The following is a 72,089-nucleotide window of genomic DNA, read 5'->3' on the forward strand; positions in this document are numbered from 1 at the left end:
ATGTCACCAATACATGTGACTCCATATGAATTGCAGAAGGAGTCATTAATGGGCATATTGTAGGTACTGCAAAGAGCACATCTGGCTAGCATCAAAGATTGAAACAATACCTGAACTTGATTCATACTTTAAATTAGGAACGGGGTCCGTTCCCATCATGGTATTAGAAACCCAAAAGACTTGGACAAATTAAAAAAGGATTTCCTGACTATGATAGATACATGATAACTGAATAGCAGATAATTATCTAAATAAATACCCAGGTCTGTAACAAGAATGTTTGTCTGAAGAGGAGTACTAGTTATAAAACATGTGGTGGGCGCATTTCTTTTTTCTTTTTTTCTTTCTTTCTTTCTTTTTTTTTTTTTGCAAAATTCTGCTATGCTGCACTTTTTTTACTTAACAGGAGACCATTTTCAGCATACCATGTATACACATATACCAGACATTACTGGAGCCATTTAGCATCACTGGATGAGAAGGAAACAGAGCCAACCTTGATGTCATAAGCAACCTTGATCAGCTGCACTTATGGGATACTGGATTGAATGTCTGCATAATTCACTTTATTCAAATAGCAGTAAAAAGTAGCAGAACTATAAGCACTTTCATTTCAAAAACATTTCTCTGGTACACTGCTCTTTTATTTTACATGCAAGTTAATAAATTGAATTTTTCTGATTCTAGCTTTTTTTCATTATTTTATATTTATTTATAGTTTAATGGTGTCTTTATATACATTGCTATGTAGTAACCATGCTTTGTTTTAGAGTGAATATTTATATTATTATTGCAAATATTGTAAATGACTGGCAGAGTAACTTGTTTTTTGCACTCTTTACCCCTGCTGTCTGCTGATCACCAGCCCCTTCAATGCCATTTAGCTAAATAATTCTCCACATCATACTGAGAGTCGACCAGGAGATGTAATCATTCAGATAGATGTGACAATATGAGGTATTCCCAACAGTGTCAGGGAGAATAGGGCAGTGCATAGTTAGCTGGAGTTTTCTAAATAATATTGTGTCATTTGACTATCACACCAACCTGTACAGATGCTTGTGTTAAAAATGTTTCAACAGTGTTATTCTAATTGATTAAATGTATATATATTTAAAAAAGTTCTGAAAGGGAAGAGTAGAAGTTTTTGAAATTGTTCTATAATTTTCAAATGCTGCAAAAGATCTTTGCAAAGCTCTGAATATGTATTGTACCAAAGTCAGATAATCAAATGTGATGTCATTCTGTAACCAGTGCTGAGAGGATGGAACTCTCAGAGCAGTTTGTTTTGTTTTCTTTGGAACCTGATATAAAGATCTATATCAGTTATCACAGTCAATTAGTTGAGCCATCAGTTCAGATTGAAACTCATCACACTGACTTGTGGAAGTATGCATCTCAGCATCTAATCTTGCCTAACTATATTAATTAAGTTAGCTAGGGAACATTTATTCTTTAGACAGTCCGCAAATACAGTGAGATTAGTTAAGTATTGTCTTTCTGCATCTGTCTGAATCTGTCCAACTGTGTTATTTTTATTTTTCCTGTGGTTGAAACTCTGATGTTTATTGTACTTAGATATTTAGTATTCTCATGTTTTCTATTTTATTATTTATCATTAAATATGTTCATACCTTTCATTGTGGTTGGTCTTTAAGAGAATACTTTTAACATCTTGAGAGTATTTGTGCATATGTTAGTGACACCATGGCCACTCCAAAAAGCCTTGCTGCTTTGGTTATACTCTACCATTTCTATTAATATTGAATCTACTCAGTATAATTGGATACCCAGTTGACTGGTGGCAGTGTGGTTACCTTATAGTCTGGGCAGAATGGGTACAGCTAGTAAATCTGTACCAGCCCTTCCCAGGAGAGAGAAAGAGTGTGTGTGTGTGTGTGTGTGTGTGTGTGTGTGTGTGTGTGTGTGTGTGTGTGTGTGTGTGTGTGTGTGTGTGTGTGTGTGTGTGTGTGTGTGTGTGTGTGTGTGTGTGTGTGTGTGTGTGTGTGTGTGTGTGTGTGTGTGTGTGTGTGTGTGCGTGCGTGTGCGTGTGTGTGTGTGTCTGTGTGAAAATCAGATACCCAGGTATGGTTGTGTCAGCTACTTGGAACTGGGACACAGTGCTCCAAAGTGAGAATTGTTTGGGATCTGGAGAGTCAGAAAGTCCCAGGTCTGGGGTATGTTCCCTGTGTAATCTTGTGGGAAACTGTGCTTGATGCAGAGAGCTGCTTCTGAAAATACTGTGTAAATCTGTTCCTCTTCTTAGTGACTTTCTCTCACTGGTGTCAGTGGTGAGGATCAAGATTCTTTGATTACTGGCCTGGGATAGAGGGACCATCACAACAGCCATTGAGGAGACTTGAGTTTTTCTCTTTCAGTTTCTTGGCTTTGCCATATGCATGCATGGAGATGGTTGTAGGAGGAGAGAGAGCAATGGGTTGATGGCAGAGGTCATCTCCTCACTTCCCAATTGGGGAGATCCCACCAATCAGCCCCAACTCTACCTGAGGCATTGGTGGTGTACCTCCTGGTTTCCACAAGAGAGTTAGCACTACACAGTGTGCCCTTGAATGTGCACAAGCTCCACCTACCCCTATAGGAAATGCAAACGGGCCACACACCTTCACTCCTCCTTCTTGCCAGACTCTTCCAATGCTGGAGCTGCTAAATGAACTCCAGATACCTAGTCACAGTTGAGAATCTGTCTCATCCACCATGGGACCGTGATCTTTTTTTTATAATTCAGGACACTCATCATTGCATGCAATTTTGAAATTCTTGATTTTTTTTGTTTGATTCTGATAGTCTCAGTCATAATTTACATGTTTTAAGTTAAGTCCTCTTGATTACTTACAAACTTTCCTTTTTATGATTCTTGTATCTCCCCTCCTTTTACTTCTTTATGTGGTACTCTGATAACAGTTCTTGCCATGTACTTGTTCCTATAGTACTCAAGCAGTTTATGACAATAGTGTATTTATTCTCTTGTAATCCTATAATTTATGACACATTTATAATTTCAACATTTCTTTAATGCTGCAGCTATCCTGGCTCTCCTAACAAATGCTTGATTATACTCAGTAAAACTGACTTTTAGCTGACAATGTGGGCAGCATTATTTCCTATATGGCTCACTGTCCAATTTCACAGATGTATCCACAGCTCTCTGTTGCAGTTTTAAGAAACAAGACACCCTCTTATAAACTGAGAAAAAATGGTTGGGATAACAGGTTTTGCATTACCATGCCTTTTTCTGAAGTATATGAAGTCTGCAATGCAAATGCCTGTCATCATTTAATGATGTCAGTCCTCAGTAATATGCCAGTACATGACAAATTTTATGAGGAAAAGGACAAAAATATGAGGCAAAAATCTGGACATTCTGCTAAAATCTGAGTTGACAGGGTTCTGAAGGAGAATATGATATCAAGCCAATGTATGCACACTATTTACAATAACATGAAGAAAATTATAATTTAAACATGAGACTGCATACAATGAAACTGAGAGACAATATACAGTAAAACCATACTTCTCAATATGGAACCATCAAAAATCTGGACAAAGGCCCATGAAAAGTAGGTACAACTGGCCAAAAATCTGTAAGCTGAATAACATAAAATTTGCATACATCCTTATGCAATCCCCACCCCCATCAATGGAATTATGGGATGTCCACAAACATTGAAACACAAATTGAAGAACAGACAAAATATTAAACACAAAATATAACAAGAAAAATAGTGTTTTATTTATATTAATATTTGAAACTGTATAAAACTTTGAACGTGTGTAAAAAACTAAAATACAGTTTTGTTTTATAAAAATAAATTAACTGCGACACACACTCATATATTAAATAACACAAAATATAACCAAAACAATACTGTTTGTAGTACTGGTATTTAGCAGAGATATAGATCTGAAATAATCTTGGCTCGGTATCTACTCTATGGATTTTGACAACAATATTGTTCTAATGTGTTGCAAGGATGATAACATTTCTTTGGTGAACAGCAATGAGTTGTATAATGTAGTCAAAGACAACGTCTTCCTTATTTCTGGCTCCGCAGTTATAAATCTAAGAGAGAAAACCATCTGGGCTTGAGGACCTCCCTGTTTCTCTTCTTAATTACTGCTCCTGTCACATCTTCCATGATTGGAGCTTGTAATCTCTCCCTGTCATCTTGCATTTAAAGGAACCACCTGTTCATTTCTACCTCTTCTTCCCCCAGTGTAAATTTTTATGTAATGATCCCTGAGTGTTCCTCTTAACAAGGAAGATCTTGGTAAAACTGGGCACTAGGCAGGCTAATGGACCCCCCCACCCCCCTCATAGTCATTCAAGTGTCCAATTATTTCTCCATCTCTTCTCAGTTGCCATAAAGACTGCTCAAAACTGTCAGTGGGCATACTAGTTGCTAATATTTTCTTGTGTACCTTTACAATGATACAGAGATGTGGAGCTAATTTAAAACTTTTTATTTCAAATTTTATAGCACACAGACTGCCATTAAACAATACAAAACAAATCAGCTGCACAATGAAAACAGGTTTAGCTTGAGCAACAGTAAACTTTTCTTGAAAACAGACTTAGCATGAACAACAATAAAATTCTCTTCCTTTGAAGCTGACATTCACTGGTAATACATCTGGATGGTGGCAGATTAAGTGTGCCTCAGTTCCTGGGCTGTTTAAACCATTCACCGCCTGCATACAGTTTTAGGGCCATGCATTAATGCATGTGTTCTTTGATTCATCTTAAAATTATATGTGAACAGTGAGCCCACACCAAATTAAGTAATGGAGAATGCCATTTATATATGTAAGCATAAGCGAAATGCAGGTCCATGCAAAGTAAATTTAAAAACACGATTATTGAGCATTAGTTAGGACCATTAGATCTTGACAACCTTGCACAACAAAAATCAGTGTACAAACATTAGACAGAGCTGGAGATTATGCACTGCACTGGTTATATAAGGAGGAGAGGGGGGATGCAAACAACCAGATTATCTAAAAACTGTTCATCTGAGTTGGGTGTGAATTACAGTAACACGACCCATTTACATTGCAGAGGAACAGTTTTTTTTTTCTGTTTATACGAAGCAGACACATCATTTGTTTTATTTATTTTTGTTTAATTGGGCAGAGTACTGATGATAATAAAACAACAGATGAGATATGCCACTACGAATATACATCCTTCTACACAAACGAGTATTAAATTGAACAAAATAACTCAATAGTGTAGGGAAGACACACAGAAACATGGCATAAAACCAAATACATAAACTTTAATAATGTCCAACCAAAATGAAATAACACAAGGAAAGAAAGACGAGATCTACACTATCCTTATATTAAGCGCTTTCATTTTTTAATAAAAACTTCTTCAGAATACACTTACACAGTAAATCAAACCCTTTTTATACATGCACACACCTTCTCAATTAATGACATCGCAATAAGCCACATCAATTAAATTAAATCAGCCCCATTCAACCACCTAACAAAATAATAAATAATAATAATAAATAAAAAAAAAAAATAATTGTGATATTGTTAATTTCATTTTGATAAATAAGAATCATTACTTAATACATTAAAAATATATATAAATGTCATTACAAGCCACATGTTAGTTCATAGCTTTATGTTGTTGTTGTTTAAAAATAACCCTCAGATGGTTTTGTAGAAATGAACATGGTGAACATGTCAAATGATATCTTAGAAGTCACACATTGTTTACGTAATATAAGGAATGTTAATGACACCTCCGTACAGATCATTTGTAATAGCAATGGTGATTTTAAAATATATAATTATAGTGATTGTGTTTTGGATAAAGGTACAGCAAATATCTTTGAAAGAGGACTTTCATTTGTCCCAAGTAAAAGAGGAGGTGTGGATGAGGCATTAATAGACTTAAAATTGTATACAAGAAAGTTGAATTTTCAATTTTGTTTTAAAGAAGGACCACATGATATTAACAGTGGTAACAATATATGTAAAAGATCTAGTGCATTTAATCCTCCATTGTGCCCTATTGTGCAGATGTTTGAAAAAATGTGCGAACATGATATTCGTATGTTGTTTAAAGATAGTGGCAAGACAATTCAAGGAGAGAATAATTTGAAAAAACAAGAAATGGAATTATTACAAAATTTCTGTAACAACAATAAGATCAGAATTATGAAACCGGACAAGGGGGTGGGTTAGTTATAATGGATAAAAATTCATACATCGATAAAATGTTTGGGACCCTTCACACAGATACATATTGTCAGGTGAGTGTGAATGAGAAAACATACTTTATAAGAAAGTGGATATAATGTTGGAAGAACTTCTTTTAAATAGAAAAATTACATTTGATGAATGGTCCTATATGGTAGTTAAACATCCAAAAATTCCCACTAGTTTTGGTATACCAAAAGTATATAAGGATCTCAACAACCCTCCCCTTAGACCCATTGTTGATGCAAAGGCTTCAAAAACATACTATATTGCTACTTTCATAGATGCACAACTAAAAAAACATTTTACAAGACTGTAATTGGATAGTGAAGGATTCGTGGGACTTGCTTAAGAAAATTAATAAAAATATGTATAACCATAATTTAATTTTTGTGACAATTGATGTCAGAGATTTATTCTCTGTCATCCCCATGACACTGGGACTGAATGGTTTTATTCATATTTATGTCAATATACAAAAATGGGGCACGATAGGATCCTCACATTAAGGACCCTCATGGAACTAATTTTGGACACCAATATCATTGTTTTTCAAGAACAATTGTTCAAACAATGTAAAGGTGTAGCCTTGGGGGCTACTTGTGCACCCATTTTTGTTAATTTAGTCTTAGCATTTTGGGAGAAGGAATATGTATTCACTAGTATTTATGCAAAATCATGGCAATATTACGGGCGTTATTTGGATGCCATTGTTATTTTATGGAATGGCAGTGAAGATATGTTAAACGAATTCCTTGGTTTCATTGGTGCAAGTACATAATTCTTGGAATTTTCTCATACCATTTCGCATGAAAAAATTGACTAGATATCACTATAAGTAAAAATAGAATGGAAAGTTGTTTTGAAACTACTATTTTTAAGAAACCTACCTATTCCAATACACTTTTACATTTTACTAGTTTTCACCCCATTCATCAGAAAAAGTCACTAATAAAAGGACAAGGGGTCAGACTAGCAAGAATGGTTTCAGACTTTATGAGTTTTTAGGTCAAATTCAAACTCTTAAAGGTATGTTGGTTAATAGTGGTTACCATAAAGATTTTGTAGAAAATATATTAAAGGAGGTGGTTACCAAAAGGGAACTAGGAATATTTTTTCCCTTATTAGGTAAGGGTCCAGATAGCCCGTCTGAAGGTATGCAAGGTTTACAAAGACAGGAAAATAAGGCGTTCCATAGAGCTGGTATTTTTAAATATAATTTGCAGTTCAAAAGTATTAGTAACATCATCCAACAGAATTGGAATTAATTTAACACCAATAAAGAATTTCTGGACATAGTGGGAACAGAACCCAATATTATATATAAAAAGGACACCACTATAAAAAACATGTTGGAAAGAGTACAAGAAACCCATCTTGGAGTTAAGGGGATGTTTAAATGTGGATTTTGTTTGCAATGCAAACATATTTTAGAAGGAACGGAGATTTACATCCCAAATTATGGGAAATATAAATACAAGAAGAAATTTACTTGCAGCAGTAAGGCTGTTGTATATATATATATATATATAGGGATGTGCACTCAGTGTCCTTGTTTTTATATCGGTAAAACTATTAATGCTCTTAGGAGCAGAATGTACCAACATTTTTATGATATCAAAAAACAGGACACAAAAAATGTTTTGGCGGTGCACATCATTAACAATGAAGGACATCATTTTAGATTTTCAGTTTTGGAACAAGTCACATTAGGAGATAGAGATGGTCCCCTGAATGATGTTTTTTTGGAAAACAGGGAACTTAGATGGCAGTTAAGAACTAATGCAACACTATTTCCAGGTTTGAACACTAATACATCTATTAGCTCTACCCTTAGATTAAAATCTGAGGATTATTTATAAACAACAACAACATAAAGCTATGAACTAACATGTGGCTTGTAATGACATTTATATATATTTTTAATGTATTAAGTAATGATTCTTATTTATTAAAATGAAATTAACAATATCATAACTATTATTTTTTAGGTGCTTGAATGGGGCTGATTTAATTTAATTGATGTGGCTTATTGTGATGTCATTAATTGAGAAGGTGTGTGCATATATAAAAAGGGTTTGATTTACTGTGTAAGTATATTCTGAAGAAGTTTTTATTAAAAAACGAAAGCGCTTAATATAAGGATAGTGTGGATCTCGTTTTTCTTTCCTTGTGTTATATCAAACTTTAATAATGTGGTAAGCACTTTTGCACCCAAAGATGGTGGTTCTTTAGACCATTAAGACAACAAATTGCAGCATTTAAATACAAAAACTAGTCATCGTCAATTAACTCATTAAGGCTCAACCTATCAAAATACACTTTATTCACAATATTATATTAAAGCACTATACTATAAACTATTCATCAAGGTCTAAACCACATAAATTTATTTAAAACAGGTATCTAACTTCATGTAAAATGTACCTAATTAATATAAAAACCATGATGCAAAAAAGGTGATTTTATTCATCTTAAAGTGCTCGCTCTTAAATGTGGTTTAAGAGGAACCTTGCAATTCATTCCTAGAAATTGATTTGCATTGCATCTCCAGTTCACCTCATGTCTCTCTGTTAAATTATTAAAATCACCTAAATGTGGACTCTCAAATAAACATTCAATAACCATAAAAGTAAAATAATGTCCTTCAGCAAATTCAATCCTATGCTTAGCTAGTGCACTTCTGTCAGCATCACGCTTATTTATAGCTACAATATGTTCTCTAATGCATTCTTGTATCAACAGATTCGTTTTCCCCAAGTAAACGGAACAGCATGCTGTACTGATGATGATGTGCAGACTGAGCCTGCAAATAAGGAAAGATTCATACACTGGGGTGCAATGCTCCAAAACCACTGGTATTCCGTACTACAAAACTGGTAAAGATCACTGCTAAACTACATTATTTTTCTTTTAGAAATAATCACGATCACAATTATGACCTGCAAGTAATAATTACAGCGACACTTACCTAGGAACAGCAATGCACTGAAAAACTCAATTTTTTACCTTCAATTCTTACTGATTGTTTTGTAGTGCTTCCCACACTATTATGGGCAGCCTGCTTCCTGAATCGCCTTAACTACTTTTCCGCACCAACCATAGCCTACAATGCCCATAATCCTATGCATTATTTAAAAACCTTTACACAAAATAATGCATTTTGTTTTCTAATTTGCCACTAGCAGTATAGTTTCTCCCTCTTGGGATCCCCCTCAAGCTCTTTGCTCACCCAGGTAATTACTGACATTTCTGATTGCCGTTAATAAAAATGTCCTTGTTTTTCCCTTGCTGTTAATTGTACAATCAGTGCTTTCTAAATGTAACTGTTGAGACTATATTTCTGAGACAGCATGTTATGTTTTATTATATTATGTCACCTGCATAACCCTATTTTATTGCACTATGTCTATGCCAGTTTCCATAAAGATTGCTCCTACAAATCATAATTACCACTAGACTAAGGCAATTCAATTGACTGGGCAGAAGTTAGATGTTAACTTGACTTCGTGCACAGCTCCATTCTGCTCATTGCTGCTGCATTGCATTTTCCAATTAACAGGTAGTCCCAGACCGAAAACCAATGCAGCAGTGGTGATGATGAACAAGCCGAGATGACTGCAAGCATTTATTCAAAAAGACTCAGTAAAATATACTAGCAAAAAGCCTGAGAAAACAATAAAATCACATTAAATAGCTCTCGCAGAGTTGACTGAGCTGATGTCATCATACTGGCAATGCATGGTGACATCAGCCATACATTTAAAGTGATATTATTATTATTATTATTATTATTATTATTATTATTATTACTATTATTATTACTACTATTATTATTACTATTATTATTATTATTATTATTATTATTATTATTATTATTAATAACAATAAATTATTTTGTCCTCAAAACCGGTAAATACCGAGGAATTTAGTATGGTTGGGAGGTATGATTAAAACATTTGTATTGACGTTATATAGAAGAACACAATGGAAAAGATACTAAAATATGAATGGTATGTGAAAATGCAAGATGAGTGGAAGTTAATGAGAACTGCAGAAAGGAAAAGTGGAATGTACAGTAAATGTAAAGCACACACTTATACGGTAAGTATTTGCATGTGAACATATGTAGCAAATACTGCAGATGAAAAATGCATAAAGAACAGTTGTGTAAGTTGAATTTACCATAACAGTGGTTGTTTGAATGCTCACTGCTGCAGTAGCCATAGCTATATGAATTCTCTCTGGGCAAGGATTTAACAGCCAGACAACTTCCAAAGCTTCAGGGCACCTTCCATGCACTCAAATTGCTAAGCAGCTTGAGATGAGTTGACAAAACAAAAGTTTGGGAGCAAAGCCCTTCAGAGCTTTCCTGCCATTAGAGAGAGGGAGGCTGATCCCTGAAAGGACAATACTAGGAAAAACAAAACAAAACAAAACAAAAATAATAAATAAATAAATAAATGTTCACATCCTAGCATAAAAAACACACCAAAAATAAGGGAGGTGGAAGGAGGGAGTGGCTACTGCAGCAGTAATCATTAAAACATCCACTTATAGTGTAATTTTAACTTGCACAACTATACCACATTCATCATATTGATCACCACTGCAGTAGCCTTAACTATATGGGTAGATTGCCATAGTTAACTATATTTGGGATGAGGAAGAAGAAAGATCCAGGAGCCCCTGCAGAATGCTCCTAGCAAAACTTGATCTAGATCTAGAGAAGGAATCAAGCTTATAGTGCTTTGTAAAGGTATGTACAGAGGACCAAGTAGCAGCTTCTAGAATATTTCCAGAATCCAACCCTTTCAAAAAGTTCTTAGATGATGCCAGTGCCCTGGTAGAGCGGGCCTTGACCTCACGTGGAATAGATTTGCCATGGTGAGTATTGTGACAAAAGGAGATACTGCCAACCCAGCAGGCTGGAATTTTGTAAATAATTATATATCATTTGGTGAATATCAAAATGATTTGTCTAAGATGCTTGTGTTACAAATGTATTAGAACTATATAGCATTTGTATATCAAACTGTTTGTATAGACGTGTGTTGAAAAGGGTATTTGCAAAATGCTTGTGTTTAAAATGGATCCACAGTATGCCCTACTGGAAAAGAACAGAAATGTACATGCACTAACTGTTTAAATGTATATATTTTAACAGTGGAAACTGGGATATAGGAGGTTAACCTCAGGCTAGCAAATTTTAGAAAAACAACTGAAATTAAATTACTTTATGGCTGGACCATAAAAGATGATATCTTTTAGTTTTCAATGCAGCAAGAGACACAAGTCTGTACTAGAAAACTTTCTCGAAAGCATGAAGGAATGTAATTTTTTTATGATTTCCAGCATCTGCAAGTAATCTGAGGAGAAGCACTTATCTGTATATTTTTACAGGTAGATGCTAAATACTGCCAGCTTCATTAATAGTTGTTTGGGCCTGGGAACTAAAAGTCAGATGATAAGAAATGATGTCATTCTGCAAGCTATCCCAGTAGTAATATTTTAGATATTAATTTGAGAAGTCTCTTAGTGAGAGACAGCATTCTGCATTCTGTCGTTGACCTGACAACAGCTAGAAGATCCATTAACCACAGCTACCTTGCTCTATTAGTAAGTTCTTAGGTTATAGGAATTCTGTTAGATACTGTCAGGAATATAGTAAAGCTTAGTTTAGATGTTTTTCTTTATTTATTTGAGAATGTCCTGCAATGTTGTTTTAAATATTTCTTGTGGTTTTGAACTCTGATGTAACTGTGAATATATATAGTATTCTCTTGTTCTTTTATTATTTATTATTAAATATATTTAAACCCTTCATTGTGGCTGATCTGTGTATAGCTATTTAAGTTTTGAGAGTACTTGCATATGTATTTGGTGACACTGTGTGTGCCACTCCTAATAGTCTTGATCTTGGTCAAAATGCCATTTGTGTTAATATTAATATTACACAGTAAGACTGGACACCCTGTGTTAAGGGCCTTAAAATAGCTGATAAGGAGTTGGCTGGTATATGTGGTAACTACCTTATTGTTTGGGAAGAAGGAGGCATAGCTAGTAAACCTATGTCATCCTCTTCCAGGGATGTGTGTGTGTGTGTGTGTGTGTGTGTGTGTGTGTGTGTGTGTGTGTGTGTGTGTGTGTGTGTGTGTGTGTGTGTGTGTGTGTAAATCAAACCTCAAAGTGTGTGTGTGTCAGGTACTTGGGCAGGGACATGAAGCACTGGTTGGACAGAGAGAGTGCTGGAGGTCTTGATTTGTTCACTCAGCTGAGATCTCAGTTCTATAGCTGGGCCACTGAGGAGTCTTACTGAGGACCTGGAGGAAGGGGGAGAAACCAGCCCCAGCCTGTCCATAGACTTTGTGTGCTCTTAAGGGGAAATTGCACTTGATATAGAGAGCTGCATCTGGAAATAATGTGTGTGTACCTGCTATCCTCCCAGTGTACATCCCACACTGCTGCCAGTGGTGATGATTGAGGCTTGTTGAATACTGGTCCAGTGGTGAGGCATCACAAGTATAATAAAAGCTAATAGCCTTAGACAGCCATTTGGAAAGTCTGTTTTGACCAGAGTCAGATAATGGTCAAATGGGGCCCTAGTCAATGTAATAGATTAAGGCCTGATCAGGGCCCCCTACCCACGTAGTAGCCCCCCTGGCAGCAGTCACTCCCTGTAGCCATTCCAATGTCCCTTTACTTGGCTATAGCACCCTAGTTACAATAACACTGTTCAAACCTGTCAGTGCACATACTAATTTTCATCTTTACTTGTACAATGATCACATACACTTGGATTTAATTTAAAACTTTTATTTCAAGTTTTATAAAATGAACACTGATAGACATTTGTTAAATAAAACAATACGGTCTCACAATGAAAACAGACTTAGCATTAATGGTAAACATCTCTGCTCTTGAAACTCACATTCATTGAAACAGCATTGAAACCCATATTCAAAGAAAATGTATCTGGCCAGTGGCAGATATGTTTTACATTTGGGCTATTTTCAAACCATAGGCCCCTTGCACACATTTTTAGGACCATGCAGCCATGCATGTGTTGTTTAATTTACCTTCCTGATTGTATTAAATTTTATTCCTTTCATAATGCAGCACCACTTGTTGAAGTGTGTTTTAAATTTGTAGTTTCTGATTTTTTGTTACCAAGAATTGCTTGTCTGTGAAGAATAAAGTTTTTTTGCCTTGGAACACTACAAGTGTTTCATGATTTTTGGAAGTTATTGTGACTGAGCTCATCAATGATGTTTTTAGACTACTAGTTTTTCTGCTTCTGTTGGAACTAGACAGATTCCTGTGCTTGTTCATTTTTTTTAATTTGTAGTTTTGAACATTTTTCTAACAAGCAATGAAACAAAATATATGAACCAATAATGACAAAACTGCCCATTTCAGAACATTTCAACCATGAAAGGCAACTCAATACCAGACAATATGCACAATCTCTACAGAAGTAAAAGTCATCTTAATAATTCCGCATTAAAGAGAAGTGTAACTAATGAAAAGGTTGCTGCTAGCAAACTTTATATTTCAGTGTTTTGTCTATAAATTCAGAGCCTGCTGCTCTTGAAGAATAATTTGCCTAGGTTACATTAAAAAAATGGCAAGATGGTAATATTGCACTAGGGAATGGATGGCAAACCAACAACAGGTTCATAGTTACTAGGCATCTCATCTAAAGGAGGACACACTCAGGACTGCAGCACCCCCCACAAAGTAAAACACTGTATCAGCAATCTCTCTCCATTGTATGTGAGTAAAACCCAAGGCCTTCTGCATCAAAAGTAAATATGCTACCTGTTGTGCTTCTAAGACTGCTTTCAAATTCTACATTACAGACACTGATGATTATTTGCTAAACAAAACAATTGTACATTGAAAACAAATGTAGCATGAGGAGCAGCAACATATTTCTTTTCCCTTGAAGCTCAGAATTCTTTGAAAATGCACTGAAACTTATTTTCTTGAAAATGTACTTTTCATAGTTTGGTAGTTGGTATAGAGAATTCAGGCTCTTGCCTCTTGTAACTAAGGTACAGAGTTTGATCATAAGTAACTACGGCATTTTGCACACACACTCACCATCCATTGTTCATCAGGCATACATGTCCAGATGCAGAAAAGAAGAAGCAACAGCAGATATGTGTGTTGAAATATGCAGGGACACACAGAGGGTATTCTTAAAGAAGAACAACCTCCCTTAAAGAAGAAATGTAATTTATGTTTTATTAAAAAATAAAAATTGCAGAAGCCCCCTGGTCAGCAGGCCCCCTCCCAGCCAGCAGGCCCTAGTTAACTGCCTTGCTTACCTGGTGCTGAATCCAGCTCTGATTTTGACACGGGTTGTCCCTTCTTACCTTCACAAGAAATGAACAATTGATCCAAAGATCTGAAAGATTTAGTCTCGTCAAGATAATACATGAGTTGTCTGTTGACATCTAAGGTATGCAGTATCCTTCTTCCAGATTTTTAGGTTCAGAAAAGAAAACAGGGAGATGGATAGTTTAGCTTAAAGTAAAAACAGATACCACTTTATGCATAAAAAAGGCTTAGTTCTCAAAGAAACCTTGTATCAATGGAAAATGAGGTAAGGTTGACTCACTATAAGAGCTTGCAACTCAGATAACTTTCTTGCACAGATCAGAGCAATTGATAAAACTGTTTTCTATGTTATGAACCTCAAGTCAACCAACACAAAATTAAGATCCCAAGGAAGAGCTGCCAGTTTACTTGGGGCATCTTAGGCAAACCCCTTTCAAGAACATTTTAACATGAGACTGCCTTAAAAGAGGAGGATCCATGGGCAGACATGTTGATATGGCCTATGAATGAACCTTGATAAAGGAATAAGAAAGGCCATAGGATAATAACTCACACAAATAATGTAAAACCCGAAAACAACTAGCCCTGAATGGTTGCTGGTTATATTGTTGGCATTAAGCTTTATCATTCCATTATTACTTGCTGCATGTCTGTAGAAAACGGATATATAAATGGAATTAAGACCCTATTGTCCAGGCAGCCAACTGAAGATAAATGATATTGGGGTGTATCAAACATCCCTGTTCTTGGGTATGTAGATCCATTCTGTGAGGAAGCTTGTGATAATTGTCCCTAGCCATTTCTAAAAGAAGGGAGAACCACAGTTGCCTGGGTCAGAAGAAAGTCACCACAATGATCTTGGGGCATTCCTTCTGAATCTTCAGAAGTAGCATAAATATTAATGTGAAGGGTAGAAAATCATGCAGGAACATTCCTGTCCAAAGAAAAGAAAAGGCATCAGTCTTCCAGGCCGTATTGAATGGAGTCCTGGAACAGCATTTTGCTAGTAGATTGTTCAAAGGGAAGGCAAAGAGGCTTACTTGAAGAACTTGAAAGTATTGGCATTGTCTAATGGGGTATTAAGATGATCAAGAATAGCTATGGACTTATGGATTTTATTGAATTTCTGTGTGGTTTCAAATAATACAGTTTGTTTTGTCAACATTATGCATTATGTGTTTATTGTTGTTCCACTGGATAAGGGAGTGTAAGTATTTATGTAGTTCATGTTGTAATAAAGGCATAGAAAGATTACAATGGTAGAAAATAGTGTTAACATATAGTAACCGTAGTAGATTAAGTATGCCAAGTGGGAGCTTATTAATGTGGAGAGAGCATAAGGGAGGAACGCAAATGCCAGAACAGAAACTTGTGGAAAACAAAGCAGTAATGATTAACAGCAAAAAAGTGTAATCGCAAACGTGTGATCACTCAAAAAAAGAGTACAAATCTCTCTCTAACGTTCATGAGCATTTTCACAGGAGATTTCAGCTTATATGCTCCTAACAGGGGAGGATATATGCCCACATGCTTGCTACTTATGTATGTTCATCAGAGTAACAAAATACCTTCAGGGTGCAACAATCTCAAACCTAAAATATTAATCCAATTGCACTTTTGCAATTGCATGTTAAAGTGTTAATCAGTAATGTAGCATGTAATTATTCAGTTGTTGCCTTGTGGTCTCCCCGTAGTGATCCATGGATGGTGTTTCTTTCCTTCCATCTATTTGTTGATCATATTTGTGTTTGCAGCTATGCACTTCATTTTCAGTTTTAATTCTTACATTTTCTACCACAAATCCTTCGCTGCAGTTTCATACAGCAATTCATATATATATATATATATATATATATATATATATATATATATATATATATAAATACTGCTGTCAAAAATGTTCAGGTAATACTATTTCTTCCTACTATAGACTGTCTAGTTTAAATCAAATGAATCTCTAAACTACTCTTTTTAATTCATGCATTAGTCACTTCATCTTTTATCTTTATTGTCATATAACTCTCTACTTCCTTTCTAAGATATTTTTAACCAATGTATTTCTAAATGAACTTCCTTAAACCATCTTTAATAAAACAATAACTTATTTCTTTTGGTCTGCATTTTCTCAATACCCCGTGTAAAATCTGAGGTACTACAATTCCAGATTTTTCTAATTCTGCTTCCATTATATGTGCACCCCCTTCTCAATGACATTCTTCTAGCCCTGGAAACAGCAATCAATTGTATGATTCTTTACACCTCATTTGCACTTCCTACTTCCTTTAATTTATTTATCTTTTTGTAATACTTTTACAACTGATTCAGCTCTTCTTATCCTTCATTTAAAAAATATTGTCTTCATGCCACTTTCTATCTTCCATTAAAAAACTGTTATTTAAATCTTCTTTCTTCCTTTCTACTGATTTAATCCTGACTCAGAATTCACTCTCCTCAAAAATCTTTCTACAGTGTTAACTTTTTTATTTCTTTCTCTCATATTCCTCATTCTCAATATGTAGAACAGTTCTCATCTGCAGCTTGCAGCTAACTATGTTTTCCTATCCCTTTATTGACAATATATTTAATGGGGTACACATACTTGTATACTGCTTTCCTTTTTCAGCTTTGCATTTGCTCTTGATTTCCTCCTGCTACCCATTCACCTGTGGCATCTTCTGCTGTGATCTGCAATCACCTCAGCATTGTGGTCTTCTTTCTCTTGCTCTCCTTTCATCCAGCACATTAGTTTTTATTATTATTATTGTTATTATTATTATTATTATTATTATTATTGTTATTATTCCATTTCTGATATGGCAAAGCCATATTTTATTATCATTATATGGACACATTTATTTAATCAATAACCACAGCCATTTAATTTTGTTTCTCATTCCTTTTGAGATCAATGCATTACTGCTGCCTAATTTACATAATTAATTCCATTGCCTCTCTGTTATATTTCATTAAACACTATATTAACAGGTTTATGTTTTTTTAACATGTATTCCATCTATTTTTTAACTGATTTTAAAAGAGGCCTTTTATTCTTTATGTATAATTTAAATACATATTTTAATTATGTTATTATTGAAATACATTTTTTTTATTTTTAGAATAACTTTTGTTATTTAGAATTTTATTATTAAAATACATTTTTTTTATTTTTAGGATTGCGCAGTGGTGCAGCGGTAGTGTTGTCACCTCACAGCAAGAGGTGCTCTGGTTCAAGTTTCAGCTGGGGTGCCTTCTGTGCGGAGTCTGCATGTCCTCCCTGCATTTGTGTGGGTTTCCTCCAGGTGCTCCGGTTTCCTCCCACATTACAAAGACATGCGTTTGGAGCATTTCTCCCTAGGCCTCCACTGAAAATTGGCTTTGTTCCAAGTCAGACTTTCCTAGTTAGCAAATGTTAAATAAAAAAAATAAATAAAATAAACATTTTTGCAGGAGTATATTTATTAAAACTATAATAATTAAATTTGATATTATGTTTTTAAGTATTGGTATTTTAGAATAACTTGTAAGGGTGTTGTGTAGAAATACATGATTTTTTTGAAAGTAAAAAGAAAGGGGAGGAATTATTATTTTAATGACATGCTAAATTGATTGTAATTGGATTGTGTGATTTGTCTTTTGCTATTTAAATGATGATGATTTGTAAAGGAGTTATTAGATGAAGTTTTGCAATTTGTAAAATGAAAACACTTAAGCTAAACACTTCTGTTTTTTAGTGGACAAGTCTCAAGGGCATTTGTTCTTCTACAAACTAGCTAGATATGCAATCTAAGAATTTCATATATCTATTGTTAAAGTGCTCTCATTCACACACATGGATATGATTTACCACTAATCACTTAAAGTAGCTCTGAAAAGACATTTGCACTTCAAAATGCTCTGAATATTTTTATTATTCTGTCCATAATAGTCTACCTATCATGAAGGGGGCATTTTTTTTAATTTTGAGAACTGTTTATAAATTACAGGATACTAGCTGTTACCTACCCTTTATTAATAAACCATTTAGATCTGTTCACTGCTAACTACTTCAGTCACCCACCCTTTAGTAATAAGCCATTTAGATCTCTTCACTACTAACTACTTCATTCACACAAAACAGGGGCTGTTATAATATGAAAACATGTTTTAGGGAATGCTGAAAAAGCTTTCTTTAAACTTACCCTACAGTCTAGGACTCCTTCTCTTCTCTCAATAAATATTTAATAATTCCCTCTTCAAGTCTTTTGCTAACCTATCTCAAAGCAGCATTTTCAGAGCCATTCATACACTACCTTTACTAATACAATAGGCCCCTACTGTTATTTCAAACACTTCCCTCCCCTTATATTTATCATCTGTCTGTTTCAAACATCACTTTAACTTCATTTTCTAATTATTTTCACTTACATTGTTTAGTTATTATTTAAGTTACTTTCCTTTATTTTAATTGTTCATAAAAATCTTAATTCTAAATATTCCAAAATTATGCTTATATATATGTATATATATATATATATATATATATATATATATATATATATATATTGAATCAAAATGTTAACTAAACACACCATCACTCAATAAATATCAGGACACTTTCTTTAGACTTTGATAGTTTATACCTTCCCTATGTGTTCTTAAAATCCAAAATTTCTATCACATTGGAGGATCAGTGTTGAATACACTTTGATTATGACTCAGTCTGTTCTGAAGTGCTGTCTGATAGTTCCATTCGAACTTATCATTGTCTGCCTCTGTGGTGCACAACTTTTCACGGTCATACTTCTTACTTCTTCCATCTCATCATCATAACTGAAGTGCTGTCTGATAGTTCCATTCGAACTTATCATTGTCTGCCTCTGTGGTGCACAACTTTTCACAGCACCTTCCCTTACTTTATCATCTCACACAACTATATCACTTTTTATTCCTTTTATTTACATTATTGTTTCTCTTGTCATTGCTAAAATAGCCAGGTTATATAGCTTGAATCTCTTTTCCTCTTTCTTCTCTATCACACCTAAATAGTTTAATTCAGCTTTTATTCTTCAGTTCTTATTTCTACTTTATCACTTTTCTTCTCATTATGGCCTTCCCGTTGTATTACTATATGACTTTTAACATTCAACTTCATAGCCTAGCTTTCCTAACCCACCCTGTTAAGTCTTCTTGGATTGACATTTTATATGCTTCTGAACAGCACACCCAAAGTTTCCTTCTGGCCTCTTCATTTGGATATATGACCGCATTTATTAACCTCCTTAATTCTGTTTTTTAATGTCAGTGAACTTTTTGTAAGGAATTCACCTCCATATTCTAACATTTATGTTCTGTAGGAGCTCTAAGTCACCTACCTTTAATACAAGATCTGAAGGATTTATCTCTTTTATCTTCGCCTTGCTTAATAACTCATCCACATTTTTGGGATTAGTGCAAGATGACTTTTATTGACTTGCTTCACTTTATTTTTTTCAGAAAATTACCCCTACTTCTTTCCCATACCTTACTGTCCGGTGGTCCATCCAGGTATTCTTTGTTAACCATTCCTTTGATAATGTGTCCTTTCTGATGTTACATCCTTTTGTTATATAATGTATCCAAACTTTCTTCCAGAACTAAACTAAAATCTCTTGAAAATGCCAAGAACAGCACCTGGCAATCCACTCTTCTTTGTTCCTTTGGCAAGCTGAAAAAGAACTCAGAGATAGATACATTAATAGTATAAGAGGAGGTTTACTATGAAATTGTGAATGGAGATGCTTCACAGATGGAACACTCAAAACATGGATCTTCGAATGTCTATCTTACTGAACATCTCCATATCAAAAGTTCATATCAGTGAGTGCGCTGTGTCAGAGATCACAGTACAGTGCAGTTTGGGAAATTCATCCTTTCCTCACTGTAGTGCAACCTCGGAACTGGAATATATAATTTGCAGGGGGTGTGTGGGGTGCCATGTTGTGCAGTGTGTTTGTACTGCTGACAACAAGAACTGTCATTCCTTTTCTGATAGGTGCAGGGGAAATGGTATGTTGAATTATGCTGAATCCATATTACCCAGTTATGTTTGACATTTACACCCTCATAAATGTCAAATTTCGGAAAAACAAATCCACATTTTACTTCAAAATAGAACTGATCGTCAGCATTATGATAATAAATCATAAGAGGATCCTATAGCTCATGATTTCTTATTCATCTTATCTTTCCATATTATCCATTGTCCTATCCCCTTGAAAATCCATTCTTGTGCAATTATTACACAATAACCCAAAATCGGGTGTGGGTCTGTCAGGATTTAACCATGGCTGGTATTGTTTGATCAGAAGGGCATAGCCCACGTGATTGAACAAAGCCAACCACAGGTAAATCCTGATATCCCTACACCCACAAGTGGGTTATTGCTGTTATACAATGACATTATTTAAAAAAGAAATTGCTTACGTCACTTAAATGAGGTATTTATATAATAGCACGGTAGTGTTCTTTAACATTTTTCCTCATACTTCCTCATTTTCTGATGTACTTCTCATATTGCTCATTTGCATGGCACTTACATTTCCACGCTTGCAGAGTACATCAGTATTGTTGAACACAAGCAATGGAGAAAATAGAATGCCTATTACTGTAATTTTTTTTTCTTTGGTTGAAGAATAGCAACGGACAAAAGAGTATCTCCATTGCTGTTTTTTGTGTAAGACAGTAAGACTATGAGGCAAACTCTGGATATTCTGCAAAGATTTGGACAGTTATGAGGTATGAGACTCTATCAAGTTTTATAGAGGGACAGTCCAAAAAAGAGAAGAAAAATCAGATATGTTTCTGTTTATTTATTTTTTTTAAAACATATCTGATTTTTCTTGTTTGCACTGTCACTCCATATTATATTACAATAGAGAAGTCTGGCCTCTGAATGGTACTTTAGCAACCAGACTTTCTTCTGTGGTATGTCCTCCATTTACAACAGTCACACTGGTTGGGCTGTCCAGTCAGCATGCTCAGTTTTGAATAACAATGACCCATCCTTGTATATTTCACCCTAGTGATCAAACCATAACAACCATGGTTAAATCCTGATATACTCACACCCACTTTTGGGTTATTGCTTAATTATACAATAATGAGTCATTGTTATTCAAAAATGAGCAAACTCATTGGACAGCCCCACCAGCATGCACACTGTGGTAACTGCTAGGCATTGTTTAATTCCAAAAGATCATGGGTTTCACTGGACAGCCCCACCAGCGTGCACACTGTGCTAACTGCTAGGCATTGTTTGATTCCAAAGGATCATAGGTTTGCACCAGTGTTGGAGTGATTCAAGCAGTGTCTTCTGTGGCTAAGCAATCCAATCCAGGAATGGCAGTCATTTTCACATTCTCAGCAGCAGCAGGCAGATGTCAGTTTGCCATCACTGACACAGATCTTTTGGAGGGCTCGATTATCCCCTGCTCTCCTTTGCCCTCATGATAAGACTATACCAAATGTGGGTAAATCCTGATATATTCACACCCAATTGTGTGTTATTGATTAAGTAAACAATCAACCATCAACAAACATCCTTTCCCTGTCCTAGGCTTGTGAGTGGTAAAAAGTCTTGTTAACATGAATTTTTCCGAATGTAACTGCTTCCTTTTTTTGAGTTTGTCCATCACCTGCAGACAGACAATATCTGTCTCTTCCCTTTGAATCTTTCACAGAATCATCCTCCTTGCTAAAAAGTGGGCATTGCCACCAACATTCCATGATATCTTTAGTCTTATCACATTCTTATATGTCTTTTTGTCTCCGCTTTCCTTACACTTTCTTGAAGAACCATCTCCCTACCCTATTCATTTCAGAGTCATCATGATGGCTGGATTCAGCCTTGAGTACTTTTCCAGCAACTGTGTCCAGAATAATAACTCTGGTGGCTTAAAGATTTGCAGAAATATGAATGCATTACAATGGTTAAAATGCATTGCCACCCCTACATGGCAGGTGACTTACCTTTTGTGAACCCTTGCAACCAGAACTTAAGAGAGGTGTTGATTAACTGACATATCTTACTGTAATTTACAGATCAAGTGGATCACCTTCCTAGTGTAAACCATTGCTCAGAGCCAAGGTTTTGACTATAGTGAGAATAAATCAATGTATTAATACAATGACATGTACTATGTATGCATCTTAGTTTCATGCATTTGTAGTCAAAGTAAGAAAATAAAAGAGAATATAGGGTACCAGCAAGGAAAGTGAGGAAAACAGCCATAAAAGCACTCTCACCTGTCTCATACAGAACATGCAAATAAGCACGCTCACTACATTTCTTATCAGAATAATCCTAGTAGTGACATCTGCATCAACAATGGGAAAAATATCAGGTTAACTAATTATACTCCAGTTATTTGTAATTCCTATGCCCCCTGTTCACAAAACAATTTATGCAATTAATATTAATGATATTTAAGTAGTGAAACTCTTTTCCATCCTCTACTAAAACAAAACAATTACATATTGCAACGAATCACAAGTTCTTTGGTTTATATTACTTTCCTTCCATGCAGCCATGAATAAAATAAAAGGCAATCAGTAATGAAACAATATCTGTTTAGTTTAGACTCCAAATTAAAAAGACTGATCCTTCACACAGTGTACAGTACTGCCTAAATGGATGGTGAAAACATTCATACTTTTATGATACTCTTATCCAGCTTCCACAGACTCATGATAGATTTGCACTGTTCAGTGATTGTGTCAGATGATGCTAAGAAAATGTCAGACCATTTTAATTCATTAATGCTGCTCATTTGTCAAGCAAAGTTCCAGAGTCGGTGTGAGAAAGACCTCTCCTATAGCCCTGTTTTGTCTATTCCTCATATCATCCAGTACTTGCTACTTCTTACAGTGGTTTCTGTCACCTGCCTTCCTATTTTGTTGAGATGTTTGGAATAATATGTTGTTCTTTCTTGCTCCCCATTTGCTGTTAAGTCCCCAGAAATGGACTCCTTCTCCCTTGTACTTAGATTTTTTTAATATTCCTATGCCAGTTTACATCTCTTTCCTCCTGCCAAGTAGATTTTACTGTTCTTACTAACAACCTTCTCGGTTTTGGTATTTGAGTTGTTGGCTACACCATTTACTTCTGGACATTTTATATGCCATTCCACACATTTTAAAGATAATTCACCTTTAAGTACCATGTACAACTGCTTCTTGGCTCAGTCAATAAAAGCAGTAGTCTATAATGCCTTATGCTGGAATAACTTTTCTCCATAGATTTTCACTTCCATCTTTTGGATATGAAGTCTTTCAAAATGGTTTTGAAGGATGGGAGGGAGGGTATTTACCTGACAGACAGAGAGAAGGATTTCTAGGCTTTAGCAATATGATACGAGTATAGACAATGCCCAGCAGATTTAATAGGAAGTACAATTGGATAATGCACTTCTTCTAACAGTTTTTGACATTTAAACATTTGCAGCCTCAGAGTGAAAACCTTGGGAATAATGCGCTGTGGAAATGAACATTTATCTTCTCAAGAGCACTCATTGATGCTTTTGGATATTGGCTATCATCCATTCTCTCATCTTGGCCTACTGCTTCACATGTAAAATGAATCTTGGTAAAGTGCTTGTAGCCTTTCTGAGGTTTCCTACCCGATTCTCTCTCTCTCTATCTAACTGGGTTCAAATATTATGGTAAATGCATAATATCAAGGACCAGAATCAGTGATCTGACATGGATAATAATCACAGATTTATCCACACAAGAGTGCTTTCCCATTAACAGCATGAGTAAAGCTGTGTGCTGTGAAGAGGAATGAAAGTGCTCAGCTGTGAAATGCATGACATCCTTAATAAGAAGCTCAAACATTGGACATAACTCTTTATAATTAACCAGCTCTGTCATCTCTTTACCTCACACATTAATACATCTGAATATATTTTTCACATATTTTATTTTATTTACATTTGTTTATTAGGGAAGTCTGACTGGGCTACTATGCCAGTTCACATTGTTGTACAATTAAAAAAATAAAATAAAAATAAAATATTTATGTAAGTAAAGATGTATGTTGCAGCTAATACTGTCATCTACAAACAGTGGAAAGTGATAGCTTTCAGTATGTAAATGGTACTCATTTTGATTTGGGCAAAAGAAATACAAAACATGTATGAAAAATCATAACCTTGTTTGCAAAATATTAAGGAAGAATGTTTAATCAGCTATAGTAAAAACACAAAGTAAGCATTTCAGAAATGCAGAAGGAGGAGACAGTGACACAGTTTAATTTCTCCAAGTCTTTTGGGTTTCTAATACCATGATGGGAATGAACCCTATTCCTAAGTCAAAGTATGACTAAAGTTCATGAAATTAATATTGAAACAATACTAACTCCAGGTACATTTAGTATTGTTTCAATATTTGTTGTTAGCCAAAAGTGGTCTTTGCAGCACCCGCAATGTACTCAGAATTTACTCCTGCAATTCATATGGAGTTACATGTATCAGTGGCATATCTAAATATGACTGTAAATTCTTTTTTTATGAGACCCATTGCTCTGACTGTTATTGGAACTGTCTGGGTATACTTGTTCCACATTGCCATAATTTCTGCCTTCAAATCCTGGTATTTTTGACTTTGTATCTCTCTGCATGTAAGACACCATAGTCACCTGGTGACTTCACAGTATCAGAACTCTCTTTCTTTCTTATGTCCATGTTTCTTCTTTATACCTTCCAAAAATCTCTAGATTTTGTTCTTTATATTTTTACACCTCCACAGTTGCTTCTCTTTCCAAACAGCCAATGTTTCTTGGTCTATATGATGGTTTCATTAATCTGTAATATTAATGAACGCAAATTTGCATTTAAAGCTTTGGACAGTTTTTTCTTTTGCAAGTATTTTTCTTTCCTATAATTTCTGCCCTAATCTTTTTGTATAAATTCAACCTGGAAATTCTGTTTTTTCTTTTTTGCCTAATAGTAACACTACATAATTTCTTTCTTATCCTCAGTATTCCACTCTATTAACTTTATGGCTCTATTTTAGCCTGACAGTTGTTGTGCATTTTGTGAACTGCTATTTTGCTGTTTCCTTCTACAATGGGAAGGGGGGTATCCTCCCGTCAGCCTGTCCTAACCCCATTGTAGGAATGAGGATTCTACACTGCCATTTTCCAGTCCTGGCACCAGTGTGCCCACCAGGATTGGGCACTTTTTTTGTCATGGGACTTGTGCACCCAGCTGTCTTTTTTTATTTTTAACCTACTTCTGTCCATGATATACACTATATAAAACACAGACTATATATCAAATGTCTTCTTGGTGAGGTTTTGTAAAAACAGGATCCACCATGTGAAGGTGCTTACCAAAACTTGAGGATGAATTCAGTTCCTGAATTTAGTTCCAACAATACTTACCCCCTTTGCTTGCTGATTTTATCATCTCTTCATCCAGCAAATAAATGTGTAAAACAGGGGAGACATACAGGAGCTGGAGTCTGTGAGAAAGGGCTTTGCACAATATAGCAGGTGAGATAGTATAACCTAAGAGGTATCTGCAATAAGAGGTAAAACGAGTGAAGGAGTGCATGGTATAAATAGAAAAGCTACAGTGTGCTGGAATGAAAAGGATTGGTGGGTTGCTACATAGAAAAATAAGAGTAATAAGGAAAGGTGGTAGAAGGTGCAGGTGACTATGGCTAGAGAACTTAAGTAGATGCAGAAAGCAGTAACTATCTGTGGTTAAAACAGGTGTAGGTAGTGAGGCTACAATGTCATAGGCAATAGTTGTATGATATTTGTAAGAAGAAAATATCACAAATATGGCATGAAAAGAAAAGCAATTTTATCCAGATGAGGAGGGGCACTAGCATTGCCACATGTTGTTTAGTTTTTGTTTATTTATTTTTTAAAGGGTCTTATATTTTCTACATGCTATATGGGTAGCTGTGTAGAGTTCCACAGCTAGGATACAGATGTTAGAATATAAGGCTTTCCCTGTTAGTTCACGCATTTTAGAGGTGGTGATATATTTGTTTTTTGAGTATGGCTTGTCTGTTGGGAAAGTATCACTGCAGATTATATTTTAGAGAAAGACATTTGACAGCTATAGCAGCTTCTGTTAGCTAACATGTTGTGGTACTTGTAATCAGTCATGTTGTTTAAGAGCTGTGCAGAAATGTGCTTTGTTTAATGGGTTGATATTAAATTTAATTATTATAATATTGTAATATGTATGATATATGGCAGCATGTAATTGTGTGAAAGCAGTGGCAACATAGAAGAGTTGGGATGTGTGAGAAGGTCTTTGCACAATACAGCATTTACAATACAGTATTTTTTAAAGGGTCTTATATTTTCTACATGCTATATGGGTAGCTGTGTAGATTTCCACAGCTAGGATACAGACGTTAGAATATAAGGCTTTCCCTGTTAGTTCATGCATTTTAGAGGTGGTGATATATTTGTTTTTTGAGTATGGCTTGTCTGTTGGGAAAGTATCACTGCAGATTATGTTTTAAAGAAAGACATTTGACAGCTATAGCAGCTTCTGTTAGCTAACATGTTGTGGTACTTGTAATCAGTCATGTTGTTTAAGAGCTGTGCAGAAATGTGCTTTGTTTAATGGGTTGATATTAAATTTAATTATTATAATATTGTAATATGTATGATATATGGCAGCATGTAATTGTGTGAAAGCAGTGGCAACATAGAAGAGTTGGGATGTGTGAGAAGGTCTTTGCACAATACAGCAGGTGAAGCTTCTTAGTGTTTTGGTGACTTGAAAGAAGAGTTCAAATTTTAGGTTTTGTCAATTATGACTTCTAGCAATTCTGCATGGCTGACTAGCTCAGTGCCAGCATTGTTGGCTGATGCAATGATGAATTATTCTTTGTTTTAAGAATGGTTCCTACAGCTGACTAGAATCAGTTTAGAGTTTTGGGGAAAATTCACTACTGGGACTTGAGAGTTCACTAGTCAGGATTCTATTGTAGAGAAAGAGTGCTGAGTTTTGAGTTATAATTCCTCTAGAATAAGGCCAAAGCAGTTAAAGGAGGCAGTAGTAGTGGTTGTAGAGGGAGGTTTGACAGTTTTGAGAGGTTTTGTAATAGGGGTTGATGGGGACTGTATTGAATGTATTGGGTAGATCTAGAGACTGTGTATTGATCAAATTATCGACATTTCTGTGTCAGTTAGCGATGTTAAGAACATTTATCAGGACAGTGACAGTACTCTGCTTAAGGCAGAATCCATGTTGTATTGGAGAGAACAAGTTGTCACAAAGAAATGAGTGTACACGTTTCAGGGATTTTGGAGAATGGCGGGAGAATTGTGATGGGTCTTTATTTAGTTAGCTCAGTTGAAAATGAATCCTTCTTTGTGTAAATGCAGAATATAAGATGCTTTCAGATCTGTCAGACATAAGTTTCTGTATGGATCTATTTACAAGTATGGACACAGAGTATGTTAGGGCACTAAACATGAGTTTTATATATTCACCTGGAATACTACTTACAGCTGTTATTGCTGTTGTCTTGATGCTCTGGAGGTATTTTTGATTGCTGAGGTAGAGATAGGTTCGAGTGACAAACATCTGGTGTGGTAGAGTTCTAAATAGGGATGCATTACTGTTTGAGAGGGTGGCCGATTGTTGATATTGCTCTTTCTATAAAGTGTGCATTGAACGTAAAGCTGTGATATTATTAGTGTGTGTTCTGGATGAGTTTGTTTAGGATACCTTCTCTGGCTTTAGAATTTAAGGCTGCCCAGAATTTGATTGGATGTTTCTGCTACAATGTCTGCCATTTGAGCTTATATTGGTTCTTATCACATCTGATGTGTAATTTTAGTTGATTTCTTAGCTGTTGACATTTTTGCTATTGTTACTTGCGTGTAGTAAAGTACTATCTTTTCCATGTTTGGTACTTTTCCATTAACGGGACAACAGCTTTTTTTGGCCTTGTTATAATGGTGTCTTTGTTGTCAGGTATAGGGACTAGCTGTTGCTATCTCTCATTAGTTGTTTGGTTTGCCTTGTAAATCAAGGGTCTGGATCAGCTTTTAAAAGACTTTTTTTCTGAGTCAGGCTTGTTCATTTAGTATGCCCTGGAAAGATGTATTAAATTACAGTAAGGCTGTGGTTAGAGCTTGGCAATGTACAATATTCCAGTTAATGTGCTTTAATGTGGAAATTAAAATATCCTTGTTGAATTTGGTCAGACTTCAAACCAGGTTAAAGTGTTGTATTAGTGGGGAGTATGTGTGTAGCCTGATGGCAAAGGTAGGATGGTGATCCCTGAGTCTGTCTCTTATGATGCTAGACTCTGTGGTGTTTTTAGGGTAGTATGTTGTGATCCATTGAATATTAGATGAGATATATGAAGATTTATTATATCTACTACATAGTGCAATAAGTTAAGTAAACTTAAAATAATGTACTAAAGGGCTTAAGCAGTCATTATTTGTGGAATGCCAATTAATGTTAAAACCCCCATAATGATAGTTTCATCAGATGATGCTATGAAACTGATTCAGTTTCACTTAACCATGCTACTACCCAGCTTATCCTCTATATTTTTCCAGATACAGGGCCACCTTTCATCCTACCATGACTCTATAATAGATCTCAACATCTCTCCAACTCTGTCCCACCACCATTCCTCTTCCCTATACTCTCCATACATGGAAGCAAACCTATTTAATGATGCCACTCACTGAATATAGACTGATTAATGCCATTTAAACTCAAACCTACAAAATGAAGTGGAAAAATACTCTACAAAAATATCAGTAATTCCCCAGTATATTAAACATCCATTTAGGAGGAGACATTCCCCCTAATCCTATCCCCACCTGTCACAGTGAGCATTGCTCTTCCACACACTACTCTAACCCTACAACGGTCAACCATCAATACCGATAATCTAACTTCTGCTGTGATAAATTTTAGAAGCATAAGAAATAAAATTGCTGAACTACATGCCTGGATTACCCAACATAAGTCTAATATTCTTGCTGCAATGGAAACTTGGCTTAAACCAAACATAAACAAGTCGAAAATTATACCTTCCAGCTATAATATCATCCATAATGACTGTATAAAGAGGAAAGGTGGTGGTATTGCTTTAATATTTCCCAACAACTACTATGTTTCCCCATACAACAAATTAGTACCAAAATTCAGTTCAGCAGAGCTTCTTATTGCTTTCCTGGAATTAAACAATTACAAACAAATATGTATTACTGTTCTTTACAGCCACCCTGGTGACAATACGGCTATAATGGAAGATATCCTGCTTTGGATATCCATAACAATTCCACAAGAAATTATCCTACTAGGCAATGTGAATGTCATTTGGTTGGACATAAATTCTAAAGCTCCTACATCCAGCATGAACATATTTGGTTTCACACAACTACAGTAATTAATAGTCCCACACATTATAGCAAGACATCAAGTTCCCTATTAGACAATCTTTGTATCAGATCCTAGTAAATACACAACCTCAGGTTCAATGTTAGACTCTCTCAGTGATCATCTCTGAATCTATACAACCAGACATCTCACACATCCACTTAAACAGCATGTTTATAAAACAATATACAAACTTTCCAAGTTTAACCCAGAAATGTTCATTACTAACCTATCATCTATTAACTGGAACTTCCTAAAAATACCCCCCTTATTTGATGCTGTAAATGAATTCAATGCAACTTTTCTGAATATCTTAAATAGCCTTGTACCTCCTCGTCAGATGAGACTAAAACAAATAATGCAATCTGGTCATCCAAAAAGAGTAGAATGCTATTACAGGACACAGAAAAAACATGGAAAGAATGGCAAAAATATAATTAATGCAATATCTTGAAAACTTCAGAATGCTTTGTGATTGTACTAAAAGTGAATTAATGAAGACAAAACTATACTATACTATAATAACTTTCAGAATAATAGTAAACACTATCCTAAACAATTCGGGACAGCCATTAAAGAAATTTTGCATCATGGCCTTAAAATCATCCCAAAGATTTCTCCAATAAATGATCACTCAAAACCACAATACAATTTAAATCTTATTTCTTAGATAGGATAGCATCTCTAACCAAGGATTCCTCAACATCTAATCCTACTTCTGTCCCACAGCCATGTATCACCACATCCCATTTCACCTCCAAATCTGTGCCCACATCCTATGTAAAACTACACTTAAAAAAATTGAAACCATGCTCTACTTCAGCTGATGCCCTTCCAAGTGAGTATCTTAAAATAGCAGCCAGTGGCATTGCCAGTCCTGTCTCAATCCTTATAAATAGGACAGTCCAGGAATCATACTTTCCCTTTCGCTGGAAAAAGTCATACATTATCCCTCTGCACAGAGGTGGAAATTCAACAAGCATTACTAAATTTAGTCCTATAGCAATCTTATTTCTCCCACTCCAAAATACTCGAAAAATGTATTCAAAAATAATTGCTAAACTATCTCCTGCAGAAAGAACTCCTATCCCACACACTGTATGACTTCTGTTCTTCCCATAGTACTAACACTGCACTTCTAACCTATATGGATACTGTCAATAAAGCTAGTGATAACTGAAAACTAGTCTAATTCTTATTTCTAAACTTGTCTAAAGCCTTCAACACAGTTTATCACAGCAAACGTCTACTTCAAATGTGTTCATTAGGTCTGTCTCAGCCCACTCTTTTAGGGTTCAAAAGCTACTTCTCCAATAGGCATCAGCCAGTAAAATGGCACTCCACACTTTCTCAATACCTCCTAGTCACCACCGGTGTACCACAAGACTATATCTTTGATCCCCTCCTGTTTTACATTCTCAGCAACACCCTCCACATATCCACACAATAGGCCTCCCTAATACTGTACGCAGATGACTCCACACCCGATTGCACATTTGACAACATGACACACCCCCAGAAATTACCCAAGAAGCCTTAACAGCAACTAAGACATAACTTTGTAACTCACAACTCATCTAAACCCTAAAAAAAAGAGAGATAGTTAGCTTAGTAGTAGTCCATGGGAATTTGGGCAGTGGGATTTAGAGCACTTGCCAACATAAGTGAGAGACAGCAGACAAGTGTGTCATGAGCTAATGTTATGGGAAAACTTGTACTAAACCTGACTTTACTTTGAGACTGGCATCTCTTTGTTTCAGTTTGGTTTCTTGTAATAATACTATTTCACTATCTTTGCATCACTCGTTTCCCTTTAATCTGATTAAAAAGACCTCTGATGTTCTTTGTGACTATCTGTAACCTCTCTTCTAAATTCAACTCTCTGGTTTGTGAATTACTTCACTTGTTTCATTTACTCACACACACACACACACACACACACACACACACACACACACACACACACACACACACACACACACACACACTTAAGGTCATTACAAGCCCTCCCATCTCTATTGTGGAATCCAGTCTCTCTCCTTAAAGCTGGGATCAGTAACACCATGGATATCTACCTACCTATAATTCAGATTTACTGATCCTGGTGGCTTATTTATGGCTGGTAGAACAGGGCATTACTGCATTTGTAAGCTTACAACTTCCCAGTCCCTTCCATTGATTGCTTTCTTGAAACTGAGTATGTCACCCGCCAAATAAAGCATTAAATTACTCCAGAGCCCAGCTGAGGCAGTATCTCATTCAACAATTGCCTAACAGTGTATTTGATGCCACTTTAATTGTTATAAATCAAGTAACTAGATGGCTATTTATATTGAAAAAAGTATAAGATCAGCCTAAACAGTTATTAAAATGTCTAAATAGCTAAAAAATGTTAGCTGATAAAACAAAAGATTCAGAATATAGGTTGGTATATAATATAGATTGGTGTGTGTGTGTGTGTGTGTGTGTGTGTGTGTGTGTGTGTGTGTGTGTGTGTGTGTGTGTGTGTGTGTGTGTTGTGAGTGTGTGTAGTCTTACTACTCACTCAGCTTAAGCTAATTTGTTTCCAAATTAATTTACCTCATTTTTGCTTCAGCCTAATTTAAGAACAAATATTAATGTGTACGATACAGGAATTATTTGGAATGTTATTGATGTCTGATTAGATTATATTTTCGCTTACACAGCTGAGCTGTATTTTTCAGCAATAAGTTAGTATTTAGTGTCGTTAGCTAGATACCATGTTATGCTATAGAGTTGTAAGTATGATTATATCGACTTTAAATACTATAATATGCTTTTATCTAGTTGTATTAGTTATCGAACAGAGTACTCCTTACTAATATCTCACAAAGCAGAAGTAAATGGAGGTTCCACTGTCATTGAATCTGTTGTTTCATTAGCAGCTATATAAGGATATAAAGTATATGAAATCATTGTTATAATTCCATAGTTATTCCATATTAATCTGATAGTAATGATTGAACTGTGATCTTACAAAACTCAATAAATAAATGTATACAACATTTGATAACTCTGTTAAATACCTGTATATACTGTAAAATGGTTGGTTTCACATTCTGCAGTATAATGCACTCTACCATATGTCTGTATGCCTTCTTGTTCATCTTGTTTCTTTATGTGTATGGTTTCAACACAGACCGTGAAGCAGGCATCCTCAGATTACCTGCATAATAGCATTACTGTTACATTGCAATTAACATTCCAATAAACATTTATACTCCTTGTCACGGTTTCCTCCCACATCCCTAAGACATGCAGTAGGTGGATTGGATACTCTAAATTGGACCTAGGTGCGAGTGTGTGCATATGTGTGCCTTCTGTGGAAGGTTGAGCGCCGGGCTGGCAACTCGACACTGTAAAATTCCACTGCCAATCATGAGTGGACAACTGATCCGCTGTGCCGACCCCTGACCGGGAAAAGCCAAAAGGAGAAGAAGAAGAAGACTCCTAGTCACATTAATACTGTTGATGACATGTGTCTACTACACTGATTAATTGTCTTAATACTCTGTATATAAAAAGTCAATAAAGTAAGGTCGCTTTTGATCATTAAGTGTACACAGAGCAGAAAAAAAAACTTTATACAAGCATAATTGCAGTTATATTTACTTAAGCAATAGACCAGTTAGTGCTATCAGCTTCTACTTTGTTCTATTTTATGTTCCTTCTGAGGAACCACAGTCTCAATCAGAAATGTGTTCATTTACATGTCTTCGACCAGCAATAGTCATTCTAAGATTCAGAATCTATCTCTCATTCAACCCTCCATCTGTCTTTAATTTTCTTTCAAATGTTCCTCTCCTTGGGTGCAGGTCTTTGGTTGATGGGTCTGTCCATTTCTCAGGTCAGAATTGCATGCCATTGAAAGTCCATACCACTTTGGAAAGGATCTAATATTATTACAGTTGCCTTTCCTTTCAACAATAGTATTTAACACCTTTTTCCCTATTTCTTGGCAGGACATAGCAGACTTCTAGGTTCCCATTTTCTTATATTCCTCTTACCTTTTCATGCCTCTAATACTTCTAAACAATCCAGATTTTTGCAGAATATCGAGATTTTTGTCTCATAATTTTGGCCTATTCCTCATAAAATTTGTAGCTTTCTGGCAAATCACTGAGGATTGAAATAACTAAATAATGTCATACATTTGAGTTTCAGACTTCATTTCTTTCAGAAAATGCATGCTAAGACAAATTCTCTTATTCTAGCAACTTTAAAAGTCTATAAGAGCAATATATATATAATCTGTCCCTATTCTGGGGCCTTTGTCCCCTATTATTTTAGGCTTTGTCCAGATTTCCTGTGCTAAGACATTGAGAGGTATGATGCCTCCCATTTCATTTCTTTGAGCAATATAATATTCTAAAGTTCCCCCCAAGCGCCACCTTCCTGTCATAGCCACTCCCTTCTTAAAAAATTCCAGGCCTCTATTTTTCAGTAAATTTCTACACTTTCCCCTCCAATAAGACTGACAATGTAGCTGGAAGCAGTATAACAGCTAAAGTAACATGTGACTGAAAAAGCCTTTTACTGACTCCCAGTCTTTCCATATTTTATACAGTGCATGTGAAAAGTCCTCCATAAATTTTATCTGGCTGTTGTGCCAGGATAGGCCCCCAGGTCTGCAGCTATAGTTTACCAGCCATTCCCTTGCAGTATATTACTCTAATGCCATTAACACTTGCTACAAGGAAGATGTATTGGCAGTACATCTGTCAACACAATGAATCCTAATGATTGCCAGTGATAGTTCAGCAGGAAAATTGTTTTTGGTTCTAATTAAATTGCTTACCCAGTCTGCTAACTCTTCTGCTGGGACCAATTCAGAGATTCCAAGAATTCTGACATTCTGTCTCTATAATTTGTTTTTTAGAGTGTTGGCTTTATCTTGAAGCTCTGCACGTTTCTGTTCAAAAACTTGGCCCTGTCTATTAGCACTCACATTTTGTCATGTTGCAGTACACTTTGTCTTGATGAAGGATTGCTTCTTGTAGAAGATGCCATTTGGTGGAAGGCTGCGGTGTCTGTAATCAGCATTGTTAAGTTTTCAAATAAGATGATGAGTTTTTCTTCCTGGTCTGAGAATGCAGCGGGGAATCCATCATTGTCTATTAAAACCACTCTCTCACTCATTGAAAATTAACAGGACCATAATAGTAAAAAATATGTGATTTAGCCAGCTTTCCTATGGAACCACAAAACTATGCATCCATCTTTAGCCTGAGTTAGCCACAAACCCCCAGGCCAACCCCACTCTTGCTGATATTGTATGTTGGTAGGTAGGGTGAAATATATTTGGATTGTGGACATGAAACCGTAGTCAATTATTGCTCCTAATTTGCAATCAGTCATTCCAACTCAGTCTACCCCATATGACTAACAATCTCTCCCTCCTCCCCACCACACACTGTCAAAGACTCAGCTGTTAATTAAATTCAGGTTACCTTGCTGATAGTCAGAAAGTTATCCCTCTATTCCACAAGCACCACCTATCTCTAGTATGACAATGTTATTGGCGTGAGTCATGGCTGAAAAGTGTTTTTAGTCAAACTAACACAATTTACAAAAACAACAAAGAAATAAAAGTCCTTGGGTAGCTCTGATAGTATCATATTGCCTACTAAAACTTCTTCCAGTATATAAACAAAGATTTCATAAAATGTTACTAGTTAAATAGACACACTATTCCTTTTATAAAGTCCTCTTGATGTAATAAATGTTATTGTAGAAAAGTTGTCAAAACTCTCTTAACACATTTTCCTCATGAAGGAATTCATAAAAAACAGAATCCTAATTCTCAGCTTTGGTACTGTCTCCTGTTTTCAACTTCAGTAGTACAATATCAGTTGTATATGTATTTGTCACAGAAATTAAATTCAATGATTTATGAAATAATAACACAAGAGCTGGAATAGTTGATTTACATATATTTCCTAAAAGCAGTCCATATCTATTGTTAGGTCCTCTGCAATATTTTTCTTATATGCTTTTATCTTTAGTAACTGGCAGTTGCATGGCATCACCATCATTCATAGGATTCATAGGATGATTCATAGGATGATACTAGGCTATTGGCCTGGAGGCCCTTATAAGCCTAGCCAAGAATTTCGTCCATGTTCCCTCAAAGTCAGCACCTATTTCCCCTGTCCAGCAGGGACACAGGTGGGATCCCAGGGGTATGTTTTCTGTTTCTCATCCAGTTGTCCGGGTTCCTCTTAAAGAGTGCTAGAGAGTACTCTGCTTGACATGGAGAGGGAGTCTATTCCACAGATGTGGGAATGTTTGGGACACAAATCTATCCTGCCAACAAGTTTTATTAACGTCACAGACCAAGTTAAGGCCTTGCGTGTAGGTTGTGTGAGTGGAGTTTGTCTTACGGATATGCGGCAACTCCATCAAGGCTGGATCTGAAATAGCCTTGTATGCCAGACACAGGTCAGGGATCATACAGTATCTCTAAGCAGGAAGTACATCTGCTTTATATAAATGTTCCACCAAATTATGCAAAACTGTACTTGCCACTTCCATTGGCTCCTTCAAAATTTTCCAGCATTGCTTAACTCTGTGCTTCACATGTAAGAATAAAAATGCTGGGATTGCTCTTACCATTTCCTCTTGCACAACATTCCTATAAGCTCATTTAATTTTAACTACTTTGTGAATGGTCTTTTCATCCTTTTGATATCACACAACATTAAGCTCTTTAGGATGCCATGTAAGGAACCTTTATCAGTGCTTTCTTAAAATGCAGTTTCAACATGGATTTATTCTGCAATACTTAATTTCTAGCCTTAAACACATTTATCAAATATTCACATTTTAAACAACGACATAGGTATATAGTAAGTTTTTACTATTTCCAGGCATTATACATGTCATTTTCTCCAACATTACATAAATTGCTCAGCTTATTTATTTAAACTTCACTTCTCTTCTTGAATATTATTCTACATGTACTGCTCTCGCAAATGTAATTTACATCTATATAATTTGTACATTCCCTTTTATAAAGCTCCTACTTCCAGTTCTTTTATCTCTTTTACAATATTCAGTACTTCAGTTTGATTTCTAGAGAACATAGTTGTCATTTAGCTTTTACATTGTGTTACAAATTATGTTCTGTCCTTCTTCAGTAATTGTATCTCCAAACTTTAAGGAGACCATTCAATGCAATCAATGAGTTAACTAATGTTGCTGTAATTAGGCTTGAATGGTTACAGTTTAAGATATATATTATATTTTTTAATTTGTTTTTATCAAGCAAAAATACATTCACATGCCATTATCATGCATGCTGCACCTTTCTTCCCACCAGCAGATAGCTGCATCCACTTTCTGTTTTCACCCAAGACTGCTCTGCAAGCCCATTTATACAGAGCTTTTCATGTTTATCCAATTCTCTGTTGCTAGAGTGAATACTCCCCCTTCCCTTCTTTCCTAATCTTGTCAAGATTGTTGCCATATTCTGCCTATATCTATGAATGTCTTGTAAGTCTTCTTCTGATACCCTTTGTCCCTTTTCCAGTTCTTTGTGATAATAATTTTGATCACAGTTTCATAGGTTCATATGTGTATACTAGGCTAACTTCCATTGGGACTATATAAGTCTAGCCAAGCATCACAGCACTGTGTCCCACAAGTTTATGTGCCTTACAGGTTATTTTAAGAAGTATATGGAAGCCAGGGCAAGATTAATAGGCTGTCTCTATCCATTAGAGATGCCATGTGTTAGCCCAGGGTTTATTTCTGATTTCCCATCCACTGGAGCAGGTTTTTCTTGAATAGGGTTAGGGAAGAGCTCTGCTTCACATGGATATAAAGCCAGTTCCATAGTGGGGGAGTTCTCCGAGACACATACCTGTCTCCAACATGTCCTATTTATGTCACAAGCAGTTTAAATTCCTAGAGTGTGTAATTATGAAGATAATCATTTTGCAGATATTAAAAAAAGGTCCATCAGAGTATGATCCAAGGATACTTTATATTCCAGGCATAGATCACCTGTCAACAGTCTGTAGGAAACAGACTATAAAGATATGGCTTTGAAATCATCTGCAAAGGACATGTTGTGTGCACCCTGTATTCATTTTGTGAGGGACCTCTGTGGATGTCCCACTTATTGCATGTGCCTGGTCAGGTGCATACCAACGGGGGAGTTGTACTCAATAATGGGCCTGATGAGATCCAAATACAGTGGAACGATGACATCTTTGTACCCAGATGCCATGCCCTTGCTTATAAGTTGAGCAACATAGAATGATTTCCTTTCTACCTGAGACACATTTGGGTTGCACATCAGTTTTCTATATACATACATATACACCCAGATCTCTGACTATTGGTTAAACTCTTGAGGGAATGTTATTGATGAGGTAATTTCCTAGGGTGACTGATTTCCAAATGGGTACTATTATACATTTCTCAGACTGAGTTTTATACCTTGGCTTTGGAACCAGTCATTAGTTTGCATTAGTCCTTCTTGTACGATGTTAATGTCTTGGGGGGGGGGGGGTGTTCTATGACAGCTACTAAGTTGCAGTCATCTACAGTCTTAGACAGCCAGAGGCCTTTGACATTAGTCTTGACTTCCAAGAAGTAGATGTTGAAAAGGAACAGACCCAGCACAGAGCCCTAAGGGTCTCCACTACTGACTGCCTCTTTGTGGATGTGGTCTCCTCTATCCTAACTTCCTGGGTCCTATTTAAGAGCCAGCTGGCTGTCCAGTGTGTAGCATAGGGGTTTATGCCTATATCCTTGAGTTTGTTTACAATGTTCAAGTGGGGTATTGTATCAAATGCCATACTCAAGTCAAGACAGACAGTATGCACTGTTTAGTCCTTAACCATCGCATTGGTGACTTTCTCAAAGAAGTCCACCAGCCTGAATAAGCATGAGTGCCCTTGACAAAACTAAACTGGGTGTTGGTGTAGCACGGTATTGTTATACTTTTTCTTTGCTGTTAAATGACCGTCTTCTTCCCTCCTGTTTTCTTATTAGATCTGTCTCTCCTTTTACATCACATCCTTTCCATTTCTCCTGTCGATTGCCTTCTAAGATTTTCCACTAAGTGTTTTACCATGATAACTTTTCAAGGCTTTGCATTTGTGATTTGTCAGACTTATGGGACTGCAGTTTCCAGGGTCCATTAATGACATGCCCTTGTTCATTGAGATGACTACTGCAGTTCTCTATTCATATGGCAAAAAGCCTGTCTGGAGGCTATGATTAAACAGTGACTTCGGTGGTCCAGATAGATCAAAATCATATTAGAAGCTCTTTTATTGCTCTCTCACATTTCTTCCTGACATTTTCCCAACAGTGTCTGTCTCACTGTCTTTTCTTATGTTCCCCTGTCTCTTTCAGTGCCTCTCTAACATGCATTATTTTGAAACTCAGGATATATGTGGAAGTCCCCATTCCTTTGTCTTTCTTGCCTGTCTTTATTTTTCCTCATCCTCCTCCCAATTTTCCTTTATATTGAGTACTCAAGCTCTTTCTGCAGGCTCTTCAGTTTTCTGCTTGTGAGTGTACTTGAATGTTGCTCAGCATATGAAATATTAATGTGAGTACTATCATTCTGACTACATTTACCCTCCCCATTACTTTGATGCTCACCTTCCCTCCTTTCTCTAGTGTAGTTTTCATTTTTCTTCTAATTCACTGCATTTTTTTCTCTATAGTCTCTTTTTAATGGACCCCACATACAGCTTGAAGTATCTGAGAAATTCTGTCTCTTTCATTTAATCCGCCTCTCCTTTCCCCTTCCTTTCCTTCTGCTACTCTAAATAACGATGTATTTTTCTTATTGCTGTCCAGGCCTGAAATTTTTGAAAGATCTTAAAACTGTAGTTATTGCTGCTAGACCTGCCTTCATATACTCATACAAAAATTAACAGTCATCTGCATATATCAGGAATTTGGGGTCTACCCCCAGCATTCTCTTCAGACCATCCAGTTTGCCTCCAATCCAAACTGCTAGTTCTATCATGAATGTCAATAGTCCAGGTGATAGTAAGCACCCCTGGTTCATTTCTCTGCTCAAACAGATACTCATCACCCATTATCTGTGATCTCCTGTACTAACCTATTGTTTACTGTCTGCACATTCCTGAAGAAGAGCTCTCCAAGGCCTCTCTCCTTCATCTTTTCCCATAAGAAGCTCCATCTCATCATGTCAAAGAATACCTCTACATCAAAAAGTATATATCACCCCTTTCATTGCTCCTCTCTATTTTTCCCTTTATATGAGCCCTTCTATTTTCACTAGTTCTGTTCCACCTTCCTGTTTTGTTCTGAATCCATTCTGGCCTTCTTGTATTATAAGTGGCAGGGCCTTGTCAAACCTTCATGCTAATACTTTGACCTGTATGTTTATATCTGATTTAATCAAGAAAGTTGACCAATAGTTTATTTCTTGCATCCAGTCACTGAAAAGTGTTGGTAGTAATGTTACCCTTTCCCATCTCATAAAATTGAGATTATTGCCACTATCCACACCTGCCACATTTGTCCCCCACTCCAGTCGCAGAACTCTAGTCGTAATCCATCTGGGCCTCCTGCTTTTCTTTCCTTCATTTTTGAATTACACATATAATATCCCCTTTAGTAATGCCTGCATTTCACATTTCTTTCTACATCTGTCCTGACTGTGTTCCCTTTCCCAAACTTCCCAGTTCTGTCTTTCTTCTGTTCCCCTTCTTGTTCTGTATAAAGGTTTCTATAATAATCCCAGAATCATTATCTGATTTCTTCATCATCTTCCCTGATTTTTTCTTCTCCTGTTTCACACTGTCTATTCCTCTGTTATTTTGTTTAGGTTTATATTACTTGATTTGGGTTAGGGAGGAACTGTGCTTGATATGAATGGGGAGCCTCTTCCAGAGAAAGGGTAGTTTCTGGGATACATACATGTCTCTCCAGCAGGTCCTATTTATATCACATGTAAGGTTTGTCTCACAAATGGTTAATCCTGGTGCTGTTTGTTTTGTGGATATGCAGGAGTTTCATCAGGGTGGAGTCTGACAATGCCTTGTACAACAAGCATAGATCTCCTGTCAACAGTCTGTAGGAGACAGAATATAGGTATATGGCTTTAAAGTGGTCTGCATAGGACATGCTACTTATGCCCTGTATCCTTTTAATTATGAAGCACTGTGGATGCTCCAGTTGCTGGATGTGCCTGGTTAGGTACATATCAAAGGGGGCATTGTACCCACTAACTCTAATGAATGCCGAATTCAGTGGAACAATGGCTTCCTTGAACCCCAATGCCATACCTTTGTTTATAAGTTCCACAACATCGAATGATTTCCTCACTACTGCAGATATGTGATGCTCAGAAGCTAGATTACTGTCCATGTGTGTCCTCAGGTCTCTGACTACTGGGTCGACTCTTAGGGATGTGCTGCATTATTTTAAAATCTGCACTTAAAGTTACATTTAGTCGAATTTGATCGAACGTTTGCTTGTTTGTTTCTTTAATTTAACTGTGGAGGCTGCCCACTAAAGTGTGCTAGCCCGTGTAACCAATTTATCACTGTTTCTGCATTTTCTGTGTGTTTCTACCAAAAAAAACAAAAAAAACAAAAAAAATAATCCTTGTTTTCCTGCCTTCCTCGACTAGTTTAGACCATTTTACAGGCATTGCTGTATTCTGGGCTGTGGTGTAGTTCCTGTGTTGTCCATTACCTTACTTGGATAGAAGGAAGTTTCTTTGCTCATCAGTGGGAGTGGGGAGCCTTGAGCAGCCTACCTGTCCTTGGAAGTGACCTCAGCACAAGAAGCTGTAGTAATTGGTTGTTTGGGACCATTTCTAGCTCTTTTGTAGTTCACTGTTTAAAATCCGCGTTTGCACAGCTTTATGCACCGGTTAAACTAGGTTAAACTTTTTCTGGCTCCGCCAAGTCTGCTCTTCAAATTTTCCCTTAAGGAAGCTCTACCCTTAGTATAACCTTATAAGCCTAGCACTTGTTCTCAATACTTCTCTACTAAGTAAGCACTCTCGTACTAAGTAAAGCACTACATCTACTTACCACCCCTGTGAATATCCACTTCCCTTAAAGGTATACCACTCCCTTATACTGTTCTAGCATGTCGCGTGGTAGATTACTGGCATCATCTCCAGTTCAGCTGGTCAGTCTGGGCATCTTGAGACAATGCTACAATTGTCTCATGTACACAGACAACCCTCTCCTCCTCCCAACAAACACAAATACATGTGAGAGATGCAACTATATAGCCAAACTGGAGGTTGAACTCTCTCAACTCAGGGCTGGCATGACCAGACAGGAGAAGATGGCAACCACACACACAACAATCCCAGTCCCACATAGACCTACCACAACTGCAAACCAAACACATAAAAACACAAAGACATACTCGGAGGCTCTAATAAAAAACTTACCAAAACAACAGAGGCTCCCAAAGCAGACATCCAAAAATCAACCACCTCAAAACAAAACACATGCAACACCTACTTCAATAAATCAGTGTGTCGACCTTAAGGCCAAACACCTTGCCTGATACACTAGTAATAGGTGACTCCATAGTCAGACACACTGATGTCCCACTGACCAGGCTGAACAAGGAGAAGGTGACTGTGAGCTGTCTATCGGGAGCTAGGATCCGCCACATAACACACGCACTCAGGTCACTCCAAAGCAAGTACAAATATGACTCCGTCATTGTCCATGCTGGTGTGAATGACCTGAGACGTATCTCCCTGGACTACATGAAAAGAGACATAGAGGAGCTCTCCGATTATGTAGCCCAGGCTGGTATGACCCTGACGCTGAGCAGCATCTTGCCCTCACCAAGAATGATACCACAATACAAAGACAAGATGATCAGCTTTAACAATTGGCTCAAGTACTGGTGTCATTCTAAGGGGATCCAATGTCTGTCTGTCTGGGATGATATGTTGGACAAGCCACGCTGCGGATGGCTTACACCTGTCACCACTGGGCTTCGGATATTGGCTAAGGCTCTTACCACCCCATAGTGCCTTTTTAGGCAAGGCTCAAAAGACAAACCCACCTCCTTAGAAAACAAAATGGAAAAAACTAAGGGTAATGCTGCTCAATGCCAGAAGTCTAAATCTCAAGATGCAAGCACTTGATGCACTCATCAGCATGGAGAACATCGGCGTCTGTGCAGTAACTGAAACCTGGTTCAAGGCTCCTGAGAGCACCCCAGCGCTACCAGGCTATACCTCAGACATGCTTTTAAGGAGGGAGTGTCCATATTCATAAAGGACACCCACACCTCCAGGTTAGTAGCAACACATGAAGCATCAGAGACCATACAGGTGCAACTAACCATAGGAAAAACAGCTATACAACTGGTGGCATGTTACAGACCACCCTCCCAATCTCAAGAACCCCACTCAGCCTTCCTGAAGACATTGGAGGATATGAATGTATCACAAAATACCATCATACTGGGAGACTTCAATTACCCAAACATAGATTGGGTACATTATTCTAGCCCTAATATCCTAGCCCAAAGGTTCCTGGAATTCAAATGCAATGGAACAACTAGTCACCTTTCCCACTAGGGGAGATAATATACTAGACCTGATCATCACAAACATGGGGACAAAATGCTCCACACTGGAAGTATACCCCTCACTAGTGAGATCTGACCACAAACTAATCACCCTGGATATACATATCCCACCTCCACCCCCAGCACAAAAGATGACAGTGAAAAACCTCTCAAAAGCAGACTTCACTCTTCTTAAGACTGAGATGGTATCCTTTAAGCCCATTGTGCCAGTGGCTACCACATCCCACAATGCCGAATCCTTCACAAATGCTTTCGATGGACATCTCCAAGAATGCATGGATCATGCAATCCCAAACAAATCCAAGTCCCTCTCCACCAAATGTAAGCATCCTGTCTAGTGGACCTCAACCATAAACAAATTGTATAACAAAAGAAGGAAGCTACTGCACGTCAGAGCGAAATCCCATGAAGGGAGGACATCTCTGATCAACATTAGCAGAAAACTACGTTCTCTCATAAAAACATCCAGGCAAACTTTGAGAGAAAAAATCTAAGGACACTAAAGATAACGACAAAGCCTTCTTCAGCTATGTTAGAAACCTGGGCAGAAACCCTCAGATATGCTCAGAGTTGGTTCACAACAACAAAAAATACACTGAACCCACAGATATTGTTAACATTCTGGCTGACAGGTTCAGTGCAAATTTCTCACCTCCTTCACCCCAAAGAAGAAATACTTATCCCAGCTGAATGTAATCTCCTGTCATCTCAGATGTCCAAGTGAGAACCGCCTAAACAAAACAAAAACACAGCATCAATGGGACCTGGCGGTATCCCGAACTCAAGAGGAGCTAAATCCACACATAAAATGCTACTTAACCTTAGCCTTACTTCGATATGTACCTGAACACTGGTGTACAGCAACAGTGGTCCCACTCCACAAGGGGTGCCTCTACAGACCCTGGAAACTACCGCCCCATAAGCTTAATTAGCCTGGTCTGCAAAGCTATGGAAAGAATCATTATGGAACTCATAAACAGAGACATAGGGGACCTACAGACACTTGACCCCACCCAGTTCGGCTTTGTAAAGGGCTGATCCTGCCTTTTAAACCTGGTTGACTTTTTCAAAACAGTCACTAGAGCCATTGATGAGGGCAAAGCAGTCCATACAGCATACCTGGACTTGGCTAAGGCCTTCAACACAATACCCCACTCAGGCATCATAGATACAGCATACCTGGACTTGGCTAAGGCCTTCAACACAATACCCCACTCAGGCATCATAGATAAGCTAAACAGCTTAAAAGTAAACCCTTATGTCACTAGATGGATTGCAAACTGGCTAAAGGACAGAACCCATAAAGTTAAAATCGCTGGAGCAATGTCAGACTCAAAGCCAGTCACAAGTGGTGTCCCACAGGGATCTGTCCTGGGACCCCTCTTGTTCGGCATTTATTTTTCAGATGTTAAAGCAAACATGGGAGGGCTGTAGCTGACAAAGTTCGCAGATGATTGCAAACTAGGCGCCATAGTCGATACACCAGCAGACACACATCCTACAAAAGGCCTCACTGAAACGGACAACTGGTGCTGCTGTACGCCTTAAACTAAATGCTAAAAAATGTATAGTCATCCCTTTTGGAAAACACAAAGTACCCACAAATTATCACATAGACAGCAACCCACTGAGTACGGAAAAAGTAATCAGAGACCTAGGGACCCAAGTAGACAGCGACCTCTCATTTGACACCCACATTGCCAAAGTGGTTAGAAAAACATTCTACCTTGCACACCTCATCATGAAGGATTCACATCCAGATCCAAGGATGTCATTGTAGCCCTATATTCCTCCCTCATCAGCCCCATGATTGAGTACAATGCCCCATTTGGTATGTACCTCACCCGCACTTGCAACAGCTGGAGAGACCACAAAAGTACCTCACAAAAGGAACAAGGTTCTCCAACATATGTCTTATTCTGCCAGACTAAAGAAACTTCAGCTTTATTCAGTAGCATACCACCTGCTCAGAGGTGATCTCTGCCTGACGTACAAGGCCATGTCCAATCAGGATCTGATGGACATGCTCCACCTCAAAAAATCCAAATCCATCAGGACCACGAGAGCTAAAGACTTAAACCTCGGCACAAGTATGATTAGGACATGCTGGAGGGATAGATTCATAACCCAGAGGCTTCCCATGGTTTGGAACAGGATCCCAGTTTGTATTAGGCAGAGCCCCTCACTGACTCTCTTCAAGAGGAATCTTGATGAGTGGATGGGAGATCGTAAGTTTACCCCAGGGGTCACATCTGTGTCACTGCTAGACTATACCTAACCTCTTGAGTTTCTCAACAATGCCCAAGTGGGGTATTATGTCAAATGTCTTGGACAGGCCAAGGTAGGCAGTGTGAACTGTTTTGCCCTCATCTATTTTTTTGGTGAACTTCTCATAATAGTCCACCAGGTTGATTAAGCATGATCTGCCCTTGACAAAAGCAAATTAGGTCAGTTCCAGCATCTGGAGGTTTCCTAGTTCATTATTTACCATGTTTGTGATATTTTTTCCATGGCTTTGCATATGACACTAGTGAGACTTATGAGTCTGTAGTTTACAAGGTCTGTAGATGATCCACCTTTGTGCAGAGGGATGAGTGCACAAAGGTTATTTGGAGGTTGCAGTTAAAAAGCCATAGTGTTATCCTGTATTTCTGTGTTCTGCACCCTTCCTTCAGCACGTTTTGTGCCCAGCATTATATCAAGTCTGCCTGTCTGTACCATAGTATTCTTTGAAAAGTGCACTCCCTGATGTGTTGGTACTTTTCTATCCACATGTTTACCTACCCACTTGCATTCATGCATTTTCCAAGTCCTACTTCATCTTTTTACTGTCTTCCTTTTTCTTAAACAGTCTGTTTTTATTATGACATTAAAATCTGCCCCTGTGGTTTCTCTGCCTTTCCTCCTCACTTGTGCACATTATTCAAAACAGTTCCTGGCACTTAATGCAGAAGTCCTTCATATCTTTTTCTGCATGTAAATGTTGCCAGTGGACCATATGATAACTTTGACTCTTCTCTGAAATATTACCCATCTTCCCTCTCCATCTTTCAGTACCATCTCTGTTATCACCTGCATTCCTTTTTTGTGTAGAACATCTATCCCCATTCCCACCAGTTTGTTGTAAAACTTACCTTTCTGGTATCCTTCCCTTAAACTCTACTCTCGGTCTCTGTCCTTAAGTTTTCTCTATTGAGATAATACCATATTCCTATTTAGCCTTCTGGGCCTGGAGTGTATCATTTTTCTTCTGACTGGGTTGAATGACACCCATGTCCCATGTAATCACAGCTGTCTTATCTTTTCACCTACCCCTTAGTTTCTACACCCACTTTCTGCATCTGTTGGGTGATCCCTCTCTCCTTGTCATCTATTATGAATTGAGCATGCTGTTCTTTGGCTGCCACCTATGCTCAGCTCAATCTCCAAAAGACCCAGAATCTATCAATCCCCAGCTTACAATGGTTACTCTGGACACAGGCCCCTCTTCCCTATATACTCTGGTTTCCTTTGACTGTTTCTATTTCTTTTACATGGCACACTATTCAGAGCTGGTGTTCACATGTTCAATTGTTTCTAATTATTTATAGTTGTCTCCTTACACTCTTGCCTCCCCAGCATACACTCTTCATTTGCATTCCATATAATTTTTATAGTCTTCTGTCAGTTGTGCAATACAGTCCAGTTCTTATTTATTTTGGTTTTGCCCTTGTCCATACTCTTTTATCTTCACATATGTGCAGGACTTTGGAGAGTATTTACAGTTAACTCTAACCAATTTCTTAATGTATTTGAAACAATAAAGAGAGATTACCTTCTCAGTGTATCGCCCTCTTGGTTTAGCCATGTCTCTTTGCCTCAGCCATATGTTCCATATAAGGGTAGGATCTGTCTTCCAGGTAGCTTAATATGTTCTTTTTCCAATTTGTCAGGTTGTTGACTTAAATATTTTTCTTGAATCTTTCACCATTCCTTGTATGTACATTTCTTTCATTTCCTGAAAGCACCTTGTATTTTTGCTTCATCACTATGTCTCTCTTTCTCCCTGATTTCCTGTTGTACTCATTAGTGTTGTCTGTGATGCTTGCATCTATTTCTTTAGCCCTTTCCTTGTCCAGCAGATAACTTCAGAGTCATCAGAGATGTCCAAGAGGCTGTCTTCCCACCTGTAAGCTGTACCAGCTTTCCCTCTTTTTTTAATTTATCCATATCTTTTGGGTTTCTAATACCATGACAGGAATGGACCCCCTTCCTAAGATAAAGTATGATTAAAGTTCATACAATTAGTATTGTGCCAATCTTTGATATCAGCGATAAGTGCTCTTTGCAGCACATGCAATGTGCCAGTAAAGACTCCTTCTTCCATTCATATGGAGTTACATTTATCAGTAACATATCTAAATACAATTGTAGATTCTTTTTATAAGATCCATTGCTCCTACTACTATTGGAACTGTCTGAGTATCTTTCTTCCACATCGCTATCATTTCTGCCTGCAAATCCTGATATTTTATGACTTTGCTTTCCTCTATATGCAAGACACTGTAGTCACTGGGTGTAGAGATTTCAATGATCAACGCTACCTTTGCCTTCTTTTCATGGACCACTATATCTGGTTTTCTCTCATTTATCTTTTGGATTGTTGGTAATGGGTGAACTCATGTGATGTAGACTTCATCATTTTCTATGATGCTTTGTAGCTCATATTTCCAGTGTTTTTGTGTTACTTCAGTATTATAATCTTTGCACAATCCCCGGTGTAACAGTCTTGCCACATTATTATGCCTATCAGTATGCAGTCCTTCTGCCATTAGTATGTCACAGCCAGCAACAAGGTGCGCAATTGTTTCCAATTCTGTTTTACAAAACCTAAATTTGTCTGTTTCTCCTACATGTTCAATGGACTTTGTAAACCAACATGTATGTACTCCATTATTTTGGACTGCCAGTATTAACCTTTCATCTTTTGGTTTGAATTTGCCTCTCCTTAACCATTCCTGCATTTAATCCTGATCAATATGATGTTCCTCCAGGAGCTTTCTATACTTGCAACTGTATTTAGGCATTTTCTACATTTCTTGCCTTCTCATCTGATCCTTTACCTTATATTCTGTATTTTGTTTTTGGCACATTCAGTTGCTGCCTGATTTTTATATACTTCTGGTTTTATTTCCATTCCCACTTGATGCCGATATACTTTTGCTATACTAAGAAGGGGAGTGATCTTAGATTTATTTTCCTTATGTTTAAAAAATTTCACAATGTTTGGATCTTGTGAGGTCAGCAAATATGTATCCAGTCCCACAATTGCAGATCTATACATGTAATAAATTTCAAGGAGGCCCATACGTCCTTCAGGACTGGGAATATATAATCCTGGGGGTCCCCTTCACATGGTCGACTCTTCAGAAAGTCAACTTTCATATGGTCAAGACCATATGATCGACTTTCGAAAAGCCGACCATGGGGGACTGCTATTTCTGTACAGTGCAGAATGGGAAAATTTCCTCTTCTGCACTGTAGTGCGATCTCGGAGTTGGTATATTTAAGTTACGGGGGCTGTGGGGGGCAGAGCTCCCCACAGGGGGGGCTTGCCCTCCTGCTAACAGTTGAAAGGTAAGTGTTTGGTATGTGTTATGTGTTTATTTTACATGGTCAGCTTTTTGCAAGTCGATCATATGGTCTAGGCCATATGAAAGTCGACTTTCTGAAGAGTCAGCCATGTAAAGTAGACCCAATCCTGGTATGCACTGATTTTTATAAATCATCTGATGAGCATGAAGCATCCTTCTTGTCTTTTTGTCTAATCTATCCAACACCTTTTGGGGCCAGTCAATCACTCAAAAACTGTAAGTTATGACAGGAAGCGAAACTTGGTTTATAGCTTGAATTGTGTTCCTGGATGTCAACACGGTTTTCAGGATTAATTTAAGTCTTCTAAAATATTCCTTACTAAGCTTTATTCACAACTGTTCATGTTTTACTGCTGATCCTTCATCAGTTCCCAAATATTTATACAGTCCCTCATGCTCAAGTTTCTTTTCTATCACATTCTTGTCCCAAACTGATGTTTTCTTGGTGCAGCAGTTTTTCCTGCTTTAAAGATTGCTTTTGCACATTTATCAAGACCAAATTACATTTTTGTATCATCTGAAAAAGCGTTGACTACTTGCAGTTGTGCTTTCAATACCTCATCTGATGAGCTATACAGTTTTAAATCATTGACAAAGATAATATGATAAGTCTTTATACTGTTTTCTTTTCTGGGAGCCAAATCATAGCCATGACCTAATCTGTTAAGCAGACAGCTTAATGGGTTATGGGCAAGGCAAAAGAGCAGTGGTGACAGAGAGTCACCCTGGAATATCCCCCTTTGGATTTTTATCCCTGAAATAATAAGTTTCCCTTTATCATGGCTTAACTGCAAAGTGGTTCGCCACTGCTTCATGGACGCTGTGATGTAATTTACCAGTGAAGGGTGTATCTTATACAATTTTAAGCACTCTTGTATCCATGCATGTGGGATACTGTCAAATGCTTTTTTGTAGTCTACTCATGCCATGCTTATATTCTTCCCCTTTTTACAGTTCTCTACTATGACTTTATTTAATAACAAATGATTCTTTGTTCAATATAACTTTCTTTTATTTCACTTTAGTTCTAGTGCCATAATTGAGTTTTCTTCTGAATGACTATAAACTCTGTCACTATCAATTCCAGTGTATAGTTTATACATCATTGGAAGGTAAATTATTGGTCTATAATTTTTAGGGTAGCTTGCAGGTTCACTCTTAAGTAGGAGCATTGTTTTTCCTGTTGTTAGCCAGGTCAGTGTCTCTTCAGGGTGTGCATATAAATAGTTCTTACCTATGGCTAAATCTTCATTCAGAGATGTTAATGCTTTTAGCCAGAAGTTAGGTATTGCATCTGGGCCTAGGATTTTCCAATTAAAGGCTTTTCTTAACCTTGTTTCAATCTCTCTGGCTGTTACTTCATCCCACTTCATATCCTGTACCTTTGAACTTCTTATTCTTTCTTTTACTTCTTCTATCCATTTAACATCTTTGTTATGTTCCACAGGATCTTCATAAATAAATCTCCAAAATGTATCAATTTCTTCTTCTCCTTTTTTTTTTTTGTAGTCTTTCAATTTCGTTTAGCTTGTTTGCCAATTCTCTATAAAACTTTTTTGGATCATCAGTAGATTCCTTATTTTGTACTATTCCTTTATATTTATATGTGTATCTTCTAAGTTTTTCTGTCTGTATGTGATATTTTAATTTATTATTTTCATTAGTGCATGATAAGTCATGATCCATTATGATACTGCCATTGCTTTTATCATGTCTATCTTTCTGAGTATTTTCATTGATCTGTTCCATCTTCTATACTTTTCTAACAGTGACACTTGTCTTAATTTCTCCCTGTCCTTTCCCTTACTACCCTGTGTTCCTGTGGTAAGACTGTATCTGTTATTAATTTGGTTACACAGAAATGTATCCTATTTATGTCTCTTATATTACATGAATCTCTATTTATAGTCCTAATTACTGTGTTCATTTGTTTTATCAAACTTGTAACTTTTGGGGTTTTATTGACCTTCTACAATCTATTTCTTTCATTAATCTTAATATGTCTATTCATCTCTATTAAATCAAGTAACTCTTCTGTTAGATCATTTTCTTCTAAACTGAGGGTACATTCTTTGTTTACCATTTCCTGCAATCATTCTATAAAAATCTCCAGAGCTTGTTCTTGTGCCATGTTCTCTTCACGTTCACCCTGTGTCACCTGTTGCTCTTTCATATGGGAACTCACTAGCCTATCTTTCCACAGCATTGACTGTGTCAGTGTTGCCACAGTTTTCTGTTCCTTCCTTTACTGTATAGCTCCGACTGATCCTCTGTACTGGATTCCTGTGGAAGGCTCCAAAGTATCTTCATATTTCAACTGATTAGATGCTTCCAGCTCCAACTGGTTTCTCCTTAATTTGGGGATCCATTGCATTATCCTGTTGTGATGCTATCAGAGTTAAATTGTCTACACTAAATCCTTCACTTTGCAGGTAATCCATAACCTGAGTTATTTCTTTAACTTCTCCATTACTAATCCTCTTTTCTACTGTTCTTCTTTGTTTTCTTATTTTTTTGTATTGTAAAATGTTCTATATCCAGATTTATTTGCCTATATTCTCTTCAAATATCTTTGCTGCTACTGTTTTTGCAATGGTTAGTTTTGCTTTCTCCTTTGCATAGATATTGCACCATATTAAAACTCTTTTTCTTTCCCATGTCTATATTTCTTCAGATGTCTCCTGCTCCTCTTGTTTCTCCTTACTTTGGGAACTAGTTGTTCCATCATGCTGTGGTATGACCTGTGGCAGACTTTCTACACTGAATCCTTCACTTCACAAATATTCCATAACTTCAGCTTCTGTTTTTTTTATCTTCTGCTTAACTAATCTGTTCTATATTCCTTCACTGTGATCTTATTTTTTTATTGTGAAATTTTCCATATCTGGATACCTTTGCCTATATTTCTTTCAAATATCTTTGGGGCTACCTTTTTTGTGTTGATTAATTTGGCTTTTTCCTTTGCTTAAATATTGCACCATATCAGAACTCTCTTTCTTTCCCATGTCCATGTTTCTTTTTTATAGCCTTCAAATATCTCTAAACCTTGTTCATTAATTTTTTGTAGTTCCTCACTTGCTTCTTTTTCAAAATGGCACAAGATTTCTTGGTCTATATAGTGTTTTTCATGGATTTATTGTATTAACGAATACAGTGTTTTTTACCTTTGTGATCCTACTCCTGTCCAGGCTGGTTCTACTCCGTGACCTTCTTTTATCCTTGGTTAAGCCCCAAATCTTTCTTTGTCTTTTCCAACTTGCTTTTTTGTCTTTGTTTTCATGCTTCACATCTTGCTGGCCATCTTTGTCACTTGCTCTGCTATTCTCAGCTCCATTAGTCACCCCCTGTGACTGCTCAGTACGTGGTATAGTCATGTCTTGTTTTGTTTTCTTCTAAACTTGACATGCCAACATCTCATGCTAGCCCTTTTAGTGCCTCTTCTCCTCTTTGTATGGGCTGCTAGGTTTCTTTCCTCTCTTTGACCCAGAATTTTTGCTGAGATTAGCCCTTGAAATTGAAGGTCTCTTATCATCTTTATATATTTTTTAGCTCTCTTGCTGTAGACATTGACATATTTTTTTCTGGAGGGCAGATCTGGGATACTTGTTTTTCTGGACAGAATGTTCACAAATTCAACAATTACTACAGAAAACACAACAGAAATGACACTGAATTTATTAGTGTGGGCAGAAATAAATTCTCTGAATGCCAGGATACATTCTTTACATGTTTTTTTTTTCTTAAATCTTAAAGGTGGAGGAAATATGTACAGTCCTTTAACTATACATGCTGGAGACAAAGTGATAGCCTTTTTGGTAATAACGTTTTTGGAGACATAATCGCACTGCAGACATAAAAGTGGTAAGCAAAAACTATTATATTATTATATCACCATCCTTCACTTCCCATTTCAATAACCCTTAATCATGTAGCAACAAATAATAAGATTTGCAACATCCTAGATTATTAAAAATGTCTAACTCTAAAAAATAAAAACATACAACCTTCAGTGCTTCTTCTCAGTTCTTGTTTCTGTCTGCAGTTATTTGCTATTCCACAGACTTACATGTGCTGACTCAGACTCTAAATACAATAATGTTCTTGTTTCTTACAGCCCTGCCTCTGTCAAAGTCAAAAATTACATTCCTGTCTATCTCTCAAACACCTAGTTTTATTTACTCTTGAAACCATAGCAGTGTGTTAGCATCTCAAAAATCTTTTTTGTGTATATTAATATTATGATATCTCATTAAGCACCTACTTCCTTTCCTTGGGGATTATAAGCATGTCAGTTAGGAGTCTTGGAACCACTGGCATTGATGTATTACATGAATATAACTTTCCACTTATACCTCACATCACATCACTTTTGTGCTAGATGCCTACTAAAATCTACAGCCGTTCATCGGGTTTTAGCAGTTGCCTTATTTGCTTCTAGTCTTCCAAAATGCATCCTACTGCCAACCCCCAGAGTCATAAGACAAGCAATACCACAACATGCATACCCTTATCACACTGGATGTGATAGGTACGGGGACTGCACTATGATAAATCAATGCATGGTCAAGTCCTGAAGGAGAGTTTATATGATCTTATTTAAGTATTGTCTTATTGCTAACATCAGTTACATAATTCATATATTATACTATTTTCACTTTGATTCTTTTCTTAAATGTATATAGCCCATAATATGAAGTATTTCAGGCAGCACATATCTAGTGCTTGGGCATTTTACATGCCCAAAGTATTTCAATGGAACAAGCCAAATAAAAATCAAATGTGTGACATAAGTTTTTCATGAAATGCAGTCAATTTGGCATGATCTTCTTAACTAACATTCTTTGATTAGAACATCTGCAGAAATAATTTAATTTGTGTTACATATATATATATATATATATATATATATATATATATATATATATATATATATATATTTATAAAAGTGAGCTTCCACGTTGTTTACTATAACTGTATAGTGTATATCATTATTTGACCAATCTGCATATTATTTGCACTATGTCTGTCTATCTGTCTATCTATATCTTTCTGTCTCTCTCTCTCATAACTATTTATATCATCCATACATCCATATTTATGTGTTACACATACACACACAAATATATATATATATATATATATATATATATATATATATATATATATATATATATATATATATATGTGTGTGTGTGTGTGTGTGTGTGTGTGTGTGTGTGTGTGTGTGTGTGTGTGTGTGTGTGTGTGTGTGTGTGTGTGTGTATTTATTTATATTTATATATAGGATCATAGGAAGTTACTAGGCTAATGGCCTTAGGGACCTTGCAAGCCTAGCCAAGTTCTACCCTTATTTCAATGATCAGCACCAATTCCCCTATCCAAGAGGGACACAGGTGGTACCCCTGGGATGAATTTATGGTTACCCATCCAATCGTCCAGACTGCATTTAAAGAGGGCCAATGAGATGCTCTGTTTGACATGAAGTGGGAGTCCATTTCAAAGATATGGTAACCTCTGGGAGACAAATCTGTCCCTCCAGCAGATTCTATTAGTGTCACATACCAGGTTAAGGTCTTTAGAGTGAGTATCCCGTGTACCATTTGACTTGCAAATATGCAGCATTTCCAATAAAGCAGGGTCAAAGATTACCTTGTATACAGGGCAGAGATTGCCTCTGAGTAATCTCTATGAAACAGAATAAAGTGACAGTGATTTCAGATGATGCACATAGGACATATGCTGAAGACCTTGACTTTTCCTTGTGAGGAACCTTTGTGGTCTTTCCATTTGCTGCAGATGCTTGGAAAGGTACATATTAATCATCATCAAACCCTTTTACCACTTCTACATGAGGAGGGAGTGTCATGTCAACTGCTGACATGTTTCTCTCTCTCTCTCTCTCTCTCTCTCTTTCTCTGTCTCTGTCTCTGTGTATTTAATGCCACTCTCCTACCTTCTTCAACACTCATGACTGACTGTCACAGGTCTCTCACATAATCCATCCACCTCTTTGCTAGATGCCCTTGTTTCCTCTTGCCAACTTCCTGTCTGTCCAAATCATCTTCATCAGATTGTCTTCTGTTTTTCTACACATGTGCTCGAACCAACATAATATGTTCTGTTTGACCTTTAATATGTCGCTTGACCTTTTTTGCAACTGGAGCTACTTTGGCTTCTGCTCTAATGTCCTCATTTCTTTGTCTGTGTCACAGTGTGCACCCTCCACCCATCTCAGCCACATCATATCCATTGCCTCTAGCTTCCTCAACTGCTCTGCCTTTACTATCCATGTAGTAGTACTGGTCTCACCAATGTTTTGTGTACCCTCCTTTTCAGCTTTATTGACATTCTTCTGTCATGTACTACACCTGACACTCTCTGCTAGTTGACTGCAACCCCCTCTTATTCTAGCTCAATTCTCAGGTCCTGACCTCCACAATTTACTTCTATTACAACTGTTTCATCTTTATTCAGTTTCATCCCATGTGCCTTCAGTTTTGCATTCCATTTCCCTATTCTTTGCTGATGTTCTTACTCAGAGTCTGCCTGTAATACCACATCATCTGCATACAGCAACTTTGTTGATCTGTCTCTTCCAACCTGTTTGCTAATGTAGTCCATCACCAGTAGAAACAGCAGTGGGCTCAGAGGTGAAGTCTGGTGCACACCCAGTTCTACTGGTAACCCTTCTGTGAGACTGAACACTGTATGTACGTAAGTCATTGGGTCCTTCTACATATCCTACACTAATTCTAGCAATGTTTTCAGAATCTGGACCACCGCAGGACTGTCCAAATCAGTTACTTTGGGACCTTGTTTCATATATATATAAATATATATATATATATATATATATATATATATATATATATGGTTCTACCTGACATAGTCGAAACCACACAACACCACACAACCCCATCTGACCACCACCACACATATTATCCATAAACAAAACCACACATAACCGACATAACCGGCGGGTACCCGGTAAAAACCCCATACGAAACACACACCACCACCCACCACAATAACACACACTAACAATCAAACACACAAACACACAACACATTCCACAAACCACACACACAACAACAAACCACAACCTAACCCTTAGGTCCCCCACTATACGCACTCCCTCCTTTCTCCTAACCGCCTACCCGCGCTATAACTACCTACCTTTCTCCCTGTCCCCCACCCCTACTTGTCCTCCCCCTAACTCCCTTAACTTCTTTAACTTACTCCTATATAACTCCCCTCCTAACTCCCTCTACCCTCTAACTAACCTAACTCCCCCTACCCCACCACTCCCTAACTCCACCCTCAATCTCCCCTAACCACCCTTCACTCCTAACTCTACGCATATCACCTTAGCCTTTCCTATACGCTCCACACTTCCACACCCCACTCATCAATCGTGTGGTCTTTCCACACACGATCACCTGCCCACGGCGATTCGGCGTTATGTCGCTTCCGATTTTCGGTCTTCTTGTCTCCGTCTTCTCGTTTTTTGTCTTCCTCTGCTGGCCTTCCGAAAAAGGGTGGTCTCATATATATATATATATATACACACACACACACACACACACACACACACACACACACACACACAGACATATATATATATATATTTATAAAGACAGATAAATATAAGCATAGATAGATGGCAGTTCATTAACGTGCACAAGCATCAAAGCACAATGAATCAATGCTGACATTTCAGAAATATACTGCAACATTGGTGTTAGAGGCAAGGTTATTGTTAGGGTTTGGTTTAGCACACATTAGCAAGGATATCCCTCACTGCCCCACATTACTAATATATGCTAACAGTAACCCTGCCCCAAATGCCAGCCTATGCCTTGCCTTATGATAAAACTTTCCTAACACTACCATTAACAAAGCACTCAGACACATACCACATACAGCAGCAGATGGAACAACACTATATCTATCCCATAACCCAAGAAACACTGGCTGATACACTCTAAAACAGTCACACATATAGCACTGCACAAACATACACATACCTATGCATGTGCATGCACAAGCGACACACACGCACACACAACCATACATATATGTACTCACACACACATCTATATCTATCCTTTTACCTAGCCCTTACTCTAACTCTAACCAGCAAAGGTTCGTACATACTCTCACCCCTAACACAAGCCCACATCATAACTGACAATATTCAGACTTCTTGCTTTTAACATATAACGCACTTGACAAACAGAACAGTACTATGCTAGCTGCCCTTGTGGGCCATTTTAAGCATAGTTCATTGTCCTTTTTGTACTTGAAACTTTATTTATTTTATTTATTTTACATTTGTTTACCGGGAAAGTCCGACTGGGGCAGAGCCCATTTTCAGCAGAGGCCGGGGAAAAATGCTCCAGATGCATGTCTTTGGAAGTAACCTATCCCATTGGGTTATAGACTGGCGTTACTTACCCATTGGTTGATAATTATATATTACCCATAATGAGAATGGCTGGGATAATACCATAGATAATTTGAGAGGAGCCATGCATGGAATAATATCTCTAGGAGCTCCATCTGTCCATTAGTAGTACAGGGGGCAGTCCTGGAGTAAATTTTCTGTTTTCCATCCATAGATTCTAAACTGCTGTTGGAAATGGACAGCAAAGAACTCTGTTTTATGTGGATATGGAGTCTGTTCTACAGAAATGGTATTCTCTGCAAAATATAACTGTTCCTCCAAACCATTCTATGGACGTTGCAGAAGATGTTTACATCCCTAGACTGAGTATTCCTGATGCTATTTGACTTGCTGATGTGCCTTAAAGCCATCAATAATGAGTCAAAGAATGCTTAGTATGCCGGACACAGATCACTGTTAGTCTGTAGGATAATAAGTGTAGTGATAGGGCCTTGTGTCAGTCCATTTAGGACATGCTGTTTAGGCCCTGTATCCTTTGAGTAAGGTATATCTGTGGGCATTCCAGTTTTTGCATGTCTGGACAGATACATTTCAAAGGGGGCATTATATTAAATGATCAGCCTAATGAGGGTCAAGCACAGTAAAGTGCAAGTTTTTTTTTTGCAGATGGGTATGTCTCTCCCTGCACTCTTTGATGTAGTGGGGCAAATCAGCATCCCCCATGCTCATGGTCACATCAACTTGACCAAGAGAGAAATCACACCTGGAAATCACATTTGTAGGTAGTGATTTACTAATTCAAAATGAGTTCATTGTTGTGTTCCTTGGTGTCTTGCATTTCAGGCTATTGGTATAAACACTATATCTATCTGAATATAAATATATATATATATATATATATATATATATATATATATATATATATATATATGTGTGTGTGTGTGTGTGTGTGTGTGTGTGTGTGTGTGTACGGCAGTTATAGATATATATATATATATATATATATATATATATATATATATAGATATAGATATAGATATATAGATATATATACATATAAACAAATTATATGTATAATTATACTAACATAAAAAAAAAATATATATATATATATATATATATAATAATATATATATATAATAATTATAATTATATGTATATATTATATGTGTATGTATGTGTATATATATATATATATATATATATATATATATATATATATATATATATATATATATATGGGGTGTGTGTGTGTGTGTGTGTGTGTGTGTGTGTGTGTGTGTGTGTGTGGTGTGTGTGATATGTGTGTGTATATTTATTTATATGCAGTCCATTACAAGCTTAGTCAAAATCCCCTACAAAATCCCTTATTCAAAACTTCCCTCCAGTCTCAAGGAGGCCAAGCCAGATAGACTAAAAAAGAATTTGCTGCTGCCTGTTCAATTATTTAGGTTTACCATGAAGGTAGCAAGGGCGCAAATCTGCTTGATATGCAGTGGAAGTTTGCTTTTTTCCAGATCTGAGAGACACTCTGGGATATGAAACTTTAACTCCAACATGTCTTATTTTTTTCTTTTGATGAGAGTTTGCTTCCTTTAACCATGCATTGGCAGTACCATTTCTCCTGTGAAAGAATAACAGATCAAAGAGGATTGGCTCAAAAGGCTTTACACAGAGAGGGTTGCCAGTCTTTCATTATATCATAAGACTTTTAAGGCTGTGGATCTTTTTAGTTGTGACTCTCTAAGTTCTCCCAAATTGACAGATATCTTTAGACAAATACATGCCAAAAGTGCATTATAGTCAATAATGGGTCTGATGAGATATGAGTGAAGGGGAATTAAGACTTTTTTTCAATCTAGTGATGATGCCTTTGAATATAAGATGAGCCAGATAGAAGGCTTTCCAAAATACTGCAGAGACATAACTGTCAAATGATAAGGAATTGTCAGCTAGAGTGCCTGGAATCTTATGACAGGGTCTGACTGCAGGGGTGTGTCACCCAGATAGTATATTAAAATGTTTTGTTTAGCAAAATGAACTATGCTGCCTTTTTACTTATTTACTTTGAGATCACTGCCCATGCTGAATATGTTAACATGGTCGAATTCATGGAGAAGCAATTGCGAATCATTAGAAGACTGAATAACAACACCCAATTTACAGCAATCTTAGATAACTATATACCAGATGTGTTGGCATGAAGATCTGTGAAATAGATACCAAAAAGGAAAGGGCACAACATTAAATCCTGAAGCATATTACATTCCTGCTAACCTTTCTTTGCACTCAGAAGTGACACATGCAATTCTACCTGTAGGATTCAGTCAGACAACAGTGAGCTAATTACTGCACAAGATAAAGATTTATATTAAAATGTATAAGTCTGTCAATAATGCTCACATAGTGAATCTTAGCGGGTATTGATATGCTGTATGTACTGCACAAATGCTATATACTGCCTTGGTTACATTTTCAAAGAACTTAATGAGGTTAAAGAGGCAGGACCTTCCTTTGACAAAGATAAGAGTCCTGGGATAAGAAACCTTCAATATCCAGATTAATGGGTTCTAAGATAATATGCTCCATTGCTTTACATATGAGGTATTGAGATTGATAGGTCTAAGGTCACTAAGGTCTGTGGTTGGGCCATCCCTGTGTAACAGTATTAAAATGTCTTTTTTCCAGGTTACAGGAATGTAACAGGTGGAGAGGCATAGATCAAAAAAGGTTATTTGGGGTAAGTAGGATTGCAGATTGGCCATATTTGGCAGTAATAATCAGGAAACCTGGCACAATATCAGGGACAACAAATGAAGTGTTCTTACCTTTTTTCGAGGGTTGAGAAAACTTGTCTCATAGCAAATGAATGGGGGGGGGGGTCTGAGATTGTGGAATAGCTGTGGGTGGAGCAACATTTGCACTAAATTTACCATCTAGGATATGATTTATTTCCTTTGGCTGAGAGTGTGCAGTATTATTGTGGATTAGCTCTGAACAGTGTAAGGTGTTGGTTCTTAACTTCCTGACATAATAAAAGAAAGATGTGAAGTTACTTTTTGGTATTAGTAGTTATATGTGTATATATATACATATATATATATATATATATATACTAACAAAAAGTTAGGAAATAGATTGCCAGGATTCAGAAATAAGTAGATCACTGTATTAATCAAAATTACACAGTGAATGGTAGCACAGAAGCTGGGGTTCTATCAGAGATGGAGGTAGCACTACTGTGCAGCCTGGTGAAATTGTATGCTCAGCATCATATTCTAAAGGCCATATAATAATAATATGGAAATGATTGTAATGAACCCACTTGTAAATACACACAGTGGTAAACAACAGAGCAATTCAGAAACATTAAAAAATTGTTCACTGAGGTGCACCTGATATCATCTGTATACCATGATTTCTTGGTAAACACAGCCAGAGACAATGGCAAGATGTTAGGAGTAGCATTCATATTAGATGAGCAATACATGTTAGAGGCCATCCTCACAGCCAGTTTCCATGACAGTGTGTGTTGCCCCCTCTGCATAGAACAAGGATCCATCTCTGCCTAACATTCCATCAATTCCATGACAGGGCTATATTCAAATGCTGTTTTGCAGGGACAAACATCATAAGTGAGCTTGTAAACATGTATCATCCTCACTTGAAGTTCAGTGAGATGTATGGAGTACTGAAGCCTGTAGACATGAAGGTATGCTAAGTATTGACTAGTCTTGCTACATGGGCCTTCCACTGGCCATTAGGGTACATGTCAGGTGTAGCACAAGAATCTGTCTCATGATAAGTATACCAATTCCTTGATGTAATGCTGCAGTATGTGGAGGGACTATGTGGTTCCCATAAATTGCAAACAAAAAGAACAACTTGCAGGGGGTTTACAAAATAACTAATTTTTCTGATACTCTGGAGATGTTGACTATACCCACATGCCATCAAGGGCCCTTCTGGTCCACATAGACAACAGTATATTATCTGAAATATTTTCCACTCTGTCAAATTTCAGCTGGTGTGCAATGTATGGGATATTATATACAGCAAGTATGTTTACCATTCAGGCAGTTCCCACAGTTGACATATCTGGCACATATCCAACCTATACCAGTGATTTGTGCAGAATGATTTTCCACCAGGGCATCTTATTCATTAAACCTGCAAACCTGTCTTCCTTACAAACTTTTGCCAACAACATCTGCAGATTTATTACACTCTGTTCCAAGACGCAACACCACTGCCAGGTTCTAGCCAAAGCTCATGGTTTGCCCATTTCTCATAGGATAACATTTTTGTTAAGCTCTCTACTTTTCAGCATAGTCAACCTACAATCCTTTCATAGGTTCATAGGTTCATAGGTTGGTACTAGGCTATCGGCCCTAGGGCCTATACAAGCCTAGCCATAACAATTCCCTGGATATTTCTTCCCACAATATTTACTTTCCTGGACCCCTGTCTAGCAGGGCAACTGATGTGATCCCTGTGGTAAATTTCCTATCTACCATCCAATCGTCAAGGTTCCTTTTGAAGAGGGCCAAGGAGGTGCTCTGCTTGACATGTATAGGCAGTCTATACCAGAGTATCGGGAGTCTCTGGGTCAGGAACCTATCCCTCCAACATGTTTTGTTCATTGTGATGACAAGGTTTAGATCCCTGGAGTGTGTGGCTCTGAGGGATTGGGATTTCTTTAAGTGGAGCATGTCCAACAGCTCAGGGTTTGACATGGTCTTGTATGTTAAACAGAGATCACCTCTGAGTAGATGATATGCCACAGAGTATAGCTGGAGTTATTTTAGATGGTCAGCATAGGACATCTGCTTTAGGCCTGTGATTCTTTTAGTGAGGTATTTCTGCGGCCTTTCCAGATGTTGCAGATGTTTTGTGAGGTACATACCAAACAGGGTGTTGTACTCTATAATGAGTCTAATGAGGGATGAGTACAGTGGGACAATGACCTCCTTTTTTTCTGGATGAAAAGCCCTAAGTGATGAGGTGTGCCACATAGAAGGATTTCCTCACTGTTGTGGCGATGTGGTTATTGAAGGTGAGACCACTGTCCACCTGTGTTCCTAAGTCTCTCATCACACTTTCAGTGTTTAGTGTACTGCCACCTATGTGGTAATTCTTGGGTACATGTTTTTTCCCAAAGGCGATAACTGTATATTTCTTGGCATTAAGCTTGAGCCCATGACTCTGGCACCAAGCATCTGTTTCTGTAAGACCCTTTTGTAGAATATGCACATAATTTGGGGATTCAATAATGGCTCCCAGTTTACAGTCATCTGCAAACTTTGTTAGCCAGAGTCCCTTTGTGTTGGCCTGTATTCAGAGAAGTAGATGCCAATCAAGAGCAGTCCCAGGACTGAACCCTGAGGTACTCCACTTGTCACTTGTCTGGAGCTGGATTTGGAGTCGGCTACTTTTACAGTTTGGGTTCTGTCAGTAAGCCAGTTGGCAACCCAGCGAGTGAAATAGGGATTTATACCCAGCTTAGTAAGTTTATCTATGATTCCAGAGTGGGGGATGGTGTTGAAGGCCTTGGGGAGGTCTAGATAGGCTGTGTTGACCGCCTTACCCTCATCCACAGCTCTGGAGAGTGATTTGAAGAAGTCAATCAGGTTCAGGAGACAACCCAAACTGAACCCAAACTGGGTGGGGTCCAGTGTTTGAAGGTTGCCAATGTCTTTGTTTATAAGTTCCATGATAATGCATTCCATGCTCTTGCAGATCAGGCTCATCAAACTGATGGGACGGTAGTTCCTGGGATACAAGGTGTATCCCCCCTTGTGGAGTGGGATAACTGTAGCTGTGCGCCACTCAGTGGGCACAAAGCTTGAGGTGAGTCTAAGATTAAACATGACACTTAGTTGAGGTGCCAGTTCATTTTGTAGTTTATGTAGTACACAGCCTGGGATGTTATATGGTCCCATGGATGCTGTATTCCTAGCTTCGGAGAGAGCAGCTTTTACCTGTGTGGCCATGATTACCAGAATTTGGCAATCTATTGGTATTGAGATGAGCCCTTTAGGGGGTGAGGGGTGGTGAAGTTGGCACTAAATCGATTTGCCAGGATATTGGCAATATCCTTGGGATCAGTATATTTAATGCCATTCTGTTGTAGTTCAGAGCAGATCTGAGCATTGCCATTTAGATTCTTGACATAACTATAGAATGCCTTGTGGTTGTCTTTGGAATCTTTGGCAATATTATTTTCGTAACTAGCTTTGGAGGATTTTATGAGCGATCTCAGCTTCTTACTGAGGCTGGTAAGGGTGATTTTTGCATCCTGGGATTTTCCTTTTTTCTGCAACAGTTTCTTCCTTCTTTTGTATAGTTTGTTTATGGTAGAGGACCACCAGATTGACTTCCTTTTTTTGGCGAAGAGGGTCTTGGTTCTATTTGAGATGGCACAATTCATGCACAAGTGGATGTGCTCATACAGTGCCTTAGTGTAGGATTCAGCAGTCGAACTTTCAGCTCCCGTCTGCATGGGTGTCATGACATTTGTCACTTCTGACTTGAGTAGCATGAAGTTGGCTTTGGAGAATTTTTTTACGGGGATTTCCTTACTGGGGGGTGGGGGTGGGATGTGGATGTCAAGGGTGATTTGTTTATGGTCAGACCTGACCAATGAGGAGGTGACCACTGGTGTGGAGCATCTATCTCCTATGTTGGTAATGACTAGGTCTAGAATATTGGAGCCCCTCATGGGACAATGGATTAGTTGATTCAAAGCATTGGAATTTATGAATTCAAGAACTGTTGGGAAAAGGTGTTGGTACCCGAGTAGTTTTCCCAGTTAATGGTGGCTCTCTATTATGCTGTAACAGATGCAGGTCGTTTAATGCGTCTTTGGTTGAACTGAAAAGCGTGAAAAGGCAAAATAGTGAAGCGGCTTTTCAGCAAATTCTTTCCCTGGGAAAGAATTAGTTTGGCCCCTTTTGATTATTTACCTTTTCAGCTCTGTAGTGCAATCTCAGAGTTGGTATATTTAAGTAGGGGTGTGTGGGGGTCAAAGCCCCCCATGTCAGGGGGTGTGGGGGATTATGTAATGTTTTACAGTTTTTTTTTTTCGGAACAGTGATTTTTTTCCCTTTGAAAAAAATCACTGTTCTGAGGTTTCAACGTTGTAAGCTTTCACTTACATGGGGTCGATTATGTGTCGTTCGCTCTTCTGAGTGTGCAATATCATAATATAGACCCTTAATGGCAGGGTAGTTGAAATTACCCAGTATTAGGGTGTTTGGTTGTATCTTAATATTTTCCAGTATGTTTAGAAAGGTGTAGTGAGAATCTTGGGGCATGGTGGGGGATCTGTAGCAAGCTACAATTTGGATTGTAGTCTTACCTAGTGTTAGTTGTACCTGGAGAATTTCAGCTGCATTGCGTTGGGCAACTAGCCTGGAGGTGTGAGTATCCTTGTTGAATATGGGCACTCTTCCACCTTTAGTGTTTCGGTCTTGGTTTGGTGGCCAGAAAGTATGGTAAGAGTTGGAGCCTGGTATTGCAGGGGTGCTCTCTTTACCTTGAACCAGGTCTCAGTTACTGCACAGATATCGATGTTCTCCATTTTTAGGAGTGCATCAAGAGAGTGCATTTTGAGGTTTAGACTTTTAGCATTGAGTAGCATTACTTTCAAATTTTGCATGCTTGTATCTGTTCCTTTTTTCCAATTGTTTATTTCCATGTTTATGTCAATGTACCTCAGACTACAATCTTAGACCCATTCCCCCCAAAATAACCTCTCTCCAATAACTCAAATTAAAATGTCACTGCTCAGGCAACAGCTTTTCCAACCAAGGACACAAGATGAATTGGAGATTGGTATAATGGTTAAGGTGTTTGCTTTCCATACACAAGGTACAGGGTTTGACTCATTCCTTTAAAAGGGAAATTTGCTAGGCTTGAAATAGCCCACAAGGGCAGCTAGCCTATTATTACCTATGAACTGGGAATCACTTCCAACCATGGTTAAAGAATACGCTTCCTAGGAAGCATTCAGAAAGAAGGGTTTGGCATAATGGTTAAGGTCTTTGCTTCAGAGATACAAAGTATGGGTTTTGATTCTGACCTCTGGTTATTTGCTAGGTTTATAATGATCTGCAGACTGATAGCCTAGTACTTACCTACGGACTGAAACACTGCCTCTTCTGCCTGTTACATATCTATTTGTTTCTACCACCTTCCAATTTCATGTCTTATTTGCACATGTACATCAGTGTTTCGATATGCTCACCCAGTTTAAACAAACACCCAGGCTGTATAAATAATGTATGGAGGCACAAATACTTCCGCCCATACTCTTTACTCTTCCTGCAGGTGATGCTATCTCTCTGCTGGATTACTCTTTTCGTGACAAGGTTTTGTCTCCTTCTGTATGTTTTTTGTTTCAAACTGAATATGTACTACATGTCTACTGCTTCTCTCTTACCTTCTTGCCATACTATATACTGTAACACCAAGTTTGTATTCTGTATTTTATTTATTTTTTTTTAATATCCCAAGCCAAACCTGTAAATGGTCCCAAGAAACCAGGTTCCTACTCTGATTAACAAATTAAAATGTTGTGTCTTTCGGCTTTTCCCAGTTAGGGGTCGCCACAGCGGAACTCCGGTTCGCTAATGATTGGCAGTAGATTTTTACGTGCCGAGTTGCCGGCCCTGATGCACAACCTTCCAACGAAGGTATGCCCATTCACGCATGTCTCCACACAGAAGATTCTCTAGCTGAGAATCGAACAGGACAACGTCTTACTGTGAGGCAACAAAGCTACTGCAGCACCATAATATAAATAAATAAATAAAGACATAAATAAACAGATAAATAAAATTATGCTCTATATTCAAAGCTCAGGAGATTGATAAGCAAAACAAATGCATATCTGATATGCAACATAACACCACACTGTTGCAGACCCTCAGCATCATTGAACATGTGTTTAGACTGATAATTTCCCACATCCCTTGCTAGATTCCTCTGGTGGTTAGGTGCAGTATGCCTCAGATACCAGCAGAATGATATGTGCTGGCTGTACAATTCTGCACAACATGGTTATATGCAGACTGCTAGAGCAAGATATTGTCATTAGAGGACAAGACAGAGCAGATCTAGCAACAGAAGACATGCCAGGTGAGGAACTATCAGCATAACTAGCTGAAGGATAAGACCATATGAAGCAGAAATGGGTGTAATATTTTATTTCACAACTAAGGGCCAGATTAGATGCAACCAAGATTAAAACTGATGCAGGAAATACTACAGCCATGTTATGCTGCAAAGTGTTATGACAAGGCATGCTGTGCTTCAGGCATTATCTTACCCATGTAACCTGCAGTAAGAGATGGGTTCAGTTAAGGTCATATGCAGAGGTGGAGAGGGAAAAGTGGCAAGGATCAGCAATAGGCACATTAGTGGTAGGGAGTAGAAAGGATGTGAAAGGGAGTGTGACAAGACTTGATAATTCAGCAGAGCTGGGTATATTATGTAGGGAGGGATGGGACTTTGTCTTCAGGTTGCGGTTCTGGATGTAGTGGGTACTTTCTCAATATAGGTTTCAGAGACCATAGTTCCAGCAGATGTGGTTGCACTGTGTGCATGTGGTTGTGAAAGTTGTTGTGATTTCTCAGGTGGGAATAATACAGACCATGAACGTCCTCAGCCATCGGTGTATTCCTTCTTCTGAGAAATAACACATTCACTGATATCTGCTAAGAGAAAGGTGAACTATGTGAATGTGACTGCCTGGGTTTGTCATGTGCTGACCACCCATAGGCTACATCTGTGCAGGCATCTACAATGTGTTACAAGAAGCGTTCCACTGGGTGTAGTTGTGTAGTAGAGGTGGTTCAATATGTGAACTTGAAATATCTGTCCTTTTGGTTGCACCTACAATGAAGGCAGAAGAGCTATGTGACATGTAGAAACAAATGGCCGAAATGAGAAATGGGAGGCAACTATGTGACTACCCAATTCACCAATCAGATAGGTGAAGCCCTCATATATGTCTTCATTCAGGCTGCACAGTAAGCCTATCACCTCTGCCATGGTAGTAGTGGTGGAATCCTAAGTGACTGCTATGCACTTCCATTGTGCCATGCCTATTGTGACACTCAGTTTGGGTAATGAGTGGGATCCATGGCATTCACAGTCTACTGCCTAACACTACTGACACCTCTTGCCACGGGCTGTGTTGGTGCCACTGCTCCGTGCTAATGTATGGTAAGGGGTTGAGGGTGCACCCTGTGCAACATTACTAGACATGACTTGTCCTTTCACTTGACCCTAACACTGCTGTGTCACTAGACATGGGTGGTATTAGACCTTCCACCATTACTGCTACAGGGAGTGACACTTTGCCCTAATACTCTGCTCGAGTTAGACTGTCATCATTATCATTATTGTCTGATACAGCTCTGACATCAAATATTTCAAAGCATCTTATGGAGGTTGTAAATCACTAATAAAAGCTTTTGACTTCAAACAAACAGCAAACATAACAAATGTTTGGTTGCTAAGCACTTTCATTTTGTTATTTATTAGAACTTCATCAGAGCTAAATCATTATAACAAAAAAATCTTTGTATGCCTTTTCTTAAAGCCTCATGTGACTAATTAGTTAATTATCTTTTTTTAAAAAGACACAGATTTTAAAAATAACTGTCTTATGCATTACAATGATTACAATTTCATACACCATCTATTGTGTAACTTATACTTCTGATAAAACTTAAATGCACTGTGATTTTAGCAAGCATTTGATATTAATATTTTGTTTAATCCTGGTGGCTGATCTGCTTGCAATAAAATCCACCAATTAACTTGTTTCACCTCCAAAATATTATTAATATCACCATTAAACAGACCTGTTATTGCATAATCAATAATAAAAAAGGCAAACTTCCTAAAACTAACACAGTGAAAAGCATGTTTCACTAAGGTATTTGTAAAATATTTCTGTTTAACTGCTAATACATGTTCATAAACACTTCTTGACACTTTCCTTGTGGTCTTGCCAACATAAAAACTTTCAAAGGATTCACAAGTTGCTAAATAAACAACCAGGCTATAATTACATGTGAATCTGCTTCTAACCCAATTCTACTTTTGAAAATGTTTTAGAACAACATTAGACCCTTCAGTAGTGAATCTACAGTATTTACTATTGTGGAATTTACACATGATGCATGTATTAGTAATTTGTGATGTCTTCTCAAACAACCCTTTTAAGTTGTAGTGCAATAAATTTGGGTCTGGTTCCAATGACCAAAGCAAAATTTTTGTTGTCAAGAATAATTTTCCAGTTATTATTAACTACATTTGTAATGTTGTGAGAGTCTAGAATTGTCAGAAGGGGAAACAACCTTATAAGAGAGGGGTCATTTTGACTTTCATTATATTTTATAAAGCCCATTTTAAAATTCTTAACTTCTTTAATAATTCTATCTAATACTTGTACAAAATATCCTCTTTCAATAAATTATTTTGTTAAATACAAAATTTCATTTTCAAATTTCATATTACTACTACTCAACTGACTCAGTCTAATAAATTGCCCTTTTAAAACATTTTCTTTCATAAATTTTAGGTGTTGACTGTCAAAGCTTAAATAGTTGCTAGCAAAAGATGGTTTTCTATAAATGCTACTATTAAAAACTTTTCTGTTTATATCCAGCTCAATTTCAACATCCAAAAATGTGACAATATTACTTAATTTACCCGTGCTAAAATTTAAATCAGTACTACTATTCAAATCCAAAAGGAAATTATCAATTTCTTCTATATTACCCTCCCAAAAAAAAAAAAAAAAAACAAAATCATCAATATACCTTTTGTAGAGGGTTATTTTGTTAAAAGTTTTATGGGTACTTAGTACTTCTCTTTCCCACCAACTCATTACCAGATTTGCAAATGATGGTGCCATCCTTGCTCCCTTGGTAACACTGCACTTTTGTCTGAAATATTTACCATTATTGACAAAGGGGGAATTTAATAAAGGCTACATAGACTTATTTGCCATGTAGGCATAGTGGCATGGTGGTTTCACGGAAGTAAGCAGATGTGCAATCCAGTAAATGGACCTGAGGGCCGTGCATGGGTGTGCGAACATGGAAGTGTCCGTGGCATGCAAATCACCTCATAAGCAGGTGAAATGCATGCAAATGTGGCAGGCAGAGTGATCCAGCAAGTAGAGAGGCAGTCGTACAGACCCTGTGTTGGTGTCTGTAATATACATGGAAAAATTCCATGTACAGGATGTAAAAATGGCAACTAGCGGGCTATAAAAGGGTAGTTACAGTGACAGAAATAGTATACAGGACACAGACATGTGCAAAAGTAACCATTGTCTGTCCAAAAGGGTATATATTAGAACATCAACAAAGCCATTAATTCGAACGGCCTTATCATCAAAAATGTCGGTGATAGAAGTGTGTTTTGTGAGATCACGGTACAGTGAAGATCGGAAAATTTGCCCTTTCCTCACTGCAGTGTGATCTTGGAGTTGGTATATATAATTAGCGGGGTGTGTGGGGGGCACAGCCCCCCATAAAATTGAGTTATATCACTGGCATTTTCGATGATAAAGCTGTTCAATTAATGGCTTAGTCAGTGTTCTAATATAGAACCTGTCCAAAACCGTATGGAAAATAATGTAAAATAATTTTATTTTTTTTAATACCCTGGGTATTTTAATACCCTGGGTATGTTTGAGTGGCACACCACAGTGTGCAAACATGCTGTTATGGAAAAATAAATATAAAAAGATTATAAAAAACAGAATCTGTGAGTATGTAACAGTAATGCATTATAGGACCCTGTGTGAAGTATGTACAATGTAGGACTGCTGTGGCTGCTAATGAGGCAGGGCCTGAAACCATGTAATTTCCAGGTACTGTGCACAGATCTATATGCAAATGAGCTGGGGTTACTGAATAGCACAAATGAGAATCTGTGTCCGCAGATCCCATCCGTGTTGGAACAGACCCATGTTGGTGTCCAAAGAAGAGGTAGCTGACATCAAAAGGCGGGGGTGTCAGCAAACTTTTAAGTTCATTGGAGCTCATTGGAGCTCAGTAGTGCTTGTTTGTGTGGCGCACTGTGTTGCTCAGCAGGGGGGGGGGGTGTCCAGTGACTGCTAAGCTTTGTTTACCTTATGAGGTGCGTGTTTTGGTGGGATTGAGCATTATTTGCATGGTGTGCAGCTCTGCTGAGCATGACCCTCCATGGGGGGGCATGTCTTCTCACTGCTAAGCCTTGTTTATCTGTGCAGTGGTGGTTTGTGTGGAGCGCCACAGTGCTCAGCAAGGAACGCTGTCAAAAAATAACTGGCTGAGAATGCCAATGATATATTAATTACTGATGAGCCCTGTTTCACTTAAACTAGGGCCATTAAACCCTTTAATCACAGCAACATACCGCTACACCATCCGAGCTAAATAACCAGCCCTTCCAAGTCTTAATCCCAGGACCCTCTGAACTACAGTCAGAGCAACACATCACTAGGCCAACTCAGCTCTCTGTACTTGGCAGGCAGAATGCATCATAGCTAGCCAATTGCACAGACTACACCTACAGCAGAGGACTATAAAGTATGTACACATACTACAATCTGATTTTCCCCCATACTCTGCACCATTGGATTACAGACTTGGGAATTTTAACCTAGAGAATGCTTGGAACTGCTGCAGGTCAGCCATATATGTATGTGTTAGATGTTGAGGTCAATGAAGCTGCTGCTGATGCTGACCATAGGCATAGTCTGAGAAGGAGAAGAGTATTCAATTTGAGGGTAACCTACCAGGAGCTACATGACATGGAGCTTGAAGAGTGCTACAAGGTGGACAGAGACGTACTACAAGAACTCATTGAGCTCTGCCAACCCCAACTCAGACCCAGACTTAACAGAGGGGAACCCATCCCAGTGGAAGCAAAGGTATGTGTAGCCTTTAGGATACTAGCTACCGGTACTTTCCAAAGACCAACTGAGGACATGATGGGGGTCTCACAGGCATCTGCTTTCAGGGTACTCCACCAGTTCCTGGATGTCATGCTACCACATGCCGTTGAGCACATTTATTTTCCCCACACTCCTGATGGGAGAGCCAGCAGTATGTGACTCTTCTACTGTGTAACAAACTACCCTGAGGTACTGGGTGTCATAGTTTACACTCATGTACACATCAAGGCACCACCTGGTGAACAGGGTAGAATCTACATCATCCACAAGGGGTACCACTTCATCAACTGCCAGGCTATGTGCAATATCAAGGGCATTATCATGAATGTGTGTGCTGGCAGCACTGGCAGTTATCACGGCTCCCATATCTGGCATGTATCACAGGTGTACCAGATGTTTGCTAGGGGAGACATCCCACATGGTCATCTACTTGGGGATGCTGGCTATGCACTGGAACCATGGATGATGGCACCCATCAGAAACGTACACACACCCACTGAAGAATGCAA

Source organism: Protopterus annectens, chromosome 1.part1 (assembly GCF_019279795.1).
Source record: "Protopterus annectens isolate FY-2018-M chromosome 1.part1, PAN1.0, whole genome shotgun sequence".
NCBI classification, from domain to species: Eukaryota; Metazoa; Chordata; order Ceratodontiformes; family Protopteridae; genus Protopterus; species Protopterus annectens.